General features: G+C 44.5%; 1 protein-coding gene across 3 annotated transcripts; it reads right to left on the reverse strand.

Moving 5' to 3' along the window:
• Window positions 1-1615: 1615 nt before the first annotated feature.
• CREB1 (cAMP responsive element binding protein 1) lies at window positions 1616-41319 on the reverse strand. Of its 3 annotated transcripts, XM_052791177.1 has the most exons (8): window positions 40919-41317; window positions 21256-21377; window positions 17628-17774; window positions 15560-15660; window positions 11966-12108; window positions 10310-10492; window positions 8755-8905; window positions 1616-6119 (listed from the first exon to the last, which is right to left on the reverse strand). In XM_052791177.1, exons 2-8 carry the CDS (start codon window positions 21367-21369, stop codon window positions 5975-5977), a joined length of 984 nt encoding a protein of 327 aa, XP_052647137.1. In that variant the 5' UTR covers window positions 21370-21377; window positions 40919-41317; the 3' UTR covers window positions 1616-5974. The 3 variants fall into 3 exon arrangements, with proteins under 3 accessions (XP_052647137.1, XP_052647138.1, XP_052647139.1); XM_052791178.1 differs by lacking the exon at window positions 21256-21377 and having other exon boundaries at window positions 40919-41319; XM_052791179.1 differs by lacking the exons at window positions 11966-12108; window positions 17628-17774; window positions 21256-21377; window positions 40919-41317.
• Between the last annotated feature and the right edge of the window lie 30770 nt (window positions 41320-72089).

Genomic DNA, 72089 nt, shown 5'->3' on the forward strand with positions numbered 1-72089 from the left:
CTCTGGAAGCTTCCCTGAAAAACGTTGTTCCAAAACAATTTCAAATTATAAATCCAGAGTAGAAACAACTCATTTTTTAAGTGAACAACCAATCTGTGGACAAGTCTGTGGAAGGGTTGGCTGCCAACTAGCACCTCTTCTTGCCCTGTTCCCCATCCCATCCCTAGAAGTCCATATAAGCAGCACAGTTTCAAATCTCATACAAACTTGAAGTTCTAGAACTTTTTAAAATTAATGTTTCAATATAAATAAATGTCATTACACACAAAAAATGGAGTGGCACCTGGATAAAACACAACTTGTGGAGAGCATCCAAACATCCTTAGTTCTTAAGAGTGGCCATTTCCAGGTAATTAACAGGCTCAAGGCCTTCCTTCCCTGTGGTCTCACTCAGCTATCCCCTAATTTAGAGAAATACATAGCCAAGACTGAGTGAACCGAGTGCTCCCAAGTCGTGAGTACAGTAAGTGGTCAGCTTATGAAGTGTGCCAACCATGGATCATTACAGCCTGTCCCTGGCCCTTTCTCTGCCTGCACACAGCTCCTGAGGACAGCCAACTTCTCCTGCCTCTCACTGGTGAAAGCAAGACCTGAACTCACCACTTAAAAACAGCAAGTCACAAACCGCACTTGCAGTACCAGAATGCAAACAGGTCACCGTCTTCAATTTGTGCTATGCAAACTAGCCCCAGCAAGTCTCTTTGCAGGCCAGAGCTTAAATACATTTAACAAACACATTCCAAGGCCAAACACTTGAAATGCAAACCCTCTTTACCAACTGGATCTGGTCCCTTTTTCCCAAAGATGTACAGACTTCAGCCATATCCATCCACAGACCTGAACCTGTCACAAGCACACAGTAGATAGATAGGATTTCAGCACCTCGTTTCTCTTCATCAGTCTGGCTCCTCCCAGACCAACTAAGCATCATGATACATTCAGGTTTCTGCAAAATCAGTGTCTTGTACAGCTAGCAAATTCAGAAGCTCAGGGAAACGAGTTCCCAGGCACAGTACAGAGAACCATCAATGTACTGTATGCTTTCAAAACCTGCTCACAGTGACAGATTCCAGGGTTATAGCTAAATTATCATTGCTCCTGCAAAAGAGAGGTGGTTGTGCTTTTTTTATCTTTTAAAGCAGGGTGACACATTGTCAATGTACCTTTACTTCCTGGTGTCAAAGAATTGGAAAGCCTTTTGATTTATTTTCCTGGAATGCAGCTTGTAAAACCTGCAGCCAAATCTCAGATTAAGAAAAGGGGAATAAAGTGGCTGAAAAACAGTTTAGCTTTCCTTCCAAATTCACCTCCCTTTCCCACTTGGGATCACTGAACTAGTTCTATTCTAAAAATAATTCCACATCCGTCCTGTACATACTGCTCTGAGACACCACACACTTAATTCTTTCCAGTCTTCAGTATTGCCTGTTCAGATCTCCTGCCATTTTGAAGTAATGCCTGCTGGACGCCAGGTGCTAATCAGCAAGTTAAATTTGTGAAGGAGTCAACTGCTGTGGGGAGAGGAGTGAATTGTGTGCGGGCAGCAGGATTACAACAATTGTGCCAGGAAGCTTCTCAAGCAAACCCAATTGCTCTTAATTTTTTTTGTTCTGTGTTTTTTTTTTTAAAAAAGTGCACATTTTAATTAAACATTTACAAAGAACATAGTGTAACAAAAATAAATACATGACCTTTTGGTTAGATCATTGGCAAATGTTACATCACTAACCAGCTTCAGGGTGAAAAAATGACAGTAAAAACAGGGTCTTAGAAAACCAATGAAATCCTCTACAAATTGTCATAGATTTGCAACCACTGATACTGAACTTGTTTTGATGGGGAGACTTGCCTTTACTTTAACCCACAAAAAGCGCTGGCTGTCATAAATTAAAAAAAATATAAAATAAAAAAGCAGAGGCCAATTTTCACTAACAGATGACTACTTGCAGCTGCAGTCTACTGGAAGCCCAGATTTAAAAAAACCTGTAGTACAAATTTAGATCAGAAACTACCAGGGCTGTTTTTCCTTATTAAATCTTTTTTTTTTTTTTTTTCCTGAGCCTCTTAATGATTCCAAACACCCCACCAATTTTCTGATCAACGTACAAGTACCGGAGAAGACAGTGGTCTACAATGCAAAAGCCAACTATAGAACAGCCAGAACCTACAGGTGTCTGTACAGTCCTGACGAGTATGACAGGCTAAAGTTGTGCTTTCAGATACAAGCAATGGCGCTGGCAACTACCTAATTCTGGTGAAATCGCTGCTTAAATAAAAATGCATCGCCACGACCCCAGGAGGAAAACAGAAGTCTTACCAGTGGTTCCTTTAGAAAATAACACCTTAACAACCTTTCCAATTGTTTTGCCTTTGATATATAGCTGCCAAAGAGAAAAAGCCCAAAAGTGAACTATTCTGGGGGGTGGTGGTTGCTGTAAAACAACTGTTTACATAATTTCAAAAATCTCCATCAATAAAAACCAAAAACAAACCTCACGAAAGCCATGAAAGGTGAAATAAAATTCTTGAAAATGGATAACTGAGAAACAGCACAAAACAAATCAGTAATAAGCGCTCGAATAATGCAGCCCAGAACTACTGGGGCGGGAGAAAGCTTTCACACACGCGCACGCGTCCACACACACCCAGACATACACAGAAAAGTAAAAATTTTTTCTGACCTCCATATACTATAATACTCAGCATTCCTGACTTAAAAGCTCTCAGAGCTGTAGATTATATACTGTGTGTATATATATATATGTACATATATTATACATATGTATTTTCCAAGAATATCTAAATTAAAAGAGCACCTCTGACAATATCTTAACTGCCTGATTGGTGCTGTTGTTTTGCAAAATAATGACATTACAAAAATTATATTTCAAATCAATTCTTGTTTATTATGAACATAATGGATCTAGCCCTTTCTAACCCTCTCTTCAGGTAAAACAGGCTATCAATTCTTGAAAACTCACAACTGTGAGATATAAAACTAACCCTCCCTCCCCCCTGCCAGCATAATTTCTGTCCTATTTCCAAATGGCCTTAGTTTATAGGAGCTGATTACCCCAACCTCACTACTTGATAAATAACACATGAATGGATTCCTGTGTCATACTCTTTCCCTTATTTCCCAGTGTGAATAGTAAAGCATGTATGGGTAACCCTAGCCAGCCCTGGACTTGGTCTAATACATTTTTTATTATTATCATTTAAAATTTCCGTTAAATAAATTCCAGTCCCTAAATCCTCAGTGCAGCAGAAATGCAAGTGAAGATCCTTGCAGATCTCTATGAACTTTAATGTTCTTTTTCCTAGTGAAACATTAGTTGCTAATGAGGTCTAGACTAGTAACACTACAGACTACTTGCAGACCATGCACAGACAAACCAGTAACACAGTTCTCCTGTCACTGCCGCACAAATTTGCACCAACCCTGTATTAGAAAAACCCTGTCTGGGTATTGGTTTAGGCTCCCTGGTCCTTTCAGCTCCCAGGCTTTGTGCTGAGTGACTATCAGCAAGCGCTAAACACTGCTCATTACGCACTAGGAACAGCTCTCAGATCACAGCTAGCCTCATTCAGGTTCACTGCAAAAACTCATGTTTTTGCAAACAGGTGGTTCTACAAAAGAAACAGCCTTAATGTAGGCATGTACAGCCTTTTCTGTGTTTCTCAAAGCTGGAGGAACCATCCCATATAACTGCGTAAATTAGGCCATCATGAGCTTCATGTTTTATAAGAATGACTCCTGTATTATCAACATTTCTACTTCAGCACTAGTTCTGAAAAACTGGTAACCGTTCTATGTGTTTGTATTCTCTGACTAAGAATCAGACCATTTTTATAAAAGCATTGCTGAGAATTTAGAGTCTTCTTTACATTTGCATTGCTAAACTAATAAATTCAACTTCCATTAAATAAAACCATGAAAATTAATTCTCTATGGCAGATAAAAATAGACCATTTATAAACCCCCTCAAAACTTGTGAAAATGAATCATTTCATAATTGATAGGTACGTTCTCTTCTTCAAATACAAACGTAATTTGAAATTATTGCTAACTCTAGATTTAACAATAATGCTGTAAGTTTAACCCTGCTCCTTTGAAAGTCTCTGAAACTGAATGCCCTCCCAAATGAGAAAACTAGAAGTTTTAATACTGCTTAGCTGTTTGAGACTCAACTGCCCAGAGTCTTCCAAATGTTCTTCTTAGAACGTCACATTGATTGTATAACCTTTTAGAAGCTCGTGTTTGAAATTTATCTTAAAAACAGGTAAAGTGAATGGGAAAAAAAATATTAGCGAATACTTTGCTAGGCAAGGCGTTAGTACGGACCAGAGCCTTATTCCTATGTCTCTATACATAAAAGTTTGACCAGAAGCCCAAAGTAAACTTACTCCATCAGATGACCCAAGCTAATATATCAAGAGTCTGGCTTCAGAGGGCCAGTAAACAAACTGCACACGATTCTTTTTGACACATTCTTTTTGACGACTTCTTGACATTCTTTTTTGGTTCTTTTTCAGCATGATTCTTTTGAAGTCCTAATGCTTAGTACAGAGTTGGTTTTAAACATGAACTACTTTTTTAACAATGTAAATCTGGGAAAGATTTCATTTCCTCAGTGCACACAAAAATTTGATCTTGCAAACATCTGAGGCACATGAGTAATTTTACTTACAGGAATAAATTACTCAGTAAATCTGACCCTTTACATGAAAAAATCCTCCGAATAAATTAAGAGTTTAGCTAGCTTGGCCAGGTTCAAATAATTAATATTGTCCCTTGCGAAGCAGAAGTTGGAATATTTGTGTTTGAAGTCCTCTTCAGTATTCGAGGTTGTCTTGGTACTTGTCATACTGCAATTTAATTTATGTATGGAAGGCAGCCTCAAAGTTTGAAAAAGAATCTAGCAAACCAGGCTGATGTTTCCATTGAGTATAATAATTTCCATCACATAAGATAGTGGTAGGGAAATAGAAATAACCTCATTGCTTGAGAGGATTTGGGGCACAGACTATACCATCATCAGGGAGTATGTACGTGGAGTTGGCCATGCTTCAACTGCTTAGTTGTTCTGCATATGAACAGGTAGTGCTTTCAAGTGTTACCCTTGCTTACTATGTGACTGTTTTTGAAATGTCACTGTTGTACCTTTTTATTCTGAATTCCTTTCCCATCCAAATATAATTTCCTGACCAACATCCTATGAAGTTGGTGTTTGCTTTTTGTGCATTCAAAATGCTGAACACACTTGCACACATAAGCTTTGAGAAGCAACAACTGACCAGTGAAGCTCATTTCAATGCATTTGTTTCTGAGGTATGGAGAAGTTTTTACTAGTCCAGGAGGGTTTAATACAGATTACAAATCAAAACCCCTTCTGGGCTAGTTTGAAAAAGGTATGTTATCTCCAAATCAAGAACGTGACTGTGAAGTGCCTTTCATTTGGCATGCCACTTAGCCATCTATTTTTATAGTTCATAATGAATATGTGAAACCAATTTGGCAACCATTGCGTCTTCATTGCACCATGTATGCTCCATGTATGTGGCCCACAGTTCTCTGGACCAAGAGGCTGGGGTGGTTCTGTCTCTAAGGCAATGGAAAGGGCTCAGCACAAATTCTTCAAATCATTACAGAAGGACCCTCCCCACAGTAACTTCCCAAGAGATCGCTGTTACTCCTTGAAGATGATGGGGAGATGAGAAAGAAGCCTGTTCTCCTTCTTCATGCTGAGACTGATGATGAAAATAATCTTGTAGGGGGAGAAGTGGAGGCAAGTACTTGAACATTCACAGTTTGATGCAAAGCACAGATGAAGTATATTCTGTAGTTGCTTCAGGCAGTTTTGCGCATAGAAAAAAAGAAATGTTTAGAAAATAAAAAGTTTACTTTGTCTTTCTGGGCATAGCCAGAACCAGTCTCTATCCCACCTGGACAAGTGAAAATGGGAATCCAAAATTAATCTGATTTGTGGCAGTAAAGGTCCTTAAGTGCTTTCAACTCCTCAATCAGTGTCTTGTTTTGGTTTTCAAGCACAGCCACTCGATTTTCTAGACATTTCACATACTCCTTTTTCTTCCTGCGACATTCACGTGCTGCCTCTCTGCAAAGCAAAAAAGGCCATTCAAATCCAGAATGATGACTTGCAGACATGGGCTACTTAGCTGTTCAGGTCAAACCTTTACCTAGCACTGCCATTTTTAGAATACGGAGGTATTGTTAAGAAATGCAAGTTAGGAAAAATGCTAAGTTCATAAATTGCTCCTCACAAATCACACACACTCAAGATCCACAGATCATTTCAACATGCAGATCCCAGTAAATCAGCACCAATAAAATTCTGCTTCTCTGAGAAAAGGATCTTACTCAATGACAAAATTCTGCTTCCAGGATTTACATTAGAGCCTTTAGGCTGATTTGAATGCTGCTGCAATAATTTCATTGATTTTATTATTATAACAAATAGATGAATAATAAAAACATGGACAAGAACAATATTCATCCATTAATCTCTTTATAGTCTTCACTCTTCCCTTTGCTGCAGTCCAACCAAATACTAATGGTCAGGATGTTCAACTGGTGCAAAAAAAGCTGTATTTAGAGCATTCACATATTTGCTCTTGAGCAGTACTTTAATTTTATTAATAATGTCTGCATCACTGCAATGATAATATAAATGACTCAAATAAAAAAATCACAAAATAAACAGTCACTAGCAACCATATAATTCTTCAGTCCTTGTCTGCTGTGTCAAGAACATGGCAGTGTTAATGTGCTGAAGCAGATCTCGATACAGACAATGTTCTGGGAAATGAGAGGACAAAATTGAACCCAGTTCTTCTGCTTATTAGGTAAGTAGTAGTTGTACTAATAGGTAAAAAAGAATGTCTGTTTCAGGAACTACCTGGTAAGAAGATTCTAAAAGTAATTTTTGAAATTCAGCTCCACAAATGAGACAGGATGAAGAAACCCTAGTTTGGAAGCCCTGAAAGGACTCAGGTATCTATTTGTCACCCCCACAAATACAACTTCACATGCTTGCAGCACTTCGGTGGGCCATATGCAACATTTAGAATTTAAGTCATTTTGGGCTGTTACTTGTGTCACCAAAAGAGTAAGTACTACTGGATCAGGAAATGCCTCTCAGTGCAAACTACTAACCTGTCTTCTCGGGTGACAACTTTTTCTTTCTTCTCGTGATTTTTCTGCCAGCTTGGGCTGTATATTAAGCCACCTCAAGTCTGTGTGCATTAGTTATTCATTATGAACAGCTAGAGTTGTACTGAATTACAAGAGAGCTTTTAAAATGTAAAATTTACACAGAAAATTTGCACAATAATATCTATGAATATTTACGCTATAATCCTCCAATAAGTACCACCTCACCATCTGCCTCTCTATATCCCTTTCCCCTGCTTTGCTATGGAGCCTAGATTTGCAAAGATCTATTAAGCAGGCAGGCTAAAAGCACCACATGCAACATGATACTGTTGCAAAAGCTGTCAATTTAACTCAAGTGGGGGTAATTCCCCATTGTTTTTCTTGGCTTTCCCAAACACAAAAGCCTTCTTTTACTGGAATAAGACTGCTGACTAAATGAGGGGATTCAGAATGCTAAGTAAATTTTTCTCAAATGCAGAGCCTGAAAGGCTAACATCTACTATTCAGTGATATCAGAAAAATACATAAAAAGGGGAGATGGGTGTCATTCTATAGAAAAACCTTTTAAAAAAGCGAACTCTGCTGTTCAGCATTATTTACTTCATTAAAGTCCCTCAGATAAGCATTGGGTCTGCTCATGTAACTTTGCATTGTGTTCACAGCTCAGCAATCTACAGAAGATAAATGCACCTGTACAACGTAACAGTTTTTTCAGACTGGCAGATGAAGTAAACAGTGTTTTCATGGGGCTTCCCCTCCTCAGAGGGGAGGGAAGCACTGCTATTTTCCTAACATACAGGCTCAAATCTGTGGCCTGCAGATGGAGTTCAAGTCTGGTGTGATGGGTCAGCTCAGGCCCACCTCTTCCCTCTACCACAGCAGCAGGCTTAAGGAGCACCGTGCCCAAATTCTCTCTGCTGCTCCCTTTCTTCGCTGTCTCCACCAAGCCCCACCTCAGTAGGCTTGGCTGTTCCTCCTTGCATGCTAAATCCTACAGGGTCAATTCTTCTCTCTTTCTGTCAGCCCTTCTGCTGTCACTACTGTCTCCACAAGATTTCAAAAGCAGTAGCTGCTTGTTTAGCCTTTCCTTGAGTCTTTCTGCCTCAGGAGGGTAAAACTCAAAGGGCAAGCAGCTAAAGAGAACAAGTGAGACAATCAAGAAAGTACTCATGAAGACTGCAGGTGGGCCAGCAGGAAGGAGAATCCATGCCGAAGGCTAAGGTAAAGAATCCAGGAAAGGAAACTACCTGAATGCATTAACTCAAAAAAACCAACTCACCTCAGCGTTTTTAAGAACACATCTGCAGTCATACAAGTCTCTCACCAGTGACTTTTCTCCTTATGGCAACTAACAAATTCATACACCTCACAGAATGAGTCTCACACCTTTACTTAGGGTTTCATAGTCACAATACATGGCATTAGCAGATGTGCTTCTTTGCTTTGCATCTTTAAATAAAGGCAAATTCTTCAGAAAGCATTTCATAAAATGACTAAGAAAGATCAGGATTCTTAGTGCTTAACACTCTAGTTCTATGCAGAGCTGACTGGAAAAAAAGTGATCTAAATGTACATGCCTGTTCTTCATTAGACGCACTTCTCTCTTCCGTGCGGCCTCTTCTGCTGGCTGGGTTGGAAGTGCTGGAGAGGATGCCATGACTACACCTGGTGCAATGGTGCTGGTAGGGGCGGTGCGAATCTGGTAGGTCTGCACATCTCCTGAGGCAGCTGAAAGACACAAGGGAATACCATGTCAGTCTGGTGACAGCGCTGTTAACCATGGTGTGAAGAGCACCTAGTCATCTATCTAACCATGCACTCTGGGCTACAGTACAGGAGGGATGACCATCATCTAGTTCATCATTGCTCAGTCTCAGTTTATCAATGTAGGCAAAGTTTTGAGCATTCCTGCTGAAGAAGTCTTCACTTGTGCTTGATAACTTGATTTGTCTTGCTGTATTGCTGTGCTTCTTTCTCCCCTAGCATATTTCTTTTTACTTCTCTGTTTTTTGGGCAGTTTTAGCAGTTTCAAGAAGATGAAGGATGGCAAACAGTATTTCTAGCTATGCTCCAAATGTCTATCTGCAAAAGGAGAAACTGCACGTTTAAGTATTTGGCACAGAAAAAAGGGTGGAGAGATGTAGCATTTACTCCAAGAAGAGAGAGACAGTGCAAACTAGGCACTCCACTACTTCTCTAAAATGAACAAGGTCTTGGGTCTTTTGTTTGTTTATTGTAATCTAGGAGTGTGTTATATTTGCCTGAGCTCAAAAAAAAATATGACACCACCTAAAGAAATCACATGTCCTTAAGAACACAAAAACCAGAAGATCAATGCAGCAATAGTATTTTTCTTGGCTATGTATTTTCACTGATGCCTGGAGACCTCTTCACTGGATAACTTTCAAATCACCTGCTTTACAATCATAAAAGCAGGGGTACACTTTTCTGTTATTTTTAATACCCCCCCCAATTTTTAATACACCAAAACATGTATTTTAATACAATAAAAAACTCTAACTTACTCTAAGTTGAAGTAGCCCTGCTTGCTCTAAGTGGAGTGCTAGACCAAATGATCTCTTAAGGCACTAAATTATTTTATGATTCTAAGATTCAGTCACTAAGTACTTGGTGACTAGTTACAAAAGCCATAATAGGTAGAAATTATGACTTGTAAAGGGGAAAAAATTACTAATAAATTAAAGTGTCCTTATAGAAAGAATCAAACAACCTTCTTTCCTAACTTTAATGCTTCACTTTAAATTTACTATTGCTGCAGATGACTATCTGGGAGAACTCAGAACTCTAAAGTGGTATCAGTTTTTGCAGAACATATTAAAAAAAAAAAATGGCGTGGACAAAATAGAGGAAGTACAGCATGGAAAACCAAAAATGAATATATTCTTTTAAGAAGTAAACACAAAATATCCACAATTTTATCAATCTGAAGGGAAAGGCTCCAAGAAAATGTGACAAATAGCTTTGTCCAGAATTTCCTTTAATAATTTTGGAGACTTTACTGTGCCAAAGCTGTTAATTCTGTTTCCTGACACATTTGAAGGAGTTAGGTTGGCAACTTGTATCTGCATGGAGAAAATGTTATACAGAATGACTGGCTGTGAAGTTTCTCACCTTGTACAACAACTTGGTTGCTGGGTACAAGTATCTGTTGTCCGTCTGTGGTCTGTGCATATTGTAAAATGGTGGTGCCAGGCTGGGTTGCAGCTGCATTGGTCATAGTCAATGTCTGGAGACCTTGTACTCCATCTGTGCCATTGTTAGACAACTGTATTGCTCCTCCTTGGGTTATAGCAACTGAAGGAAAAAAAAACCGGACACAGCATTTAAGACACCAATTTACTCATTAACTTACAGTATTAAACCTAGATTAAACCTGGAAGAATACTGATCTGAGTTAAATCCCTTGAGCCCTTATACAACCTCAAATCAGACATATGGCTTTAATGTACATTAAAGAAATCATACTTTGAAAGTAAACTTTCAATTTTTCATGAGACCCATATTTTTGGGGGGGGCAAAAAACACAGCCTAAACCACAAATTGGTTTCTCTGATAAAACAGCATCACACAGAGGAGCTACAATCCTCCCCCAGGCAATACTTTTTAATTTGTTAGTTAAGATTTTCTTCTTGGTTGGTTTAGGTCTTTTCCTCAGTCCTTTCTTTTTTCTTCTCATCTGAAATTCCTTTCCTCTTCCATGCTTTATGCCCTTCAGTCTCCTCTGCTGCTACTGCTATCCATCTTGTGTTTCATTTTCTTCTTGCTTTGGCATTTTTTTTTCTTCTGATTGTATCCCCCCTTCTCTACAACTTCCTCAGCACCTTCCTAGCAGTGTTTTCATTCATAAAGGTCCAGTTTCACACACTTTTTTTTTCCCTTCAAGCAGTCTTACTTTGCTGGGTTTTTTTCCTTTCTTTCCCTCAATCCTGTCATGCAGGTATACTGACATCACCCCTCATTCGTGATTCCACAGAATTTTACTGTGTTCCTATATACAGACACCCCAAAAACTCAACTATCTGCACAAGCAGATATTTTACAGTTATGGTAGGAAAGCAGAGTTAACTGCATCAGTTTCAATAAAATTAAGTAGGGCATTAGGCAAAGTGGCTAAGGAGTAAACAGAGATACAAAATTTTAAAGAGATTGTAAGTGAAAGATGTAAACAAGTAGTTCTTTCTCCCTTTTTGTATATTTAATACTGTGTGTGTTTGTGTGAGACAGCGTGTGAATTCTAGCTTTACTGCTGTACTCTCAATCCTTCAAGTCAAAGCACTAGATCTATAAAATCTAATGAATAAAGAAAACAGAAACCTATATTTATTACATATTTTAAATAAGTTTGCTGAAGTTCTTATTTTTTCAGGACTTTCTAAAAATGTAATTGCAGACTGTAATGTTTTTTCTATTAATAAGGTTGCAATTTTGTGAATGAGTATTAACAATCTGCCAAGAAAAAAAGAAACTTCTGAATTACCTCACCTGGTTCCTGAAGTGAAAAAGTTTATAACAGCATTATGGTTAGTTCATACTTTGCCTCAGGATGCATTAGCTACACTAACTGGCAAGCAGTCCCAGAATGTTAACTGAACATTTCAAATACTTACAATAGGGAAGTGTTTAAAAGGCATGGTTATCAAACAGTCAAATTAAAGTAGTCTTATTTTCACCTCCTGCTTTGTCCTAGTCCAAACAGTTATAGAAATAATAGTTCTTCATCTTCTCATCCCCACTTACTAGCACCACTGAGAAATTCAGACTACATACTGTACTGCCCACTGCTGGTTTGGTAAATGGGAGTTGGCACCGTAACAGTGGCGATGGCAGGTGCTGCTGTTTCCTCTTCAGACTTTTCTTCTTCGATCCTTGGCACTCCTGGGGCGTCTGAGGACAAGTCATTCAAAATTTTTCTGGCAAAGACAGTGTGTTGTAGAGATTTTAATAAAAATTGAAAAAAAAAAGTCTATTTGATATATAACGCTGGAGAAAACTGAAAAGTGCAGTAAGCCAGCAAGGAAAATACGGGTGCAGAATGAAAAACCCGCACTATCTTCAAACTCTTATTGGAGAGGATTGTTCAAAGTGCCATGCACAGATGGGCAAGAGAGCCAGCACAGAACAGCTGTGCTTATCAACACAAGATACAGGTGCTTCTCAACAGGTTCTTCTCAACCCAAGACACAGCTATCAAAACCTTCCCTTTTTCTTAAAAACATGGTTCTCTCTCATCCATTTTTACTTGTTTCCTGCTTTTAGCCACATAAAGACTTGAAGAAAGCAAAAGTATGTAAAAACCTGTCTCCCCACTTACATTAGGGGAACCGCTTCATTTCAGAGACCGTAAAGGCCTCAGCCCGAGAGCTGAGTATAAAGGAAGTTAGCAGAAACGCTTGTAAAGAGCAACCAGTTTATAATGTAACACGTGTCTGGGAGACAATACCGAGTGTTTGAGTGAAGTCACACAGTTACATTTACAGGTGCCCTGCCTGAGAAAGCTGTGAGATCAGCATGGGTAAAGGAAAGAACAGTTTGTTTAATTACTTCCATGGGTTAATTATCCAAAGCCAAAACTGCTAAAACATCACCGCTACAGGTCCCACTGAACATGACTGTAAGACTGACCATAGCAGTTACTGCAATTTGCATCGTTTAGACCAAACACTGTCCCTCAGAGGACTGTCAAGCCCTGTTCACTGCTGGCATATTCTATTATGTCACTGCAAAATGCTACTTAAGTAAAGAGCAACATTTTTTGTAATTCTCCTCATACGTTTTCCTGTGGACTGTCACTAGAACTCAAAGTGTGATGAAGCAAACACAGCTGTAGACCCCAAGCTCCAAGACAACACTCATTTCTTAAATAAAGCTCCTCAGGCTTTGGGAGCCAGAACATCTGTATGGAGCTATTCGGGGAGAGCAGTCACTCTGCTAAGCAACTTGACAAACAGAGCTTTGCTGTTGCTGTTTTGACTCTGCGTGCATGCAAGAACCCCAGCATTGCACAAGCACTCCACTGTGCCAAGCACCACTTGGACAAATAAAGAATTCCCATCCAGAGAGTTTGCAATCTAGGTATTAGACCAAAAAAACTAGTAGACAAAACAGTCGAGAAATATGGAGAGCAGGGAGGATGAGGAACAAAACCCAAGAAGCTCAAAATAGAAAAGAAGAAACTACAGCTCACCACTTTTTAAGCTCATGTCAGTTACAATCTGGTGGTTAAAACCCACCTTTGCCATCATAAAGATGGATTTAAGATAGAAGGTAAGGTGGCAGCTTTACAAATATAGGAGCTATGAACTGACATGGGGAACACATGATGTACTTCAGTAGCAGGATCAAAGTGGAATTTCTGAGGAAAAGGTATAGCTTTCAGTTCTGTGAACCTATCTGCACCTATCTTGTCTCTGGGGCCAGTTACAGCAGCTTGAATAATGCCAACCGGGAACTCATTAAGCACAGCAGTAGTCTGGCGCAGCCTTTCTGACATGACACCTATGCCAGCCCAGAGTCTGAGCTGCGTATACAAGTCTTACAATTACAAAGCTTTGCTGAGTCACCAGGATCTGGTTTGAGGACAGAGACTGGTGCGGCATCAGTGCATGCAAAGGAGTCCATCTCAATCAGAAGTTAGCATGCACAAGTACCCTCTTCTCAGTTTTGCTGCTTGTTTACTTAGCTCTGTTGTCTCACGATATACAGCCATTCTTCCATATATAGTAAAAGCAAGTGTCTCACTGCAGAAGCAGACTGCAAGGAAGTCTGTGGCAGCCTTGAAGTTAGCAACACTGCTCCTCGCAAATAAAAATATATTCACAGATCTATTATGGCTAGGGATCGTCAGCAATGATTTTCACTATCTTCAGCAGAACAGCCCTGAAGGCTGCTGGAGAAGGTAGAAAATAATCTGCAAGTGCTAAAAAAAAAATATGGTTGAGATATGCTCAGGCCTACAGTCTAGCTTATATTTCTAAGGCTATGCTCATAAAGAAAAAAGAAGCATCTGAATTTTCTGAAGCAGCAGGAATCCACAGGTCACTTAAAACCTGCTGAACTCCAGAGCTGATCCTTAACACTATTTAGCATGTTTTAAGAATGAAAAGTGAGATTTAGTACAGCCAGAGAAAGTTGTGCAAGGGCTTAATTAATAAAGTAACATATGACTAATACCATGTGAAGGAGCACCTCAATTGGTCTTAACCGCAGAAGTATTTGCCATGACAACTAAAGATACTAGATGCCTATCACTACATTCGACTCACACCCTGACTCCTTAAACTTTGAACACAACCAATTTTGCTCAAGCAGAAATTCTCTCTGAGCCACAGAACACGTGTTCATTGAAAGTCTCATGGGAGAGAGGAATTAAGTTTGATTGCTGCTAGCATTTCAATAATAATGAAAAACAATAGAGTTGATTTTTTGCAGACTACAGATTATACAGAAGTTACTTTCTTGCAAAGCTTCAGTGTATTTCATGTATTAAGTATCCATTAAAGCTACCTCTAAGGCACCTAGCACAATGATACCTCAACGTTTCACAAATGTGGCAATTCGCTTATTCTCAGCTCATTTCTGTCTTAACTTGAGTGTAACAGCTGAGGTTTCTTCCTCCTCCTCCTATTTGCTTACACTCTTTACATCCTATTCCATGGAAAGACATTGCAGAAGAGAGATTTCAGTTAAATGGTAAATGTCAAAATAACTATAAAATCACACTGTTTGTCTCCTGTCCTGGTTTCGGCTGGGATAGAGTTAATTTTCTTTCTAGTAGCTGGTACAGTGTTATGGTTTGGATTTACTATGAGAAGAATGCTGATAACACACTGATGTTTTCAGTTGTTGCTAAGTAGTGTTTATACTATGTCAAGGATTTTTCAGCTTCTCATGCCCAGCCAGCAAGAAGGCTGGAGGGGCACAAGAAGTTGGGAGGGGACACAACCAGGACAGCTGACCCAAACTGGCCAAAGGAATATTCCATACCATGTGACATTATGCCTAGTATATAAACTGGGGGGAGTTGGCTGGGGAGGGGGGTGGATTGCTGCTTGGGAACTAACATGGCATCGGTCAGTGAGTAATTGCATTGTGCTATTGTTTTTTATATTCTACTTCCTTTATTGTTATTATTGTCATATTATTCTTATTATTATTTTCTTCCTTTCTGTCCTACTAAACTGTTCTTATCACAACGCATGAGTTTTACTTTTTTTCCGATTCTCTCCCCCATCCCACTGGGTGGGGGGGGGAGTAAGTGAGCAGCTGCGTGGTGCTTAGTTGCTGGCTGGGGTTAAACCACGACACTCCCCACGTGAAGAATGCATCCATAGAGCAAAATGCTTCTGCTTTTAACCTCCATACCTGTAGGATGGTCGTCTGGAAAGAATTTCTCTTCGCTTCTGTGAGTCTGTGACACTGTCTACTGATTCCTGTGAATCTTCACTTTCTGCTATAGTGGAGATCTGTAAATAAGAACAACAATCAAACTTAACAAGACACTTCCAATGTCTTTATTTTAAGGAAATGTGAAAAACACTACAATGCAAGTATTCTACAGTGCTTCTACCTAGGCAATGAACAGAAAAGGCAGGCTGTTTAGTAACAGATCCAGTGAAGAATGACCACAGTCAGTTATCTACCCGTGAGAATGTCCTTTATAATTTAAATACTCCAATAAGAAAATATAAACAGTAATTCCATACACTTTTTGCTTTCCAGGATTCCTTGTTTCCATCCATTTTAAGGAAACAAAAAAAGATATTTTTAGTAAAATTTAGGGAGAGAATAACTAAAACCAAATTAAGATAGCAGAAGTGTTTGGAAACAAAGAGCAAAATACTGAAGTTGAGAAACATTAATTTATAAATAATTGTGTAGACATGTTATAGAGAGACTGCCTTTTGGGGGGAAATTGTCAGGAAAGCGTCATACATGAAGATGCTAAAAAAAAATGCAGTGCTGCAATTCTGAACATCTGTGCTAAAAAAAGACAAAGGTTTATGAAGGAAAGCTAAAATGTTTGTATGTGGTGTATAATTTTAAATTCGAAGTGTGCCAAAAATGTAAAAACAGCTCCAATACATAAAACCAGAGACTGTTTTCCAAAAGACTACAGTCACCTGACTAATATACAAACGCTAGCCACAGGGAATAGAGAAATGCCCATGTGAGAAACATAGCTCACAGCCTGACATTTTATGCACTGTAGGGAAGATTCCTAAAGGCTCAAAAAGCTTGCTGGCGCCCAAATCTCACAGTTATCAGATAAAGGGCCTGAACAGGTCCAAGGCTGACTGTGAACTACCGGGCTTTGAACATCCAAACACCCTGGCTTTGCACTAAGCCAGGTGAATTCCAAGCGTGGTTTCATTGTCTCTTATCTTCCACCTCTGGGCTAGTAACTTGTGCACTTCTCTGAAAACTGCTCACCTCCGATAGATTAAAACTCTAAACTTTTGACTCCAGTGGCTGAGAAGGGTAGAGCCTGCCAGAAACTCAGCAGTAAAGCTGACAAGGAGTAAACAAAGATTATTATCAGAATGGCCTAGTTTTAAATTATGCATGCCTTATTATTTTTTAAAATAATACCAGCTAAATACCTGTATCAAATAGTCACGATGTCTACTTTTAAAAATTAAACATTTTTTGAGCTCAGTGTACTAATAGCAAAGGAACGATGTACAGTCCTTGCCCTGTGTAGCTGCTGTACACCAAGCAATTTCTGTTTCTGCATTCAGTAACACTGAGCTTAAAGTGGTTAAAAAAAAAAAAAAAAAAAGTTACAGGTTTTAAAGATTTCAGACTACTTGTCTCCTATGTCTTCAAGCTACCTCATCATATTGCATTATCTGTCTTGCTTTACAGAAGAGAATATGCTAAGGCTTTACAAAGCAAACACCATTCAACAGGCAAATTTTAAAACCATTTTTATGAGAGAACTGATAGGTTTATTTTAAGAACCATTAACATACAGACATCTTTGTAAACCAATGCAAGTATTTTCTAACTAGCAAAGACTCTCATCACAGAATATCAGCCTCATTAATGATTAAAGATTACATTATAAAAAAAAAATCCCTTTTGTTCACTTCAGAATAGTATGAACTCTTACTCAATAAAGATATATGAAAATACAGTAGAGATGAAAAGTAGAGTAATAGTGTAAGAAAAACCATGAAGCTGTTAAACTCACCAAACAAATTCTAAAGGGAAATGAAACTCAGCAATGTTTGAAAGTGAAAAGTGGTTAAACCAGAACAGAAAAGAAGTCACAGAGTAGCAAATACTGTACAGATTTTGCCTTCAACGTGCTCTTAAAGTTTATATACACAAAAACACAATCCAGGACACAAACACATTAGAAACCAGTGAACTGGCAGGACTATACAAAAGGCCCAATTCACATATTAGGAATTTCTTCAGTCAGTACCTGAACTGTCTGGACCTGTGGAGACTGAATAACTGATGGCTGGGCAGCCTGAATTACTCCATGCACTTGAACTGTCTGCCCATTGGGCAGCTGAACTAAGGTCACCGTGGGCGCAGAAGACGTTGCGTGAGCTGCTGGCATAGATACCTGCAAAGAAGAGACAGTGAGCATAAATTAGGTTATTGCAAAATCTTCTTATTTCACTACAAAGAACATTTTTTGGTGAAAGAATTATGTCTCTTCTAGACCCCAGTTAGACGACCCAAATGTTTCAGCATAATATAAAACCCCCTGAACTGCCTAAGCCCAACATCTGACCTACTTTACAAATTAATCTAATGCAGAATTTCTGCAGGCTCAAAACATCGCTTGTAAAACCACTGACAAGAATGCGAAAAACACAACTGCCTCTATTTTGAGGTAACCTAATAAAAACACATTATTACCTTTCGCTTACTTCAGTTAGATATTGCTAGGACATGGGTGTACTCCTACAGACACTGCTGAGTCAAAGGCAGAAACATATGGGAGTGGAGCTATTTTTGTTCTCACTCAAGAAAACGCAAAGTGTTTGCCAGATGTAAGCAGTTAAAAATTTTGAGGGAGTCACACCTTTCAGACTTTCCAGAGACTAAACCATATTGAGTAGGTGGCAAAGTCCACTGAAATGAAGAAAACTGACCATGTGTTCAGACGGAAAACCCATGGGTTTGCAGTGGAAACAAATGGCTTGTATGCAGTTATTGTGATTCAGTGTAACGGGTCAACACAAACTCTAGTCTTAAGAGTTATTTCTATGAGGAAAAATTGCCCACAGTTTAAACCCTCAGTTCCTAAACACAATTTTGTTTCATCAGCGCAGACCTGTAGGCATAGTGGCTGTGCCAACAGGGATAGGCTAACGACTTCAGCACGGCACGTTAGCACTGCGTGCGCAGCCACGCACATCCTGCGCAGGGGCTCAGGCTCTGAGGACAGCCATATCCACACAAAGCTGTTCACGTCACGCAGGGAAGTCTTACTCTGGCAGGTCACAAGAACCATGATGGGCGGCTGAAGGACCACGCACCAAGGTTGCTACGTGGCTGGGCAGATGCCCTGGTGCGCATCCAGTACTCAACACTACTTTCTGGTGACGCGATGCACGTGTTCGTGGCCGGGGTGGCTCCTGAAAGGCAGGAGGGTGCCAGGGCTGCCGCACCAGCACACGCGGCCCTCGGTTTGCGCCCGATGCGCGCCATCACAACCCTCAGGGAAGGACTGCAGGCAAGCACGAGCTGCTCTGGCAGACCTCAGCCAGGTCATGGGTCACTGACTAGCCAGCCTTCTTCTAGACACCCAAGTTTGGAAAATTTAACAATCCTCCAGTGTTCAAGGGCATTTTCAAGAAATTCCACCCGTGTAGCTACCATGCGAGAAGGGGCTGCACTGCTGCCCTACCTAATCTCAAAGAGCTGCTATGTACCGGATGCAGAAGTAAATCCTCTGCTGTCCCCATGAACATGTGGTTCTCAAAAAGCTGCAGTAGCTGATCTCTGAATTTCCGTAAACATCCACCACTTACAAGGAAATCGTGCTTAACAACAAAATTAAAGGGAATTACATGTAGACCTCTCTCCTCCACAGCTCTCCCTCCCTAATCCACAAATTTGTGTTTGCCTTTACCTTCCTTTTTCAGGAAAACAGCTGCAGCATTACATAGTGGTACTTCACTCACATCTGAGAGAAACCGGAGCTGAGATTAACATGAGCGCACTTTCCTCTGGCAAATTATATTCCTCTACCAAGCAACCTTTTTTAATAATGCATGTCTGACTAAACAGTCCTTGGCAATGACTGCAAAGCTGATCAACTGGAGGCCACTCTGCGGCTGGATTAAGCCCACAGCAGAGTGTAACTTCCGCACATGTCTCTGACTCATACCTCGTGGAACTGGAACGAGTTTCCTTTTGACTCTGAAAACTACCCTGAACTCACTAAAAATGCAGCAATTAAACTAAGCTTACAGGAGGGGTGACCTTACAAGAGATAATGAATGAATTAAATTGACATAATTAGTTATTTAGATTTGCCTAAGCCTCTGAGGGCATTCCCTAATGCCAAACACTGCCACTTCGCGTATTAAAAATATTGTAGTAATGTAACACTGATATGACCAAGACAAGGAATTATGTTTAGAATGTTATATCACCTCCACAAGGAATATAAAGCCTGAGGAAAAGCTAAGGTGCAAATAATACAGTGAATGACAACAGAGGAAATTAGGAAAAATATAACATATTTTTTTGTCGTTCACATGGATTTTAACCATAGCTGTATAGCTTTTTCTTACTTGGAAAAAATTCTCACTCAAGTACCAGGGTAATTTTGCCCGAGTAAAGTGCATTCAGCCCACTACATACTTGTAAGATCAGCTACCTGGAGGGTAGTACGTTAGCACATGAATTTAAAACATTCTTGCCTCTCTGGACTAAATCTTAATGCATATCAAGTGAGAAGCAGTTTACCGGTTTTGCAAGAGAAATAAAACTACTTCCACTCAGTTCACACTGAAGTGTTATTCGCACCACCTACATCCTGTGCCGAAGTTAGACAGTGAGAAAACTGCCCAAAGAGGCAAGCTGGTGTAGGGCAGCTGGTGGCCTGTAAATTCACACTGCAGCTTCACTCAACAAAATCACCCTGTGCATTTTAACAGCTCCAATCCCTATACTATCACTTGAATGGAAGTGTACTATCTCTGGTTTACCAAAAGGTGTAATGACTTTAAAAAGACATTAATCATTTATAAAATGGTAAGTGATTTAACACTTGTGCCACTTAAAAAGACTATGAGATCTAAAAAACCTGTTTGTTCTTTGCAGACTGCAAATAGTTTTAAAATTAAATCATTACAGAAGAGAGTTGAAAAGATTCTGTACTCATTTACACAATGGAGTTGCTTCTGCCAACCATCAGTGTATCCAAGAATGAAACCAGGTTCCAAAATCAGGGATGTAGCTAGGATAGCATTTCTTGTTTCTCCAAAATAATTTGGGGATAATAAATGATCTACTACCGTCTCTCTAAACAGCCAACAATTCTGTGAAATTCTGGAGACAACAGGGTGACACAAGCTGTCAAATGCCAGGTCGTTCCACTTGATTACGATGTTTATAATACTAATCCCATATGATAAGATGTTGTATTTGCTGCATTATTTATCTATATTTTCAGTTTGTTTTCTTCGGAATTAAACTGAGTGCTATAGACAAGTTTCCAACAGATAACATAACAGCAAAACAATCCAATCAATATAAAAAAAGACAGTAAATTACATGTTTTGAAAAAAATACCTTCCAGTGGTATGGTTGTGGTAAAGAATGCTAGAAATATTTTCATTCATTATTCTATTAACATTACACAGTTTACACACATACAGTTCTTCAGAACTAACACAGCCTAGTGTGATGGGAAGTTAGAAATCTCTACTGCTTTAAAAATGTGAAGACAAATATCAAAGGAACTACACATCGCACCTGTTTCAGAATCGTATCAATGGAACCTTCTCTCAGGCCCATCAGCAGACATTATCCCTCTTAAAAAAATTATCCAACAGGTAAAACTATTACACCATATGATTTTATACCTGGGCTAACGTTGCAATCTGTGGTTGTGCCTGTACTGTCATCTGTTGGGTTTCTGCCTCTGTAACGGCTGCATCTCCACTCTGCTGGTTCTCTGCTCCAGATTCCATGGTCATTTAGTTACCTACAATCACAACATTTGTCGTAAGTCTGGGTTGGTATGCAAGTCCATTATTCTTGGTGGATCTGGTAGCAATCACTGCAGCTGAATTCCCATTACTATATACTGTTTCCATTTGCTTATTAAAATGTTGCCAAACTATTAGCATTCAGGCAAATTTTTTTCATGCCAGGTGTCTGCCTCAGGCTGATTTTTCTGTGTGTAATGTTTCTGAAAAACAGGTCCAGTCTCCTCCAATAATGAGATCAGAAAAAATGCGTTTTGCTAATCTTAAAAAAAATTGCTCGAGCAATGGCACTATGATCATCTAGTGCCTCTGCAATTTGGAATAATGACCGGCAGTTTGTCAGGAAGGGCACTCCCTCAGTGCCAAGGTGACAATGTGCCCTGCTACAGTCCTCCCTCTCCCCCGCAACTGCAGTTTGCAGATAACCAATAGCAATTGCTTCTGTGTTGGGCACTTAGTTTTCAGTGTTCTTCCATCTGAACTAAATATGCAACACCTCCATGCAATTTCTTTCCACAACCAGACTGTGTATGGCCCTACGTCACAGCAACTTAGTCTTTTCTACTCAGTAGTTTTAAAGTCAGTATACGTAATGATGGAAGCCATTTCTACTTGACCCTTACTGCAAATTAATACTTTTATATTTAGAGGTACATAGTAGTTTGTCATGACCTAAGTTTTGCACCATATTTAGTTCCTAATACACGTACATGTCTAAGCAATAATGGAGCAAGCCTAGATCACCAGAACATACAACTCTATAAAAAGAGGTTGCATAACTTCCAAAACCATGCATGTAAGTAGAGTGCAATGAATGTTAAATTCTGCACTGATTTTTGAAAATTACTTTTCAGTTCTTCTTTAAATACTGATAAGAAAATATTTAATATATAAAAAATAACTTCAACATACAAGGAAATGCTCCCAATGGTGATCTATCAATACCACTGTATTATACAGAACTCCAAATAGCAAATATTAAAAATCGATATTACCTCCATAGCCACAGTACTAATACTGTGTACCACCCTGTGCTGCCCAATCTACTCAGGCCTCTAGCCACCCTAAGGCAGCACACTTCTCTTCAGAGCTGGAGCAAAACAACCAGCAGAGAGAGCATTTCTGCTTTGGGAAAAGGCCTGGAGGCAGAGGATGCTCAGATCAGAAGAAAGGTGGAAAGAAGGAGAAATGCCCCTCTCCTTGCTCAACTTTACTGGCCACCCCAACCTCCCCACCCCCGAGGAAAAGACTTAGAAGTGTGAATGCAGTGTATTGCGTGGTACCGTGACCACATTTTAAACACAAAGTCAGGGGAACTTTCGTTTCAATGCAAACTATAATTCAGTGTTACAGGAAAGAGAATACTCTTTGGAGATGTATTGCCTAAAGCAGTAGAGTCACACTTCAACCCTGAGTATAATACGAAATGTCTGTCTTACAGTAAATGATTGCTAATCAACAAAGATAAGACAGCATTTCAAAGTAGTAGCTGCATCTCACATCAAAAGGAAGCAAGCCAATGTATATAAATCAAAATCTGTATATTCAGTATTGAAAATGACTGTTCAAATGAGCTTTTGTGTTTGTGTGTGTGAATACTGAAATATTTAAGTACCAATTATTTAGTTCCAACATCAGTTTAGAAACTCTTTGGAAATTAAAAGAAGGAAAAAAATTAAACCTGATTTTCCTTAAAAACAAACAATGAAAGAAAACTTACAAATTTTTGGAAAAAACAAATGAAATTCTTCTAAGCACCTGGAATTTTGTTATGCCTCTCCCTGTTGCCATGATTTCTGTCCCACATATACCAGGTATTACTCCAACAAATGCTCACAGATAAACAATACTCTACCTGTATATACATACTTGTAAACTGGTCATGAAAGAAATTAATTGTAAATTCACAGCATTTTAAGTAGTCATTACAATTTTTGTATTTCAAGAATAGCCTATGTCCATGCAAATGCAATAACCCCATTCTTTCCTACAGTACCAAGTCTTCTCCATGTTGCATTTCATCTTCCACAAAGCACGAAAGAAAATCCACACACTATTACTATTTGTAATATACATTAGCAAACAGTTCTTAAAGACTTCATTCATGACAACAGTTTAAGTGGTTCTCTATCCCAGCTTTAACATATGCCTTATATTTTAACAGTCTTAGTCCTCCATGTTATATGTCCAATTTTTGGGGGGGTATTCTGCATTTTCAAAAGTGCAAACTACAAACTAGACTACCATAGGTTTTCCTTCGATTTTTATCATTTTTAAGGAGGTATCTAGTTTTATCACTTTTTTGTGAGTATCAGCCAGTTTGTCCAAGGTAAGCAAATCAACTACTTTTTCCCAATTCCTACGCATGTATCATGGTGACTCCAGCCAAAAGACTACCTCATCGGAACCGTTTCAGGAGCAGATCTTTTGCATCAGCAACATGTCCCAGCCAAGTATCTGAAAAGAACTTTAAAAAACAATTTCCCAGCTACAAATTCAAGTATGTTGCAAAACTAATAAATGCTTTTGTTTGCTGATAGAAATCATGACTCCAGTATGGAGTCAATTGCTATACAACTGGGATTAGAAACAGATGAAATGTACAAGTGAGAAGTCTCTTGAATCAGGTATTTAGCAATGTTCGCAATGGTAGATGTTGCCAAATTCCTGCTGAGAAATGCAATGTTTTCCTAGGAAGAATTCTCAATCCTCTCACATGCTATTCAGCAAAGGACTTCTGGTTTTACAAGCTTGGTTTCCACACTTGCATCACCTTTTGCATATGTAATCGGCGAAAGTGTTAACTGTTTGAGGTGCTCCCTCTTCTACAACACCAACATTTCGGAAATCAAATTCTTAACATGAACACCTAAAAGGAACATCCTCATTACAGTAAGCACCAAGCAATGCAGCAAGCTGCCTGCAAGATTTACATCTTGACACATACAGTTCAAACGAGTTTCCAACATGACTTGTAGTTTTTGGACAAGCTCTTACGTCTCGTGTTATTTGCACGTTCTAAGTACTCTTGAATTTGGTTCAATTTATACGTCACAGTATTTGTATTCTAACATCTTCACTACTACCTTTTACAGTTAACTTGTGAGAAAAAGAAGGAATCAGATTTTTGAGCATCACAACATTATATTCCAGATACAGATTACTACATTGTTTCATGTTTGCTTTAACAGTATGGTATGATTAAGATTGCCAAGATATACAAGACAAGGCACTTAGAACATAAATACTTATTGTGTGTATGGATAAGACCATGATGGCTGAAATTAAGGTTGTCAGTTCCTATTAGTTCTTTCAACTTACAGTGTAATAGATGAAATTATGTTTGGTTTGAAACCTTAACCTCCCCAGACACACAGATGAATGCTAATCCTTACACTTCCTTTCTAAGCTGTCACATACCCCTAGTCTAGACAAGCTTTGCTGACCAGTACCCCAGTGTCTTTCTGCTCTTGTGGGTGCTCAGGCCCACCCCATCCTTTTGCTCCTCCTGCTCCCTGGCACCGATTTCCCTGGCAGCCATCACACTGGGACTTCTCGAATGGAGGCGGGGATCTGGAAGTGTCCTGCTGGGGAACAAGTGCCCGGAGCAGGGGAGGCATACGGGAGCAGAGGGAGCACACCTTCTTCTCATTCCTTCCTGCTTCCAGGCTACTTTCCATCTTGCCAGGAGAGGACACACCTCCCCACTTGGAGAAAAAATTAGTAATTGCTGTAGGTCATCTTGAACCAAGGATTGTAAATGAAACTAACTGAAAAAACAGTTAGCTATTAACAAGCAGAGTTGGAAAACCAGAGTCTGCTTGCCTAAAACACCCTGACTATGAACTCTGAACACAGGTTAAGAAAGCTGATCAGATTACCTGGTTGGAGACGGTTTAACTCTTGACTTTTATGTAATACACAATTTTCTTTATTAGTTCAAAAGAGCTAGTATTATACTTACTAATACTTTCTTAATAACATACTTACTAATGATCTGAAACTCCGGAGGTAAAGAGCCAAACAGCGAAACAGCCAGTAATTTGTTTTGGCCAAATCAGGACTGGGAAAACGAAGTTCAGCAGCAGATAACTAACTGTAATAGCTGAATATACACCAGGATAGCAGAAGATGGATGCTAATAAACACAAACAGTTGCAGAATGCAGCGGAAACTGAACTACACACACTGTAGAAAAATCCAAATAAACGTGTCTTGTTAGTTGCATAAACCTGTGAAGGGGGCCCGGCACTAATGCAGATAGTTCACTTCAGATTTCTGCTTAACATGCATCTATGACACGAAAAGCTAAAGTGTTAGACTGCAACAGCAGTAAGATACAGGGTAATCTTTAGGAATTTTATTTGTATAGATGGACCCTATACATCAGCTGGATTACAGTGCAGAGGTTGGGAGCCCATCTTAAAAACGGGTTCTGTGGAATCTGCATGTTCAGAGAAAGCAAGCATTTGGGGCAATGAAAACGTGTTGTATGAACAGATTGGATAGAATTGTATTATTTACCCCAGAAAGGACAGAAATGCTTCAAATGCTAAAAAAATACTTAAATTAGTAACAGGGTAAGTAAACAAGAAACATTCACTATCTGATTATAAGAACAGCTAAGTGGAAAGGTGGCAAATTTAAAAGTATAAAAATGAAAATTTAAAAATATCTATTAAAAAAATATGAACATTGATACTTTGTGTATTGCACAAATAGAGCACTGATGCTGCTGACGATAAGCAATTTATCAGGATTCAAACAGGGGCTAGGCATGCACATGGATAACAAGAATATCCAAGAATATCCAGAATTGGTGTGGTTATTTCATACCGAAAGTAGTGCAGAACTGAAAGGAAGATAAAACCTCATGAGTCTGGATTTAAATCAATCTCTAATCCTTAAAAATTCAAATAAAGATTTTCATAGGGGAGGGAGATTATGTCACATGTACTTCTTGCAGGTTCCAGTAGTCTTTTGAGGTACCTAATGATCTTGAGTATCTTAAAGACAGGATGCTGAACTAGATGTGCTACAGATAATGGTAACTCCTGTAATCTCTGTTATTTAAAGTGAGCATCAATACTGTGTATTCAGAGCATGAGCAGTTACCCCCCCTCCCATCTGTTTACAGAGCCAGGAAGATATAATTCTGTCTTCCCACAGCTTTCATGTCACCTTCTTCACTCCTTAGTACCCACCTATTGATACGTCTGTGGTCTTCCTGGCGCATCTTGCTTTCTTACTTCCTTTTTTCTATCTCCTATCCCAAAGATCCTCATAAACTCCAGCATCTCTCCTGAACATTAGGCTTTGCTCCTTGGTTCCTCATTTGCTCACATGAGCCATAGAGCTTTCCTGCTCTGCAGACAAGGCTGCTTTTTGTCTCCCGGGATGGACTGAAGAAAAAAGCTGGAGGTCCTTTCCCAAACACCACTAAATCCAAGAACCAAAATACCTCACTGTGGCTATTACAGCAGATAAAACTTTCCATCCACTTTCGTATGTGAAGGTCCTGAATGCCCTAAAGCTTTCTGTGCTTTTCAGTTCTACCGGTTGGCACAGTAAAACACAATACTTCTCCCCACAAGCCTTTCTTTTGTCTTTAGTACGTTGTTGTGCCGATACACCATTATCAGTTAATGCTTACACTGACAGTTATTGGCCATACAATATAACTACACCTTGAGGCCACACGGTTCGCTTTACACCTCATACGTACCATCACAGCCTGCTCACAAGCAAGCACAGCTTTACCAAGTGACACACTTTGAAGTCTCCTTCTCCTCCACAGCTAGATGGTGACTTCTGGTTTATTGAAGTACACACCCAGATTTTGAAGAACATGACAGCCTCCAAAAACAGTGCAGAGCAGAAACCAAACCAACCTATGCCCATTTTGAGCTGGACTTGTGCCACATCCAGTCAGACATTCACCCAGCCATCACCTGCAGAGGCCACCCCTGCTGCCGCATTAGGTTCCTGATCCAGTTCAATATCCAGCCACCCAGCGGCTCACAGCAGCGAAGGGCTTGGGGCAGCGAGGGGGCTCAGGGAAGGGAAATGGAGGCAATGCCTGTTTCTCAAGCCCTGTATTTGGATTTATTCATAGCAGGCATGCCAGTACAATTGTTCAGGACAGCTCCACCAACCAAAGTTCCAGGAATTCAACTCACTCTGTATTTACTATATGTGGCTTTATAAAGCCACAGATCCACCATGAAAGCACTGAAAAGGTCATCAAACAGCGCTCTCGCATGCTATTATTTGTTTCCACCTTTTCAGTGTAATTACCGAGGACACTCACATGAAATCTGTAAACATTCCTACTGTTACCTTGCAGTGCGGCAGCCCTTTCAGCCACAGCTCAACAGCCACTTTATGAACTCCATTCAATGGCTGCCAGACTGAAAATGTTCAGAGAAAAATAATTTTATTTACAGCTAACACATGGGACTTCAAATAACCAGTCATAAATGCTCAACAGGACAAGACAGGCCCATAATTATCTCTCTCTGTCACTAATGACTACAGTGAGTTGGCACAGGAATTGCAATTTATACCACAGCTTCTCTGCCATCCCAAACTGGCACTGCCCCTGCCCCTTCCCCCTGGGTATTTGCTCCTCCTGCCCTCTCCTCGGGCTGACAGGACTGTGTGCCATACTGTGAACACAACCTATGTTTGCTGCTTCATCTTAAATCTACCTTTCACCATTTCTCTGAACGGGTTCACCACATAGCCCCTTGATGATCATGCCAGCTTCTGGGTCAGGGCAGTGTAAGGGCCGGGCAAACTGAGTGGAAGTGGAAGTAAAAGAATGGCCTCAACAGCCAAGTCCACTGAAAATGCCAAAAATGGAGAAGAATCTTCAGATTATTTGCATTCACACACAGCAATCTGCCAGGCAAATTGAAGAATAAAAGCTGGAAAAATTCTTCCTCTCACTGGAGTTAAAACATTTGATCTTGAACTTACAAGAAAAATCAAATCTCACTGTAAAGAGATCTTGCACAAAGCAGAATCAGACCATCAGCTGAATGTAATACCTGCAGTCCCACTTCTGTCTCCACCAATATGACACTTGGAGAACTGTCTGAAAACTCTTTGCTGACTGAATACATGCTGTAGCAGCCAATGCAAGAGAGGCAAACAATGCAGTACTTTCATACAGATCACAGAAGAAATGCAACCAGGAGCCCTGATCATGCATACCAAACTTTTCTGGCGCACTTTTCCAACAAAACTTCTAATGCAATTGTAGCTGCACTTCCAAAGTCGGTGAAAATTTCTCATACTTAACAGATTTAGATATGCAAATGATGAAAGTATCGGAACAAATGACTTGTGTTGCAAGCTCAATCTCCCTTTCACTAAAGAAAGAGCAGGGCAGAAGACCAAAAATCTAATCTCACTGCTACAGCAGTGAGCACCCAAATCAGCAATCACCTCTAGATTTTGTTTTCTGTTTAGCATAACACAAGAAAGCTTACATTTACCAGGCAGATGGTTAATCAGTAAGGTACGTGAGTGAAAGTTGTTTAAATACTCTTCAATGCTGGATTTCCCTGATTTGACTCCACACTCTTGGCATTGTATTAGGATCTAGTGTTTCTACCTTCAAGCTTTTTAAAAGGAAGAGACTCTGACAGCAATTAACTGCAATTTATTTCTTGTATCACAGATTCTATGAACAAATACAAGAGCATCCAGCAAGCACTTGGTACATGCACATAATTTAATTCAGGTTTTATCTATACTGCCTCTTCTTGCTTGATACAGAATCAAGGGATCTAACTGAATCACAACCTTTCCCTTCAAGACTGTGAATTGGGCACTAAAAGTAAGGATGAATCCTCCTGCACAGCTTAAAAAAACCCAAAACTATATATTTTAATTCTACTGATAATATATATACTTAAAACCCCCCCCTTCTTCCTAACCTTATCTAATAGTTGGGATAGGTCTTATGTGGATACACCAGTCTGCAAAGAGCCTGGTAGAAGAGCCCAAGAGGAGAGACCAGAGCAAGCATTTCCTAAGGCATTAACAATGAAAAGCAAACAAATGCCTCTCCACTGTCTTAACCCCTTCGCATTCAGTAACTCCTCCAAAATACCATCTGTCTTCACTTAGACAAAACAAAATGTCCAAACAAATCCCAGAAAGGTTATAAAGTCATTGGGTAACTATTATTATTATTATTGAAAACATAATCCATAAATATGTTCTATTTATAAATGCTCTGTCCTCATATTGAATGCACTTAGGGTATTAAAAGACTAACTCACATGCTTTACATCTGTGAGCTTTAATGTGTGACAGAATTGTGATAACTACGTATAAACACCTTTAGTGAATATGTGTAGTAAAAAAAAACACCAAAAAAACCCAACACGAAAGGTATCTGCAAACCAAATTTTAGAGAAAACAGAGATTTTTAAGGATGTCCTGAGCAGTATATACAATCTATTCACAAAGACTTCATGAGAACTTGCTTGTTTCTGAGAATTCAGCACATTTTGTAGTTCTTACACATTTGTTGCCAATATATTTATGCAGTGCATTTACATATAAACTGACCACACTTTACTACAGCTTACCATCTTTTCTCTATTATCTCTAATTTCTCTATTATTGCTGATTTCTTGCAATACCTACTAACTGTAGAAAGAAGCTTTCCTTTCACAAAAATGAAACCACGTGAAACTGTCAAAATATACACCTCTTCTCCTGTGTCTGCTGAAAGTACTGTGGCTCACTTTGTGGTGCGTAGCTGCTGGTTACTTAATAAAAATTATCACAATGTATCTGGTACTCAGACATCTTTAACACAACGTAAAATAGGAGCAAAATAATTTTTTATGACAGCATCTGGGAGTTAATGATCTCACTGAATACAACACAAACTCCAGTAACGAGCTCTTTGCAATTAATTGGTACAGGACCAGCAAATTAATAACCAGCATAGCCACTCATGTTGAGGTTTAATTTCTGGCCCTAGTCAAATTCTCCTTTTACCTTTGACTGAAACAGCAGTGGGTGGAGAACTGACGAATAAATGACTCCAAGAGATCTGATGCTGACCTCTCAGCACAATTGACTGCAGTGATGTGAAGCCAGCCACTCCTCTTGTCCTTCTAACTTCAGTGCTAAACTGTGACGACACACTAGTCTGATGGCAGTTTTTCATAAAAAAAGGAAGATACGATTACGTTTGTACTAAGACTAGTGGGGAGGGGGACACGGCACCTGCTCAGCCCATGACGAAAGCTTGCTGGAGTGAACCTGCACCCACCTAAAAGCCATGGGGTGTATTAATGCAGCCTGAACCTAAGTAATGCGAGTACAGCAATGAGTACAATAAACTAACATCTCTGTTCTGCTAATGAGGCCCTGCGCCCAAGCTGGTACACCCTACCTCTTAGTATGGGTTGTTAGCTTGGGCTCAGCGCCATGCTAAAGCAGCTACATGACCTCTGTGTAAGGAGGTAGGTTCCACCTGCCTGGCACAACGAGCAACTTAGAAACAGCGCTCTGGTACCACCCAGCTATCTAGATATGCCAAATAAATAATTTATCCTGTGGTGCTGGTCAACAAGCAGAACATTTTGGGCCACCTCTTGTCATAGCAAACATTGGCATGTGAAGGTGTTCCAGCAGAAGAGCTAAGGCAGTCCAGAATGACAGAAAGGGGAGCTAATTCTGCAAGCCGATAGAGACCTTCTCCTTCCCCAGTGACAGGGAGAAAATGGGAGGAGATGTTAGGACAGAGGACTGTGTCCCTACCAACAATTGGAGCAGAAAATGGTGCCAAGTTAGCAAGATTAAGATCCATCTAAGAAGGTGCATGTGTTCCTTTTTTCCACTGGGTAGACCTGTCAGGACTTGAGATTTCCACTTGACCTGCCAGTCATTCAGATGGATCATATCTGTTCTCCTCCATACACATTTCTGTGTCTTACGGCCTTTTACTGCCCCATCATTCATTCTGGCAGAGTAAGAACCATCTAAATGCTGCATGAAATATTTGACAACATTTTGACATGTTGTAAGGCTCTTTATCCGTGTGCCAAGCAACCTTTAAACATCCCAGGTCAAAGGCATCAGCTGGAGGAACTGCCGCAATCCCAAACCTGTGGCAGCGTGCAACTCTGTAGAGAGACTCTACACACGTTTGTATCATATAAATGGTTATCTCCAAGGCGGGGAAACTACTGAAACTTTTTCTCAGCAAACAACTACGGGAGCGATGATTGACTGCTCAACAGAGTTACTCTGCTAGAGAGAGGGAAGGAGAACTATGATGTTGTTAAGACAAGGGTATTTAATATCAGTGCTTCCTGCGCAAACTTTGCTCTATATATGTGGTACAGAGATTCACATAGTCTCCATCACTGGGTCCATGACAAATCCTTAAGTGAACAAAGCTAAAGCTACTTTGAAATTATATAACAGATCACCCAGCTCTCTTTTGGTGCTCAGAACAGCTCAGGAACAACTTATTAAAAAAAAACAAAAAAACCCAGAGCATTACACAGACTCATATCAGCCTGATTAACCTGAGTGCTCCAAGCCCAAGGCCAAGAATACAACATACAGTAATCTTATACCTGTAACAGAGAAAGGAATCACTTCCATACAGATGTTTCCTTAATTGTAATAATTTAAATTGCATACCAGGTATGATTTAATGGAAGCATATGCAGGAATGTGACAAAAGACAGATAACCATATAAACGTGTTTATTATTACCTGAAATCTTTCTATTCCAAAGTAATTTGTTTCCAGAGTCTCTGTTAATTTTACAGTGTGAAAATATTAACTGACACATCACATTTATCAGAATAGCATACTGTAAGACTGGACTGAAGGTTCTTAGAGATTACACTGATTAAAGATGATAATCTCATGTAATATGAATGTAAATTTATATTCTGAAACTCAATCTTCTGGAAAGTCCCTGAAATTCAGGGGACTTCCCCACAAATAAAGTAAGTGTTTCCTTTCCCATCCTATAATGAGGGAGGGCAAGTGTCAGTATTCAAAGTTCTTTGTTTGGGCTAAAATGTTAAATTAGGTATCTGAATTTCATCATCCATTTGTTTTGTTCATGTAAAAATAAAAAAAAAGAGCTTGAGGTTTGAATACTGTAGGTCACCTCAGCAAAATTCTGCAGATTGGAAAAGGTCAGATGTTAGAACCCCAAAGTGATACAGATCACGCTTGTTTTCACATCATTCTTCTGTTCAGGGAACTATCAAATCAGTTAAGAAATTCAGGGAAAGCACGGGGTTTTAGGTATTATCAGCAGCACAGTTAAACTTGACAAGAGAATTTTAGGTAGAATTTGTGTCTGTGCTGAGATTTTGTCTGTTGGCAAGAAGGTACAGCTCCATCACTAATGTTTCTAACCCACTTCTGAATGTCAGTGGCTAAAGGTTTAATTCATAAAAAACGCCACTTCATATATTTACCCTGCAAGCTTTATAGGCATAAACTATTAAAACAAACACTGCTCATTCTATTTGATGCTTAGAACATATGTGGTATTTCTAGAGTTCAACCCATAGTATAAAAGCATGAAGTTTTGTAACTTGGTAAATATTGGAAAGTCTTGTTTAAAAAAACCACAACACTTCCAATGAGTTCAGAAAGAAAACACACAAAATTGATGTTTCAGACCAATGTTTTCACTGTTTTATTAACAGATTATCTTTAGAACTGGTCATCTGAAAGTAAGGTAAACGGAATTATTTATACAAAGCTGACAATTACCAGATATAAAGTCAAATGTCTGAAACAAATTCAAAATAACCTGTATCTGTGCAAGTAACATACTTTTTGTTATAATAGCTTTGTTTCTTTCTTAACAGGCAGCATAGACTATTTTTTCCTTCAGTGCTCTCAAGTAAGTGAAAACCTTTGAATTCTTTCTGCAGCTGAAGCATTCAAGTAGAGTATGCCCAGGTATGCACAAGAAAAACAGCACTTTCTTACAAATCTTGCCCTTGTCCAACTTCTGAATGCATCCTATTCACAACATTTATTGCAACATCAAAACCAAAAGATTTGGGGCTTAAGCCACAGCTCAGACTTGTAAATATTTTAAAAGCTAAAATTGCTCTGGCCTTACTAGTTATGTTGAAATCATCGTTGCTTGGTCAATTAGCACTAGTCTTGAAGCAACAGCAGACACATTATCTTGCTTAATGCACCAACAGTAAATCTGTGACCACCCTCTTCCTAGAAACCAACCAAAATGAAACAGTAACCAAATTTTGCAGTAAAATAATTTTGACTAATGTTATCGACCAAGTGGATTCTGGTTTATTTTTCATGTATTTTTATATTCTCCTGGACAGTGCAGGAGAGCTTCTTAAATAAGAAAGATCTCTCATATGCCTGCCAGGCAGATCTACTCTGCAAAAGTATCATCTCCAGAACAGAGAATAATTTATCTTGGTTCTCAAATACTTAACTGGAGTTTAAGACCTGCATTACCTGTGGGCAACACAGCTGTCTCCATGGAACAGAGATGCGACTTGCTGGTAACGCTGAAGGTCAGAAGAATGACCCTGAGTAAGCAACGGGAGCCATCAATGAACCAGAAAGGGCCAGAGAAGGAAACAGAATCTGTGTTTTGCATCAGTGTGCTGCGCACAAAAGAAAATCTCCATTTTGCTTTCTGCAACTACAGTCTTACAAGCATTTCTGTTAGCAGCACTGCCAGCTCAGGCTCTGCTTTCCTCCAGATTCTTTCTTATTTACACCTTTACAGCTGTCTGTGAGGCTGTGTAGTAAATGGGACTGGGCAACCAATTTGCACTACAGACAGACCAGAAAATGCAACTTTTTATCTTGGACCAGTTCTCCAATCCAGTTCGTATCACTGCCTCACAGACAGCTGTATCGGTGCTACTGGCACAGGGGCAGGAACAGGGAAGATGGAGCAGAATCCACCCTGCTGCAGCCAGGCCTGCCAATGAAAGCAAAGTAGATCAAATCATGGGTATAGGTGTTGTAAGACTGCGGGAAGTCAACAAAGATGCTGAAGAAAAGAAAACATCTATGTTCTGTAATTTGATTGTTATTGTTTTAAGAGTGGGAGGCTGGAAACAGGATTATTTTTTATATAGTCAACATTAGCTTTCTGAGGATTGGGCACCAAGACACATTTTTCAAACAGCCACATCACTGACAAAGCAGTTGTTTGCAGCAGGTTAACATACTTCTTCCTCTACCCAGCCCACGATAATGTGCACTGGTCATACACTCCACATTAGCCTTATGCTACAACTTTCATGCTAGTAGTTTCAGCCACAATTATTATTTTCAAATCAGGAAGACCAGCCAAGGCATCTATCAGTTTGCAGTAACAGTGAAACTAAAGTGAGCGTAGGTTGTAGGCCCAGGTGCCTTAGGCCAACTGACAGGATTTACAGCAAGGTGTTGGACCTGGGCCCCTTCTGGAGCTTCATCTTTCAACTTGGGCTTGGTTAAAGAAATGTTGTATGTAATTGTCCCCATCTGACTGGGCTTCTCATAAAGAAAGGGACCTAAGAGTTACACTGATCCAACCTCTTGAGAAGACTGAAACCTGCTGCTGCTAAGGAGTAGCTAGTTCAACCACACAGGTGTCACCAGGCTTTCAAAAGAGGGAAACTCCCCTCTCAGTTTTTTTTTCCTTCAGCTGAGACACTTACTGTGTTCTAGCTTTCCTAGCTGCAAAGACAAACTAATGTGGCTCTGATCACCATGGACAGAGCCTGACTCTTCCTTCTTTCACTCCAAATCATGGATGTACGGCAGTTCCCCAAGATGGGTCTGCTGACCCAGCTCTCTGCTGATGAAGGGAGAAAGTTGTGTCCCCCTCCTTCCTTCCCCTACAGTCTCCCTGTGAATTTGCACCAGTGTTGGTGCTAACAGCATCTCAATCACGAACTGATTCAGCTCACTCAAGCACAAGAAAACTAACCTAACAAAAAAGCACGGCTTTCTCCTGGCTTAGTGATTTGAACTGACTCATTAGATTTTACATACAATCAACACCACAGCCAACATAAGGGATGGCTGAACACCACACAACCAGGAGCAGAAGAGAAGGAAGGAGTAAGATGTCTGTCTCTTGGAAGCCACATACAGTTTTATCAGCTCAGATGAAACCACAGCAACAGACTTCTTCTGTTGGTATTATGCTGTGGTGTTAGTACACAGTGCCCTTTTTCAGATCTTCCCTCCCTTGGTATCTCCCAGAATTTTCCTATCAGCACAAAAGAGAAAAATTTGGATGAGTTTCACAAAGAGGTGCAGAGGTCCTACATGCCCTAGGCTTTTTTTTTTTTTTTTTTTCAAAAGAAAGCTCTCTACAATCTACAAAGGTGTAAATTTACAAACCCTGTTTATACTGCACGTCACTTGGAGGAACGGACAGGCACCAGCAGAGTTTGAGGCCGGGCCAGCTACACAGAGCCAGAGGAAGAATCATCAGAAAAAAAGCAAGAAAATAATGCTTCTCATCCATTATTCTATGGGGTATAAAAGATAAGCTAGATGAGAAGAGATTTTACATTCAAGCCCTAGGAAAGGTGCAAGGGAAAGCAAAATCCAACTGATATTGGAATAGCAGTAGAGAACGAGAGAAGATTTAGAGTAGCAGCTATCAGAAAAATGCATGTAATATTGGAGCCAAAATGTCACAGGAGGTTGCAGAGTTGCTGGAGAGATGATTAAGAAGATTGCAGTGAAGAGCTGCAGAGAACAGCAACAGGAGGTTAGAACAAAACACATGAGAACAGGACTGAGAAAGTGAACATAACAGTTGTTAAAAAAACCACACAAAAGGTGTTAAAGCCAAGTAAATAAGTAGCACAACAAACAGTATGTATACATGTATTAAAGTTTGGGAACAGCTGCTGCTCATGTTCATTTGCTCATATCTAGCACACATAATAACTTAAACTTAGCTAAAGGATCCAGTGCTGCAGCAAGAAGAGCCACAACAGGATCTATGCCATCCAGCTTAGTTATAAACACAGCAATAATTAAAAACTTTTATGTAGGCTGCATTTTCTCATTTAGCAGCACTGCTGTTTGAGCTGCCCTTATCTTTCTTCTTGCTCATTCTAGCCCCATCCCTTCCCCTGATTATGCTGGTACAGCTACTGTGCAGCCATGCAGCAACCAGGGGAGGGAATGAGAGGGAATGATCCAGGTGAAAAATAATCAGACTCCCCACCTCTTACACTGCTGCATCATTTCCCCAGTCAGGTCTACCATGCAGTAGCCCAAACATTTGTGCCAGTGCAATGGAGAAGACATTAGCAAATTAGCAGACATGGAGGATGCTTCAGCCAATATTACTGTCAAAAAAATGTATGCAGAACTATAGTTTCAGTCCATCAGCAGTAGATAAACTTCAGAAATTCTTGGGTTTCTCAGGCTACTTTTTTTTTTTTTTGAGTCTGCTCAAGAAATGAACCTGCTCTTTTCTAAGTTTAGAAAGCTGTCTGAAAAAGTTTCTGCCAAAAAAGGAAAATACAACCCAGCTTTACAGTTCTTCCAAATGCAGGGAAAAAAGTTTTGCTGATAACCTCATTGACCAAACAGGCTATCGCTGAACAACACTTAGAGGATCAGAGATTTGTACACATCACTTGAACTCTCCCCTCTAATAAGTGTGAAAACATCAAGGGTAGACTTTTTTTGTTTGTTTCCTGCATGAAAGTAGCTTCAAAATAGTTCATTATAAGGCTTCCTGCAGCTAAAGTAGCTAGTGTAGTCTTGTGTCAGAGACCAATGGAAAAGTAATGAAATCCAGAACAGCAATTAGTAGGACTCTCCTACCTCTGGAACTATTTTTCCATCTTTCACCTAATGGGCTTGATTTATGACAAACATCAGATCTCACAATACTCTCAGAAGAAAAACAGGTGTGCTTATTATCTTGAGCGGTAAAAGAAACCCTGTACCTATGCGCTTTCCTTAAAAACATTGAGAGTACCTAACAAGCATCAGTGCTGCTTTAAACTTGTATGTATGTATATATGTTTTACATATACATAAAACATATACATGCATCCAAACAGGAACACACTTCCTCCAAATTCCTTACCCTCTCCCCTTCAAGAGGCCCTTCCACCACCTGGTTTTCTATTCTCTCCACTTCACATAAGATACTCTAAATCTAGCACTGCCAGAAAAAAACAGCAGCAGCATGAAATGGGAAGATCCTTGTCTGTTTTCAAATGCTTTTTCACGTAAAAGACCAACTAGACCCTGGCACATCTTCATCTCCTGCACAGCTGACAAGGCTGTTTTAGAAACATGGAAGGTGCCTTATTTGTTCTCACTCACCTTTTTAATTGTGGTACAACCAAGTGATCTGAAAGTTTTGAAGAATAAAATAGGTATCAATGCCTTCATGCTGGGTGATGTACAAAGATCGTTAACTGCAGACTGCTCAGGTTTTCATAATCACCATGAAATATGACCACACAGACTGCAGATGAGGCAACACAATTTTTGATTCAGAGAAAAAATCACTGCCTTGTCACGAAACTTCCAACTGTATGTAGGAAGGGCACCAGAGAGCTCAAACCGAATTCAGTAGGGTCGTTTCTGTAGATGAGGATTACTGTCATGTCCCCTGAAACTAACTTTAGATTAGTGGCAGAAAGCTAGCACAGCCTTCTCACTGCACAAAAACCTTGAGAAGTGTGGCATGAGTAACTGATCTCCACTTGCTTCCAGAGATCCGAAAATAGAGGTGAAGTGTGAATATCCCATTTGTTTCAAAAGGGTGTCAACAGAAATTCCTAGTCAGGGCCTTGTCTGCTATCAAAATCTTCACCTACAGAGCTGTAGCTGCACTTAGGCAAGAAGAGGCTGTTTGCTTGTTACTGCAGCAGAACAGCTACTTTCCAGAATAAGATCAGTTACTACAGAATATTTTATATTTGACATCAGTACCAGCAATAGCTACGCTGGTGCAGGCTTCCAGGAAACAGACAGATTGATGACTTGACAGTCTAAATGAGATGTTTCTAAATTTTCTGTACCAGCAGACCCCTCTCCCCTTTCAGATCTTTGGGTTTTTTTTTTTCACCCAGGGTAGCAGACACCCTTATCACCAAAAGTATGGAAGAAAATGTAATACATATATAGATCAGATGCAGACCATTTATTGCAGATCCAGACACAAAGCTGAGAGTACTAATCTAAACATTGATGTTCTATCAATGAATCTGAAGCATTAAAGATTATTACACTCTTCTTTCCTACATGGAAATATTTCATTTTAGGTCACCTGTAATTGATGCTTAGCAAATACACAACCACCTCTCTGTTCCCTTTTCTCTGATGTGTTAGGATACAAAGCTGGTGAGGAAATGCTGAGATCTGCGTTAGAAAGTAGGGATCTGAGAGTTTTCCACTCTATTATGAAATAGAATAAAATAAAATGTGTTTCTAAAGCTACAAAAAACAAGCAGCAAGGATTTACTGTCGCATTTTTGTATTTAAAATGAAGTGCATATTCCATCAAACCAAGAATGAATGAAATACACCAATGACTACACTCTCTTTAATCACTATCAACAACTACATTGCTTACTGAAGTCCTCAGATGTCTATTAATCAATTACAACTTTAGAAACCCTCTTCTTGTGTTGGTATTATTCGGAGTGATGTAGAGCACCTTCGACCTTCATTTCAAAAGAAGTGGTAGAAGTGACAGAAAACAGAAATTCACATACAAGGAAGGACAGCTTATCTACACATGCGAATCACAAATACCCATCCTGAATAAAAACATATTGCAGTGACTTCACATTTTACTGTAAAAATCCACATTTGTTGATACAGGGAAAGGAAGCAAGTAGAGTCTCAAAACTCCTGTATTCTGAAATAGTGTTTGGTGGTCACAATGGGACTAAACAGAGATATCCAATATTCCTAAATAAGTCTCTGGTTCTTTATTTAAGAAATAGGAAACGTGTTTCTAACCCCAGGAAAAAAAAAATCATGAGAGGTGTTATTCCAGAAGCAGATTATGTGCAGGCATTTCACCATTTAAGATGGAGAAGAAAACAAAAAAAGATTTTAAAAAAATATATGTTTTGGGGAAGAAAAGCCATATGACCTATATAAAGTTTTTATCCTTCTATACACTTCAGAGGTGTAATAATCTTTGGTTAAAATAAGTTTTTTAAGACTGCCACGTCATTTTTACTTATTCCTGTACACAAAAATGCAGATATCCAGGTTTTGAAAGTAGAAATAAAGTCAAAATAACGTCTTCTATTCTAGACAACAAAATGGGAAAAAAGCCCCACAGCTGCAGCAAGGCAAGGCTGGTGTAAGGTGGAAAAGGCATCCGAGTTGACATTTGCTATTAAAGCAGGGCTAGAGGTCAAATCCTGCTTGCTGTGCAGCACCTACGAGTCTGTGGAGAACTGGCAAAAGCAAATCCCAAACCGAGATTTGCCAGCCACGGCCAGGCTCAAGTTCACTTTGGGTTAAAAATACTAACAGGAAAGGAAGAACGCAGCAAAAGGGAACCGTATCTGTTACGCGATCTGCGCACCGGGCTTAAAGCTCTTTCCTCCGCTATCTCCCCGGAGCGCGGTGTTGGGTGACCGAGTACCATTGCCCCTTTTACAGCCTCCTGCGGACGGCCGTGCCCCACGCTGCAAATAAAAGTAAACCACCAGACCAAGCGCTGGCCTGAGCTTCTGTGCACAGATTTTATTAAAAACTTCTCGTTACAGAGCCCAGGAGCGTGATACAAAGCCTGGGAGCACCCCACGTTCTCGTTTCCATCACGGCAAGAGTTTGTTTATTTATTTATACAGCGCACTCGGGTCACCGGGGAAGTGAAACTCTCCGGGCGCGGGGGGCCCGGCGGCCCCGCAGGAGGGCTGCCCGCCCGCCTCGCCGCCACGGCCGGCCCCGCGTCCCCGGAGCCCAGTGGGGCCGCGCCGGCCGGGAGGCCGCGCCCGGGGCCGCCGCCGACCGAGGCGGGCGGCGCCGGGGGGAGGAAGCAGGGCGCGCGGCGGCGGGGAAGCGAGCTGAAGCGCACACGGAGGGGCGGCGCGGGGAGGGGAGGGGGCGCCCCGCCGCGGAGGGGGGCGCGGGTGGGTGCGCGGCCGCCCCCCGCCGCCGCCGCCGCCGCCGCTCCCCCCTCGTCGTCTTCCTCCGCCGCCTCCTCATGGGGCCGGGGGGCGCGATCCCCCTTCCCCGCCGCGGTGAGCGCCGCCGCTGGCTGCCGCCAGAGTCGCCGCCGCCGCCCGGCCGTGGCGGCCGCCGCCGCCGCCGGGGCCGGCTCCCATCCGCCATTATCCTTTGTTCGCGGCGCGGCGGCGGCGGAGATGTTGCAGGGCTCGGCTCCATCTTTAAAGCGGGCGCCCCTCCCGCGGGCGGTGCAAGGCCGGGCCCCCGCGTCCTGCCGCCCGGCGGCTCCCCTGGTCCCCGCCGGGCTCCATTTCCTTCCCTCCCCCCCGCCCCTGTTTGCTGGGCGCCTTCCTCCTCTTACCGGTTACCAGGCTGCTCCGTCACTGCTTTCGTTCGCGCCTAGGATCTCGCCGCAGTTTTATTCTCTCCCCCACGTAACACACCGCGTCAAACTACACCTCCGCCGCGTCACTCACACACACACAGGCGCTCCCAGCCCGGCGACAGGCAGGCAGCGGCCGACTGAGGAGCGCCAGCCAGGGAGCAAGCGCCGAGCGCGCCGCGGCCCGCACGGAAAACGCCGAGCGCTCACGGAAAACGCCGAGCGCCCGGCAGGCGGCGGGAACGGCCGAGCGCGCCGCCGGCCCGCGCGGAAAGAGCCGAGCGGCCGCGGAAACGAACGAAGCGCCCCGGAGGGGAGGCGGAAAGAGCCGAACGGCCGCGGGAAGGCGCGAACGGCGCTTCCGCCCGGGGCAGCCCGCGCGGAAAGCACCGAGTGGGGCTGGGGGGGGAGGGGGGACGCGCGCCCTCCTTAACCCCCACCCCCGCCCCCGCCGGGCGCGCGAGCGGGGCCGAGGAGGCCGGAAAGCCACGAGCGTTCACGGAAACGGCCGAGCCGCCCCGGAGGCGCGCGTCCGAGCGCGGACCCGTCTCCCCCAGAGATTCCTCCCCCGGGGGAGCTGGGCACCTCGAGTTCAGCAAGCGCGTCCCCACGCACGCACTGGCGCCGCGGGGGACCCGCCGCCCCCCCGCCCCGGGATCCCCTCTCCGGGTGCCCCCGCTGCCAGGGCAGTCACCCAGACCCCTTTCCTCAGGCCCCCGATTCTCACCCCAAGCCCCAACCACCCCTTGTCTTTACAGGCACAACATGGCAGGTGAGGTGCCGTGGTGAGGCTGTGCTGCCCCTCCTCGATGCCTCCTGGCTGCCTGGTGTCCCCTCTCCATGTGGTGAAGCGCTCACATCCTTCATGTTACTCCTCTAAACCTTCCTTTACTGCCTGATTTTTGCTCTGGCCTGTGACTCCCGTCCCGCTCCCTACCCTCTCTGGCCCTGTGGCCGGCCAGCCATGGTGGCCCAAAACCAGGCACAGGGTGACTGCTGCTCCATCGTGACACAAATATCCCTGTGAAATCCCTCAGCCCTGAGCAACCGGCCTCCACTGGTGCTGGAGGGACAAGCCCGTTTTGGCAGAGGTGCAGACACCAGGCATCAAAGCTGTAAAACCACAATTTTCAGAGCAGCTGTGACCGAGGCGGCAGTTTGCATCCAGGGCAGCAGCCCTGCGCTTCACCGCCTCTCAGGAAGGGCAGACATTGTCACGACCGGGCAGGGGACGAGATACGGGTTTGTGTCTCCTCAGAGAAGAGGAGCAGCCATGTGCTGTGGCCCTCAAGCTCATCTGCAGTGCCTGCATGATGTCTGTTGCTGGGGGTTTGAAATGCTGGAGAGGTGAACTTTTTCTAGGAAAGGTTTTTCAAAGAGTTGATGCCACCACGGAGCGGGGAACAGGCTGGTGTGCTCTGGCAGGGTGAGTCCAGCCCCATCTTCTCCGGTTCACAAACACAGTTGAATGCACCTGATCATGCATCCTGAAGAATGAACTGCTCGAATTGCAACCAGACAAAACTATACGCAGCCTTGAAGACACCACTTTCTGTTTCACAAAACCTCAAGATGGCACTACATAACAAGATTTGAAGCTCCAAATCTGGTTCATTTTTGCAGAGACACGGCTGCCAGGCCACAACTGCCACAGGCGCCGCATTGGATGACACTGGTGCAGTTTAAATTAGTTTTGCTCTTGTCAAGTCTTGTTTTCTCAAGAAGGTTGAATTGATTTTACTTACACTGAGTTTCATCTAACTCCATCAAAAATTACAAAAGATGGTGCAGCGAGTGATTACAAGTTTACTTTGCCTTTGATTTTGTTGATTACAGTTATTCTAAAATAAACTGAAAAAACCCCACCTTTGATATTTAAAAATAAAGAAAAGGCAGCTCAAGTTAAACAGATAAAACATTGTTTTATTGACAACACGTACTATGGCTTGGGCCACAGCTTATTTTCTGCTGCTGCTGCACTCTTCCCTCTGCCCTGCATGCAGAGACGAGCTCCAAGGTTTGCAGCACGGTGTAGCCTGGGCTGCCACCCTCCCCGTGCCCACTTCTCCCCCTGGGTGTTGTGGACCTGCGTTGTGCTTTTGGCTCGTACCCAATCCTGGCTGCAGTGTACAGCTGACATAATTTTGGAAATTATTTACTCTTTTTAGAGTCTGCTGGGATATCAAAGCTCGATCCACTAAAGAAGTCCTTTACAACTCCTATTGGGAAGCAGATTTTTTCTGCCATTTAAAGCTTTTGAGACAAGCGAGAAATCTAAAATCAGTGTTTCTAATTTGGTCTATTCATTGACAGTGAATGGAAATGCTTCTCACTCCAAATAGCCGGTAGAGGTGCGAAAGGCTTTTCTCACAATCACGTCCTTCTCGTTTCACTCCACTAGATACTGAGGAAGAGGGTTGTTTTTGATAGTGTTTCGGCATTTGAACTCTAGCCCTGTTGCATAGAGTTTTAATATTGTAATGTGTGTGTAATAAAGTATCTTCTATGCATTTTGTTACCATATACAGAGGTAAATCAAACTAGGTAATTAAAAAATATGTTTTAATTCAGCTAAAACATGGACATTTTGCTGTGTGGATTTTAAAGTTTGCTAAAACTGCATTTCAAGGAGTGATTCTGAGATCAAAGCATAAGGGATCAGCCTTTGTGCTCCTCTTGGGAGGAGTAAAGTACTTTCTGTGAGAAAATACTTACAATGAGCAGAACAAATGTGGCCATCTGAGTGTCTCTTGTTTGACTCATGGATTTCTTTATCCGTTTTTCCAATCTTTCTCTTTCCCCTTTGTGTTAATGTTTGTGTTGCATCAGCTTCTTTTGCTCCCCCGACCAACCAAAATCATATACATTCTCCACCAATGCATGTTTCCCAGAACTGGATTGCTTGCCCTTGTGCAGCAAGCCAGAAGAATCGCAGCAATAAGCCTTTAAGGGAATAAACTCTGGTCCTTGAAAGGCAACTAAAATGCACTAACCAGCTCTCAGTGAATGGCTCCCATCAGAAACCTGGATGCTGGGAGTGCCGCTGGTGGGACTGAATTATGGTCCGCCAGACCAGCCAGGACTGCCCTTACATAGCTAGGCAGCTCCTTGCATAGCTCTGAGCCTGCTTGCTGCCTGTTTAGGGCTGACACTCTGGTGCCCTGCTGATCCTTGCCAGCCCTGCTCTCGCTCACAGCTCTCCAGATGGCTCCTCAGCACTTCTCTGAAAGTCTGTCAGCTCACTGATAAGTTTGCAAAGGGCATCTTGCAGCGGTGGCTACTTCTCTGCCAGCCAGTGTAGGGTCCCCATATAACAGACAATTGCTCAAGAGAGCAATTTATCTCAAACTAAAATAGATGCCTCAGGCCAGGTGCCTGAAGTGATTTGAGATTATGCCTAATGTTGTCTGTCTTTGGTATCTTCATCTCTTGCCCCATCGCTGAAGCTTAGGCCATACCTGGACGGGAGATAGATTCATCCCTGACTCATACTGGCTCAGTGGCAGGGCTGGGTGAACATCTCATACACAACTGCTGTGAAACCTTCTGACAGCTGTTTTGCACATTCCTCCTTCCCTTACAGGTTTTCTGGTTGGTGTTTTTTTTTTGCCTCTCACCACATCTGAGCAACATCAGGACACTAAGCAAAACTGGAACTTCTTTGGGAGTGTGAGTGAAAGTATGAGCTGCAAAGCTCCCTTCCCTCACTGACATCTATGCGTGCTTTTCACTGTTGCCTCTGGGGGAATCTGTAGAAAATGGGATAGTGATGATGTGCCAATTACCCACAAAGTCCAAAAGGGAGAGGCTGACTTGGGGAGTGAACTGGAATGCTCAGCAGTTTTCTTCTTCATCAGCAAAAGTTTGCTTGATGCTGAGTGAAACCCAGCAAAATTAATTACTTTTCCTACGATTAAGCCTCAGAGGCAAATTCATTAGCTTTGCAGCTTCCGGGTTGGTTACCCTGGGCAGTGGACTCCTTGCATACAGCATTGCAGGTTGATTGCCCATGTCGAGAAAGGTTTGTGGTTGGCTGTAAGGTGTGGCAGAGCCACAATGCATACGATGCAATCTGGAGCAGTCGACACTGCTGACACTGGTAGCATGCAAGACAATATTTATTGTGGAAACACAGCTACACAGGCATTTTCAGTCTACACACAGCTGTAAAGACAGCAACACAAAAGTATTTTTTACAGGCCACAGCCACCTCTGGGAATGATTTATAACAAAATAATCTCTCAGCATCAAACACTCGCTGGCAATTTCTAGAGGACCAGTGTGGTCTTGCAGTGCAGGGACACGGGGTGTTTTGTACAAGTATGACATTAAGCATAAGTATTGCTGGGGAGAAAAGAAGGCAGGGCGTGCTCTGGGGCTTCGCAGCTACAGTGACTAATGGATATTCTCCCAGGGAAAGGGAGAAAAGGAGAGTATTTGCAAATAATGAATGTGGAGGGGGACAGATGTTACATTAGACAGTAAAGTGTCCAGCACTTTTCAGTGTAAGGAGTATTGCATTGCACTTTCCATCCTATACAAACAGAGCAACTGATTTTAAAGCAGATCTAAGGAAAGGTAGGGGGTGCCACCATACCCCTGTGATGGACGTGGCCATTCAGTAGCACAAAGCACTGAACTGATGATGAATTTCTGAGGAGAAGATGAAGATAATAAGGAGCTGTTATTCTGAAACCCAATGACAAAGGCATGTCAGTCCTCTATTTCAGTCTCTGCTTCGGAGATAGATGGAGGCTTAACTTCAAACTCCTGTACAGAGCAGTCTTCTATCATTTCATAGCCTCTCAGGACCAGCTAAAACTGCTTACTCATCAGGATAAGGACAAAACCCTACAGGTTTAGTATCTGCCACAGAGAGCAAGATTCACTGGACGCCCTGAGCACTTTATTACAGAAGTAGGTCTAAATTCTCAGTTAGCTCAGAACAAAGTAACCAAAAATAGAAATGGTTTTTCAGCATCATCCCACTTAAAGTTAATGAACTGCAGCTCAGGTCTGCCCTCACTGCTCTTGGACATTCATCATTGCTAAAAGTAATAAATCTTCCTGGCCAAATACAGGCTTTACAAGCAGGCAGATTGCATGCTCAATTAGTCCGAGGAAATTGGTCGCTTTGCTTAACCCCTGCCGTTTGAAATATGCAGCCCCGCTGCTGCCGCACCATCCTGCCGGAGGAGGGTCACGTTTCTTCCACTGACAGAGCAGCCGGGGAGGGGAAATCCTCCGTCCCGAGCCAGGGACACAGCCGTTCCCTCCCATGCCTCACCTTGTGTGGAGCAGAGGAGCTTCGCCGGCTTGCAGGCTGCCGCAGCAGGGTTTGCCCACTCCGGCCAGCATAGCAATTAATTTCTGAGCCCCAAATGCTTTTGGTTACATTCTCTGCTAAACAACAGCCCATTTCTGAATTATCAAATATCATCCCCCACAGAAGCAGAGGGGATGTTTCAAGGGCAGGAGCACAGGAACAGATGAGCACAAGCAGCTTTTCGATGCTTTGACAATGTGCTGTGTTTTCTAAGCATAGCCAGTAAAATAAATCTTCTGGCTCCTCGAGCACACTGCAGCAAAGCCCAGCCTAGCCCACTGTCTGAACAACTCCGTGAAGACTAGGAAAAAGTCTAGGCTTTCCCTTCAGTTCATGAAAAATGCCTCTTGAAGGTCATGGTTTTCTTGCCGCTATAGCTTCACTTTTCTTTGTCTTCCTCATTAAGCTGAATTTCTTCTCTCTTTGCTTGACCCCTGCTTAATCCCTAGTCAACCATTTCTGGTTTTGGTTACTTTGTTCTGAGTTAGCTGTGAATTTAGACGAAATTCTTCGCACAGTGTCTTCTCATTGAAGAGACATCCTGGCTCGTGTAGTCCCAGTGGCTTCTGGGGGCCCCCACTCTTTATCCAAAGATAAACGATGAATTGTGTTCCCACTAACCCCCTTCCCGCCAGGCTGCCTCCTTTGCCCCGATCTCCATCCCCTCCATGACTTGGCGAAGGTGTGACTTAGCCTCAGTGCTGCAGTGCAAGCTCAGGTACGGCCTTTCAGCCTCCCTCCTTCTCTTTGCTCTTTCCCTGCTTTGGGATCGACAGATGACAGCCCTGCAGAAGCTTGGTTATTGTTGTTATTCCATCTTATGGCAAGTCCCTTGTGTGCCAGATGTCAGCCAAACTGCTTTGGACTGAACCTCTAAAGGTCACACAAGCTTTGAAGAGCATCTTGTGTTTTCACATGACAAGCTGTCACACAGAAGGGAGAACTAAAATGAATTGCTGACCACGGAGGGGCTTAGACATGCTATAGATACCTGGTTACACTCCGAACAATGGTGACTTTTTTCTTGTCTATTAAGCCCTTTTATCACATACTTCATAGCTTGTGGGCCTGGGTATACTAAAAAATTTTCTGTTGCTTTAAGAGCTAGAAAAAATGATGACTGATATTATCAGCACTCATTAAAGTACCAGATATGGCAAATATAATATGAATGGCATACTGATCTGGCATAGATAGGCACTGTGGGTATAACCCAGGACCCTGCAAGCCATGAAGCAATTGCTGTCATGAGGCCACATCAGCCCTACACATGAGGGAGAAGGAGGTCGGGCTTCCCAGTAACCCACAGGTCAGAGAGCTTTTCCTTTCAAATGGGAATGGAATTTCGTCTGCTGCACATGGAGGAAAAAGCTGTTGGATGAGGTGCAGTGGAAGTCAAAGCTGACATGAAAAACCAAACCAAATCCAGTAATTGCTGTCAAAGTGAAATGGGGAGGAGGAGGGGAAATTGTTAGGGAACATTTCTTGGAAATACCCTCAGCTTTGGCCTCTAGTGCCCACATTTTAGCTTAAAGGTGGCTGCTGGGGGTGGTATATTCCACATCGCTCTCCTGGTAAATACCCCATTTCTATTGGCACAGCCTGCTGGTTTTGAGTCAGTTCCTATCATATAGAAACTATTATTTAGACTGACATCCATGCTTTGAAAAAATAAATCTTACACCTCCCTAGCTGCCTTTCCTCCACACGAGAATCTAGCAAACGCTAATTTGGTGAATAATTTTGGTGCTGGCAGAAAGAGGAGAGCCGGCGTGTTGTGCTTGGTTTCAGGATCGTTATCTCACTGACTTGGTTTAATATATGTCTATGTATGTTCAACAGCTCTAGTTTTTAGCATGTCCATTTACTATAAAGTCAGGTTGCAGGAGTTGTGGGAAGGAGGGGGAGGTTGTTCAGAAGAGAAAAAACAGTGGAAACACTTAAAAAGTAGTGCAGGCCGATCCGAAGCAAAATGTGGTCAAAAAAGAGGGTGGGTGGAAGAGAGGAATGATTACCATTAGCCTTCTTTGGTTTCAATCGCAGGCGTGTGCTATCTATTACTAATTTAGCTGCATGAGGGAGCCATAATTTCTTTAAAACATGCCAGGACTCCGGTCTGTCTCTCAGCCTGCAATATCCAAACAACAAATTGGGTCCCAGCTGGGCTGTTTATCAGCTTAAAAAGAACTGATTTTCTCTTCCACAGGCGGGAGGAAAGTGTTGTCTGACAACATGAACCGAGATCAATGCTCTCTCTCAAAGTCCCTGCAAATGGGCAATTTCAACCATTTGGTTGTCCAGGTACCGATTTCGGCTCTGCAGGCTTTAACTGTGCCCCGTAACTGCTGGCACATCCCCATTGTCCATCCCCATCATCCATCCCCAACCTCATCCCCATCATCCATCCCACCAGCAGGGTCCATCATCACCTTTTATCCACCACCGCCATCTTCTGCACAACTAATTACGCTTTGACCTCTCTGCCCAGATGCACTGGCTTAAGTGAAAATGACTCTAAGCTGATTTGAATCGCACTTGAACTGGCAAGCAGGAAGCCTTGGTTCAAATAACTAGGTTTAGCCTTTTTTTTTTGGTGCTTGTTCTTGCCTATTGTCTTTCAGGTCGATTTTTGTAGACTGCTAACTATTTAAAGCACAGTGATTTGTACAATACTTCCACTAGCCTTGCTATTACATGTAGGTAAGAATGAGATACTGTATCTAATCACAAGTATTTATTTATCCAATTATATAACATATTTACTCGTGTGGCTATATAACATATAATTTAATTTGCTCTATGAAAATAGTGAGCCTTCCTTACTAGATTTGTGTCAAACCATCTGAACATAAATTGGAATTCAAATAAAAAATCACATTACTTTAAAGTATTCTTATTTAACTATTGATAAAATAGCTCGGATGGGCACAGTGTAAATGACAGTAAAATTGGCGTTTACAACAGACCTATTAGACAGAAGGGAATTGGACTGAGAAAAACAAATCAATTTTTTTCTACACCATGCTTGAATTAAAAACTGTGCGCAGAGAAGGGATCTGCTCATTTAAAGAGTCTTGGTCAGTTGATTGGCGAACAAATGTTTGCTTTCTCCCTCCGTCTCTCCCCCTGGGGGTGATCTCCCAGGGATAGGTGAGGGCTGCGGTGGGAAGTGGCCTCCAGCCCTCCCCAAGGCCCCTGTCTGACCTGGTGTTCCCCCCCTTTGGGACGATGGCCCTCAGTCCCACTGAAGTGACACCCACATGCCACTGCTGGGAACAGGCTCAGCAGCATTTTCAGCATTGACCGGGGACCCCTGATGCTGCAACATGCACCCGCCTTGTCAGCTGCTCCCAGCGAGCCCCAGTGAGCTGCTGCTGGGGGCTGGGGAAGCGGCTCCAGGACTGTCTGCGTGAAAATCTGCACAAGAAATTAGTGTCTGAAGAGCAGCTCCTCACCTGCGGCTTAAATACAAAGCACTCCTTTTTTTTGGAAAGCCCCTGTTCTTACAGCTGTGGAAGTGCATGCTCCCCTCCCGTTCTGCTGTTCCCCGTAACCCCAAGGGCTACAAATGTTTTGTGTTTCCGACTCAGAGCTGCGACCAACAGCCTGGAGATGCTCGTGGTTCCCAGAGAGCCACAAGGCAGCAGCTGACTGCAAAGTGCTCTGCAGGCACTTGGCTGGCCCGCACCATCCTCTCTGTGGGTTTCTATCTCCTGGACGACTTTTGGGTTGCAGAGCGGTGAGCTTCATGGCGCGCTCACCCTGCCCAGGCAAGAGGCAGCCTGTGCCCACACGAGCTGTGACACCGGCCCTGCTCGCAGAAAAACAGGAGGCTATTGACTTCAGATCTCTTTGGCAAGTTAACTATTGATTGCTCCCCTTTCCCCCCTCCCTTAACTAGTAAGATTTGATATAAATGAGTTGCCACTCAGAGCTCTATACAAAAGGATATTATACGATAGGGAAAAGGCAAAGACAAGCATTTGGCTGAGTTTAGGCTGTTCTGTGCCTTTCCAAGCACAATAAAATTAACAGTATTATCTCTGTGTGTGTGCTAGCACTTGCAGAAGGCTAATGGTGCCAAAACGGCAAAAGAAAACCAGAACAGGTTTGGGAAGACAGCAGAGTGTTATCCCTAGAAGAGAAGATTTGTGGTTTGATTTGAATAGCGCCATGTTGGAAAGACTCTGCCCTGGATGGAAAGTTATTCCAAGAGAGGAACTCTCCTGCCTGTTTCTATCTGTAGGAAGAGATTAAGGAGGACAGCGGCAAGGAAGCTGCTGGAGAGCAGCACGTGGGGACCTGAGGTTGCTTTGCGGAGAATATTTCCTCACTTTTATTTAGTTCTGGGGCATGGGTGATCTCTATCCCTCTGCTCACCACACCTGTCTCAATCTGCCAAATATATTTAGCTCTTCTGGGAGCATAAGCAAACAAATAAAACCAATGTAAAGATCCATGGCAACAGTTTTGTTTCATTCATGGATGCTTCAGCAGAGAAGGAACAAATTGGACAATGTGTATCCAGGTTTCTCGCTGAAATTTGGAGTTTCCAGTGAACCGCATCTGGATGAAACTTGATTTCTGCAAAATGGAAATGCAGTAGGAACTTTGTAGTTTGCAAAGCCATAGCCAGATCTGACCTCCCTCCTGACGTCTCCCACCGCAGATTCTCATGGTTGACATGAGACCCACCCTGAGTTACAGCAGTTTTTGTGCTCCCGAGTACCGAATTTCATCCTCCTCTCATTCTCTGGGCCTGCCTTCACTGCCACTTCCATCATGGCTACAACATCAACTATGAAATGTCAAACAAGAAGGTGGGATAAATATCGCAAAGCTGCTTTTGGCTTTGAGGCTTGGCAGCCCTTATGATTACTGTGATTTGTGAGGAACGGGAGGGATCATGAGCTATACAGTAAGAAAACAATGCAACACAGTACCACTTCAGTGCCAAATTTTCAGGGGCTGGTTGACACAAACATCTCAGCAAGGCAGAAGTGTGACAGCAACAGAAACCCGAAAATGCAAGAGAAAGCACCATGCTACAGCATTAACTCCTGGTTAACAGAAACATACTGTTTCTGTAAGCAGAGCACTGGAGCTCTGTTAGAGCACATCGACCCTAGTCCAAGAGGAATAACCTTGGGTTAAACAGCTGTGAAGTCCAGATAACCTGGGGTTAGCTTCATCTGGTGGGCTGGGTGCCGGTTACTTAACCAAGTTAAAATTCGGATGATGGTGTCTGCTCTGTTAGGCTAGCTCACTTGCTCTACCCCAGGTCAGACACCTTGGGGGGAAAGTCTTCTTTTTCCCAGCACTGATTTCTTTGCACTGGATCCCTGCTTGCTGAGGACACCTCACCCCACATGGGCTGCTATGCAGCCATGAGCCTGTCAGTGCTTCAGAGCAGTGTCTGCTGTGCCTACATTGGGAATGATAGCTCAGCTGCCAAAAATCCTGATAATAGTGTTCTTTGATCATTTCTTTCACCATCATGCCTCTCATGTCATCTCTGTGGGGAGGTATCACAAGTGATGAAAGGTTTGTAGGGAGAGGTGGTATTTCTGATCAGAACAAAGGATGCAGTTGGAAAAACCAGGCAGACTTTGGGCCAAGACCTTCTCCATGCTGCTGTGCAGCATGGGGCAGGGGTGGCTGCCGAGTGGCCTGCGGGACACCAGTGGTCCCAAAACTCCTCTGTCTGCTTTTACTGCAGTAGTGGGTCCAACGGAGGCTATCACCTTTTTCTGTAGACCTGGTCTTGCTTTTGGGAGGGCAGGAGTGGGTTTGTGTGCCAAGGTTTTGGTAGCGGGGAGGCTACAGGGGTGGCTTCTGTGAGAAGCTGCTGGAAGCTTCCCCTGAGTCCAACCGAGCCAGTGCCAGCTGGCTCCAAGATGGACCCGCCGCTGGCCAAGGCCGAGCCCATCAGCGATGGTGGTAGTGCCTCTGTGATAACATATTTAAGAAGGGGAAAAAAACCTGCTGTGCAACAGCAGCTGGGAGAGAGGAGTGAGAGTATGTGAGAGAACCAACCCTGCAGACCCCTAGGTCAGTGAAGAAGGAGGGGGAGGAGATGCTCCAGGTGCAGGAGCAGAGATTCCCCTGCAGCCCGTGGGGAAGCCCATGGTGAGGCAGGCTGTCCCCCTGCAGCCCAGCGAGGTCCACGGTGGAGCCGATATCCACCTGCAGCCCATGGAGGACCCCACGCCAGAGCAGGTGGATGCCCAAAGGAGGCTGTGACCCCGTGGGAAGCCTGCACTGGAGCAGGCTCCTGGCAGGACCTGTGGCCCCATGGAGAGAGGAGCCCACACTGGAGCAGGTTTTCTGGCAGGACTTGTGACCCCGTGGGGGACCCACGCTGGAGCAATCTGTGCCTGAAGGACTGCACCCCGTGGAAGGGACCCATGCTGGAGCAGTTCATGAAGAATTGTCTCCCATGGGAAGGACCCATGTTGGAGAAGTTCATGGAGAACTGTCTCCTGTGGGAAGGACCCCACGCTGGAGCAGGGGAAGAGTGTGAGGAGTCCTGCCCCTGAGGAGGATGAAGCGGCAGAAAATAAGGTGTGATGAACTGACCGTAAACCCCATCCCCGTGCCCCTGTGCCACTGCGGGGGAGGAAGGAGAGAAAATCAGGAGTCAAATAGAGCCTGGGAAGAAGGGAGGGGTGGGGGGAAGGTGTTTTAAGATTTGGTTTTATTTCACATTACCCTACTCTTATTTGATTGGCAATAATTAAATTAATTTCCCCGAGTCGAGTCTGTTTTGTCCGTGACGGAAATTGGCAAGTGATCTCTCCCTGACCTTATCTTGACCCACAAGCCTTTCATCATATTTTTCTCCCCCTGTCCAGCTGAGGAGGGGAGTGAAAGAGTGGCTTTGGTGGGCACATGGCATCCAGCCAGGGTCAATCCACCACAGAAGGACAGAGCCCAGGCAGAGGCAGGACCCTGCCCCCCCCCGCCCCCTGCTTCCCGCAGCCACCCCCATTCCTGGGGCCGGAGGAGCCTGGCTGGGGGTGCGGGGCAGCTGGAGGCTCACCTTCCTGCCGGGGGGGCTGTGCCAGGCCACGCTGCCCTGCTGCCCCTTGAAACACCCGTGTGAATGCCATGCCTGGTGCTGAGCAGGATGGGGCTGCCACCCCGCTGGGGCACTGGCACAGTCTCCCTCCCCGGCACCGCAAGACAGCTTCTGGGAGACCAAGATTGTTATTTTTTTTTCTCCTTTTAAATCTTCCAAACAAGAACTTATGTGCAGCCTAAGCAAAAAGTCCTGAGGCTGCAACTAGCAGAGAAAAGAGCTATAATGACTATATACGTTTAATGGCAGATCATAAATGACTGGTGATGTGTCAGCTGGAGGTCTTCAGCAGAGCAAGACTTGATCTTGAAATGGTAGCTGCAACCAGTTATCTGCAATGAAACAAATGGAAATACTTTTGTGTCTTTGCTTGATGCCCTTTTCATGTTCCAGGTTTGGAGATTTTCCTTGTTCCTGTGAAGGAGACTGTGCTGACAAAAAGGAAAATGGCTTGCAGCCGGCTTCTGTGAGGTGACTCATGCTGCCAGCGCAGCCTGAACGCTCCCTGGCTGCTTTCTGGGGCTTGGTCTCAGCTGGGCGCCTGCTGCCCTGCTTCCATGGCGGTCGGGAAAGGTGAGGCCCTAAAGACAAAGGCAAGCTCCTTCACCGCTTGATCCTTCACCTCTTGCTCCTTCCTAACTCCTTGTGTGGACAGTACTGTCCCGAGGGGATCGTGCTGGCTGACAGTCTGCTTCAACCAAACACAGGTACCTGCAGTAGCATCTGTTGTAACCTCGGTCAGACCAGGTTATCTCTGTTCCCCTTATTTGCCTTCCCACCTTTGACCTTCTTCACCTAGATTTCTGCTCATAAAGAAAAGACTAATTTCCTTCTGTGTGTTTTCTTTTACGCAGTTGGTGGAGTCATACAAACAGTGCCTTTTCTGACCAAGTCAGGGAAAAAAATGTAGTTCAGATCAGTCCAGATTGTTTGGCTGGTACAGACCCCTCGTGGCTTGGAGTTATTTCACCCTTTCTAAAAAATCCATCTGTATGCAATGCAACGACAAAAAAATCTGTTTTGAAGAAAAATCAAAATATTTTGATGCTTTTCTGTTTGCTCTGTCACTACGAATGCTCTATAAGAGTCATACAAACATCTTGGGGCTTCAGACACTTATTTCTTGGGTGCTGATTTTCAGATGGTGTCCGTCCAGCACAGGTCCCTGGCTCGGCAGCCAGCACCCGCTCCCGGCATAGCACTGGGCACTCTTCCCGGGTGCAGCCAGGATGGGGTCTGCCCGCGGGAGTTTTTTGGGGGGAGGTGGGTTACCCCAGTACAGCTGCCCCTGCGCAGCCCCACTGCACATGCATTATTAGGGCAGAGCTGAAGATGGCAGCAGGAATTTGGTTTCCCTTACTGCATTTTGTCTCCTTGGGAAGTGCAGCTGCGAGAGGGGCTGCTGCAGAGTGCAAATGGGGCTGTGATATGGGTTTAATTACATTGCTCCTGAGGTCACTGCAGAGAAAGAAGAACTTTTCTCCCCTAGCATTTAAACCTATTTCATGCACAAAGAACACTAAAGAAACCCAGAAATCTCCATGTGGGTCTTGAACTGAGGTGATCTCCTTTTCTAGGGATCCCCCATCTGGCGCAGGGACCGTGGGCTGTACCCCCAGGCCCACAAGCTGCCTGCTCGCCCGTGTTCCCGACTGGAGTGACATCTCCATGCCACCTGCTATGGCTTTCAGGAACAGGCACCACAGGGGTTTGCAGTGCACAGCTAGAAAAAGAAAAAAAATTTCGAGATAAATATGCATTTTGCACTCCGGACGCCTTGCTCGCAGGGGCTGATTGCCGAGGGGCCGGCCGCAGTTGGCTGGGGAGGGGGCACTGCCAAGAGCCCTGGGCGCTGGGGTTTTGCCTGCTCTACCGAAGGGGAATCGCAGCAGGAGATCTGCCCATTTTATAGCAGGAGGCAAGGGAGGGATGCCTGGTGCTCTGCCAAGTACGCAGTCGTGAGCACTTGACTCTCAAGGCAATGAGAGAGAGGCCAAGGAAGACAGCAGGAACTTTATTCTGCATCTTAATTTATAGATGTTTCCTTAATCCTCTCACAGACCTCATCTGTTTGAGAAATCCAGTTCGTATGTCATCTGTAATGTCTCCTTCCAGACAAATAGCACCACAGCATCTGCAATTTCCATAAGCGTGTTGCACTTTGGAGACGGAGATACATGGGACACTTCAGCATAGCTTGCTTTTAAGTGCCGCAGGATTTGCCTCATCAACATGAAGGTCTATTCGCCGTTCAGTGCACACCAGCATTAGTTTCAAGTTGCTCAGATGCCTCAAGAGCAGAAGAGCCCGTTGCTCTGGGAAGGCACTGTCAGCTGATGCATTGCCCAGATCCTCATTTAGAAGGCAGAAATTGAGAGAAAGCCTCAAAAAAGGAAAAAATAAATAATAAAAAAATAGCAACCCCATAAACTTTACATAATTTCCTGGGTTTCATTCATTTTGCTGTAATTTTACACGTCTTCACATTAAGTGCTTATATTGTCAGAGGAGCACTCAGGATAAGTAATGTCACTCAGCGAGTCACAAATGGAAGCCATGTCAGCTGGCATTGCAAAATGAATCTAACTGGCTTTTTGTCCCTCAATTTGAGATGATCTAATTCAATTTCTGTGATTTACGGCTAGGAGGAGGATGCTTGCTGTCCTCCCGCTCCCTCCATGTGCCCAGGCTCGACATCTTCCCCTCTTCTGAATATCCTGGGTTTTGGAGGTAATTAGTCTCTGAAAGGGCAGTGCATGTATTTCCTGCCTAAACCGATTTGTATACCAGTAACTGTAGGATGGAATTTTTTTATCTGTCCTTGCTGACATCCCAGGATAACAAGTATCACTCATGCCAGCCCTGAATTTGGAGATCATGGTGAAACTGCATTTGTAAGAAAAACACGTGAGGCGTTTGGGGTGAATTATGGAGACCTGGAAGAATTTACCGCCGCAACATGGAGCTGCCAGTGATGGTGGCGGCACCCGGTGCCAGCCCAGGCTGCTGCTGCTTGAAAGCTTCCTCTCCGCGTGTTTTTTCACTCCCTGTAGCTCTGACACAAAACCTCCTGTGTCGGTGGGTTTCTGTGGGTTTCAGCGGGCTTCAGATCAAAGCTGTGACATATAAAAATAAACTGCCTATAAAATCTCACAAGCTACTACTTAGGCACTTAACATACTATGTCTGATTTAGCAAAAGAAGTGTTGCGTCTCAGTATCAAATACGATTAATATTGAGATAACCATGCACATATGGCAGAGGGCCAACGCATTTATCTTTGTGTGTTAAGGTCCCCGCAGCCCGGCGAGACGCTCCTGCTCTCGCTGGCAGTGGAGAAGTGGCAACTGCCGATAAAACCTGTGGACCTGAGAGCTGGGGCTCTTCCCAGCTCACCCCGACTGCAAGCCAGAGCATCAACGTACCAAACCCCTCTGTTTTAACAGCACATCCTCCCCCATGTCCACGCCGGTCACTGCACCTTCCCATCCCCTTGAGCGCGGCAGCGAGCCCCCGGCTCCCGGGCTGCGAGGCCAGCGCTGGCCGTGCCGTGGCTGCTTGCTGGCTGTGTGTTGGTCTGGTGTGCCGGGCAGGGAGGTCAGCCGCGGGCACACAGGGGCTCTGCGCTCGCCTGGACACTGCTGTAAGTCACGCACATCTACGCGTATGCACACGCATGCACACATGTGCCGCTCCATCAGACCAGACCGACCCCCGCTGGCAGCGTCGTGGGGGTAAATCCACTCGGCCAACCTAAAGCCTCTCTTAATATTCACAGTATGCAGTGCTCTCCCTCTCTGGTGCTGACCTGCTGTAGGGTATGGGTATGAGCTGGTGACTGGCTGCGGGGTCCCAGCGATGGTGGTTTTGGCATGCAAGGAGCTCCCAGAGCCACCGGGGGGGGAAGGCGCCCTGTGAAAGGAGAGATGATCACCCCTCGTCTTGCTCATCCCACAGATGCTCACATCGCTAGCTCTGTGAACAGCCCCAGGTAAGCTCTGTCCTGACCCCATGAGCCAGGATTTTGGGAAGAAAACGTGCAGGGCTGCCTTTGTGCACCCTGTGTCCCGGGCACGCACCAGGCCCCCACGCTACGCTCCTCTAAAATTTGGGCAAAATTTACTGCTGGCTGAAGGCAGTGGCAGGACAGACAGACTCCTGCCACTACCCTGGCAGGTCGCTCGTGGCTTCCCGGCACCCTCTTCCCTCACTGCATTGTGCTCAAGTCATGAATATATGTATTAACTACAGAATAGTCTTAAGCAAACATTTATCTTGCAGAGCAACGGCTATTGTTAAAGACTCCAGGGATGGATGTTTAGGAAAACAAGCCCATTCGAGCGCAGCACTGGAAATGAGGACGTTCTCACAATAATTTTTTCCTTGGGTTAACAGTTTCCAAATAAGCAGGTGAAATGGTCTGAGGTGATTGAAGCAATAGAGAAGATTAGTTTTGTTATATATAATCACCTTTGCTTCTCTTTTATGTGTGGAGTGATTTTCTCAGCAGGATGCGTTATCTATTTTAGGGAACACTAGACTTTTTTTTCTTCTTTTTTTTTTAAATGTAAATCAGCTTTTTAATCTTTTTGTGTCAATTTGATAGACTGTAATAGCAATTCTGTTTGGTAGTAGTTTCCCCCCTTCCCCAAGCACTTCTTTGCCTTTAATTGCCTTAATTGTTCTAATTTGAATAAATCCGGGATCACACCTTGGCTTGTGGAAATCCGATGAGGGTCTGCGGTGTTCTGCATGGAGCCACGCCTTCAGACCCCTCTGTCAGCTCTCTTGGGCGGGGTGTGGGATGTAGGTGGGAAACCCAGGCAGTACCTGATCTCGGCACCAAGAGGGTACAAATGCTGGACCTCCTCTAGGATGGGTTATGGCTTCATCTCAACTCTATTTCACTCCTGCTCCTACAGGGAGTGGACACCTCCTCCTTCCCCCAGCTGCCCCATCTTCTCAAAGAGATGAAGTTTTGGGTTAAATGAGGCAAGTCTCAAAACACACATGTGCTTTTTTTGACCATTGCAACTTTTTCTAGTGGTAGGCGCAGTGCTGGGGTGCTCACTTCTGCAAGATTTCCTCTCCCTGTGCCTCAGAAGAAAACACCGATTTTAAATGCTGATTTTAAGTGGCGCAAAGCAGCAGCAGCCTTTTTCAATGGTGCTCAGCTCTGCCACCCTCAGCCCTCTCCTCACTATGGGGGGAGGACCTGGCTGCCCATAAGAGGACATTCCCATCTGAATCCCCGCGCTGAGCTGCCACTCCAGATTACAGCCAGAAAGAAGAAAAAAGATGTAATTTGGCATCCTCATGCATTTTATTGGTGAGCCGAGATAATTTCACCCTGGTAAAATATGTCCCTCCATCAATCCCTGGGCTTTGGTGGGGCATCCTTGCTGAAAGACGCAATGGGGAGAAATGCCTCCATCAATATGGGATGTGTTCATGACAGCGCATGAGCCGATACAGCCTGTCAGGTACACAATGGAGCAGAGAAGAGCCTGAGAAATGATTTCATATAGACTACTTGGAAAACAGTCTCCAGAGCAGCCCACATGAGAAGGGCTCCCTAGGGAGAGCTGGGAAACGAGTGTTCATATGTCAGGGATGTCTTTAGGAGAAAGTGGAGAGGGCCATGGGCTGCCTCCAGTGCTCCCCGGCCCCGATGGGGGGACCTGCGGACGGGGATGGCTCCCTGTGTTTGGGATGCTGCTTGCACCCGGAAGCTCTGAATTCAAGGAGGAGGTAGAGAGGGGATTTATTTCCAAGGAAATAGTGCCCAGAAGGCACAGGGTAGCCCAGAGAGTCAGTCCTCCTTGCTCAGCCTCTCTTCGCATGTCCCCCAACCCGAAAGCTGCCAGGATGCGGGGGGGGTGCTCTTTTGATTAAGCCGTCACAGGGGCACTCGCCAGCTCTGGGGTCACCGCCTGCTTTTATACAAAGTTAAGTGTTATCAGGAAATAAAGAAGGAAAACGTTAGATGATTATCGGGGAGGAAAAAAGGTTACAGTAAAAAAAGGAATTAAGAGAAAAAATAACAAGTTGACCATTATTAGGGAGGGAGATGCAAAGAGATAAGGGGTGGGGGGGGGAACAAACATCTACTACAGTATATTAGACTTTGGTGTGGATGTAAGTATAAAATGCTCCACAAGTCCTGTAATTGAGAAAATCCATCAAATGTCCTGACAGCTGTTCCAGCATTTCCAGAAGCGATAAAACTTGAATTTATTTCACTTCTGGAAAGGGGGCAGTATCACCTTCTGGCGGCTTTAATGAAATGCCATAAAATTCGAGGAAAAACTGTGCTGTAAAGTAATAAAAAAGGGCAGTAGGCAGCGGGTTGTCTGCTGAAACACTGTCAGAAGGGACGCTCCCGACGGCCACAGCACCCAACCCACAGGCCCTGGGGGGATGGATGCTTCGTGCCTCGGCCCTGGTCCCTGTGGCCGGCGTGCCTGCAAGCGGCCAGAGCAGAGCGGAGCGGAGCACGGCTGGGGCTTGGCCCTGGCCGGGGAGCACAGAGGTCATGGAAAAACCGGTATGTGCCAAGGCTCACGCAGGGCTGCAGAGGACCTGGGAGAGGCTCATGCGGCTTCCACCCGCTGCCGGCCGGCCGGCCCTGGCACCTGGGCCAGCTCGGAGCAGAAGAGGGCTGCAACTGTGGGCATGGAGGAAATTGCTTTAATTTTGTTTTTTTTTTTTTTTAACTGTGTCATTTGGTGACAGGAGAAAAGGTTGTCGCTGCAAAACGCCTCCCCTCGTGCGATAGCTGCTAGGCAGTGAGTTTGTTTTCCTATTTAATTTGTTAATTGAAACTAGATTTGTAATACAACGTTTAACTTATTTGAAGACTCCCGGACTCTGTAATTTAGCCCTAATTTGTTGGCAGGAGAGCACACCTTTTGCATACATTTTTCTTTTTGGCTCACCATCATCTCTCACGTAATTGCTGAGATGGTTTCCCTCCATTGCCTAATTTTGTGTAAATGCCGCAGGCACCTTGGGAGCCAGCGTTACTACCCCCAGCTGGCAAATATTATAGATCTAGGTAATATGTTTAAACAAGAGTGGGAGGAGAAGTCTAAAAATAGAAGGGAGGGAAGGGAAGGAGCGGTGCTGGCCGTGCAGAGGGATCCCTCTCCTCCTGCCCACGGCTGGCAGGGGTTGGGAGCAGGGCGTACCGGTCACACCTTGCCTTCCCCAGTGACACAAGGGGAAAGCGGCTGGGAACACAGAGCAAGAGCCACCCATTTGCTCCCAATTAGGACTTAGTAATGTAAAATCCTCCATGCCAAACAAAAAGCTCAGGGTGAGGCTGTGAAAACCGATCTGGCTAACATGTGCCCCAGTCATTACAAGCAGTAAAACACTCTGTGTAATTCTGGTTTCTGCTCCACGAGCCCCCCGTGCTGCTGGCAGCATGGCCGTGGCCACTGCTGTGTTTCTGCCAGCATCTCGCACTCTCGGGCACCTCCTGCAGTTGATGAACCTTTTGGGGAGTAACTGGGACAGCTGAACGGGATGAGAAGTCTGTACTTTGGTCAGACTGTGGTTTCCAGCAGCTTGGCTGGAGGAGGAATTACGGGAGTCGCGTGGGAGCGGGAGTCTGCTGGAGGGGGCTCAAATTGAGGGAAGCATCTCATTGCCAGCGTGCACGAGGTGGGGCTGCTCGTGCTCCGCAGCACACCAAGCACTTGCCACCACAAACCAGAAAATAAAGACAGACAAAAAAGGTGGTCTGTGAAAGGACTGTGAAATTCCTAAGCGGGCTTGTCTTTTCACACGCACAGGTGTGCATTGGCCAAATCAGAGAGGCTGAGCCCTGCTGATAACCTGCGTGCTTTATTCTGTGTTCCCAGCCCAAGTCCCTGCTGCTCGCAGAGGTGTTGACATGAGCAAGGGAACGATCGCCTTCAACCCATGATGAGAATTCGGCGCCCTTTTCCCCCCGACGGGCGAAAGGCAGCTCGTGGCCTCGGCTCTCTTGCCACGAGTGAAAAGCCCGGTGGCCTCTGCAGGGGAGCCAGGGCCAGCCCGTGGCGTCTGACTGGGCATCACAGCCATTTCCTAGACTGCTCCTGGAAAAGAGCTTTTTCCACAACAAGTACTCCAAGGCAGCCCATGACTTCCAGTAGGAATTATTTGAGTGTTAGGGAGGGGATTTCCCAAGACTTTGGTGACGGCGTATTAGGGGCTGATACTAAAATACCCCTGGGCGTGAGCGGGGCAGAGCTGACCCCTTTGGCGAGGATGGCGCTGTGCTGGCACTGCACCAGGGGGAAATCCACCTCCTGCCCAGCCATGGGAAGGATCCTTCTGAGTAACCCAAAGTCCAGATTTCTGCATGAAGGTTCCCATGGCAACTGGGCTGCAAAGATTAAATATTTAAAAATATGGAAGTGATGCTGGCGTGCGAGGCGAATGCAAGAACTTTGGGGCAAGCGGCATCTCCCTGCTCCATCCACGTGGCTGGGTCGTGGCCCACACCGGTGTCCTATGGCCCTGCCGCTGCCACCTCACCTGGCAAGGCTTCCCCAGGCTGGGAGCAGCTGCCCTGCCCATCACCCTGCCCATCTCCCTGCCCATCGCATCGCCTGCCCACAGCCTCCGTGGGACATCTCCCCCCCCTCCACAAAATTTTCTGCAACAGAAACTGCAGGGCACGAGGCCGGCCCCTTTCGGCAATTGCTTCCGTTGCTACCAGTGCTCCTTAGCAAAGGAGGGGGGAAAAATGGAGTTTAGGTGAAGACCAAACCTTCACCAGGCCCCTGCCCAGTGAAACATCATTTGTGGAGAACTTGAAAGTTGTTCCCGATAATTTGGGCTGGGGGGAGCAGACCAAAGAGCACTGCTGATTTGCCTTCATTTTACAGCACTGCTGTTGGAAATCGCTGTTTAGTGAAAAGCAAATGCTCTGTGGGAAGTGATCAGTGTAATGATATTTTGATGGAAAGTTTCTAATCCACTAGAAATGAGTAATCTGTTTTGACCTCCTTGTTTTGTTTCTGACACACTGCTTTACCCGAAGTGCATGGCTCGGGTGGCACTGACACTGCTCACTGCAGTAAGATCATTCTTCCAACTTGAACGGTACCCATCCTACAGCAAACCAAAAAACACCACTTACAGCAGTGCAGGATCTTCACTGGGAATTGCACATTTCAAGCTTAAGGTAGTCACCTCTTTTCCCACCAGTCAACATTAATTTATTAATTTATTAATACAGCAATTGAGTAACAGTGGTGATAGTAAACGAAGGTGGTGCCAGCATCCGGGCATCCACAGGGAGGTACAGATGGTCTCTCCAGATATGGTGGAGCTTTAACAGCACCACAATTTCAGCTCCCATCTCCAGAAAAGAGATATCTCATTTCTGAAATCACTGAAAAGTTAGGGAAGCTGGGTTTTTAATGGCACCTACCATACCTATATCCAAGTTTAACATTTCAGCCTTGTCTCCAAGGTAAAGAAAAGTGAGGCTCATTAGAGCCCTTTTTCTAATTAGCTGCTGCAAACAGATTTTCTTTTATAAATGCCTGAATGTAAAGTTATTTGTGTACCTAATTTCTTTTTTATGTTACATTTATTTTTAAGTGTAATTCACTAAGGCTTAACATTTGTAATTCTTGCAGGGGCATTACAACCAGTGATGCACATTTATTACAACCCCTTAAATTGCTGCATTTTATTTCCATATGCTTTTGAATTGCTATTGAGCTTGTTTTGTGCTCTTCCCATCGTTAAAGCGTATTTTTTTATTGTACCTAAATGGTAAATAATTGATACCTGCCATCTGGTGCTAATCATCCTGCCAGACCTATGTCTCCACCTTGTCCTTTCATTCCTTGCTAGCTCTCCCTTATCAGTTCTTCCCCTTTCTTTCCCAGTTTTCTCCGCATCTTCACCCCTTTGCTCCCCAGAGATGCTTGCAGTGATGTGCCGAGAAATGCGCTGCCCTTCACCTCTGTGCAGCCCAAACCCTCGTCTTCCTCCCCAACACCTTTCAGGGGAGGCAATTCCCTCGGGGATGCTCATCCCACTCTCCCTGCACCAGCTCCCTTCATCCCCATGGTCAGGCCGGTCCCATCACCCAAGGACCACCAGGGACCCCCCGGCCGGAGCCGCTCTGCCCCGACACCACTGGGCTTTGCTGCACAAGTCCTATGGTGCCCGTGTGCCTCGTTACTCTTACAGAGGTGGCATCCTTGCCAGCGTGTTCTACGTTAGCAGTGTGTACAGACCCACGCGAGATATGAACACTGAACTGCAGGGCTGGGTTTCTCTCAGTAGAGACTGTGCTGGAATAAAGCAGCCAGGCATTACGGTAGCTAATGGCAGCAAACCTCAAGTGCTGGTGGCTAAAGAGAGAAGCAACAAGCCAGAAGCCACGGTGACATGATGCTGTGACCATCTCCTGCCCTGTCAGGGAACAAAACGAAGTCCCTCCGACCCCTGAGCAGTGAGTTACATGGGCTACGTACGCTAAAAAAACACATTTGCAAAGTCTGCGGTTGCTAAAGCCAAAGTAGGGAAAGCCTAGAGCCGCCTGCAACCAGAGTGCACTTTCCATGAGCAAAGCAATTTCTTTCTTTTAGCCCGAATTAAATCTTTCCAGACATAAAAAACCCACTTGGAGGCAGTTTCTTGGGATGGAGAATTTCTGTCTAAATTGTTAAAAGTTTGGCAATGCTGTGAGTGACCAAAAGCAAGGTTTTATAATGGGAAATGCCAGGGAAAATTAGTAGCCAGCATTATTACCAGCCCAGCCGAAATAACAGCTTGCGCCGTGCGGATATGTGACGATCCGAGCTGAGCTAATTGTTGATAAAATCCTAGGAGTTATAATTAGCCCCGATGGGACTCTTTGTGCTGCTAAACCGAAGCGTGTGCCTCCCTGTTTGCAAGGGGGAGCTGCAGGGCAGGGTGGTGGCCCAGCGCCCCGGGGTGCAGGATGCGACCCAGCAGTGCAGACCCCGCTGGGCAGTGCCGGCCCCGGAGGAGGGGAGGACGGGGGCACTCGGGGGCGGGTTGGGAATAAGCAAGCCGGTGCTTCACCCCGTCCCCTCTTTCCCACCTTTCCACGTGATGGCCAAAATGAGTTGTTATATGACAATTCTGCCATTCTGCCCTTGCCAGAGCACAAGCCCTCCCGCTGCCTTTAATGCCTGCAGGACAAGGAGGTTTCGGGATGCTGCACCTGTCCATCTGTCCATCTGTCTGTCCTGAAAACTGTATGCTGGGCACTGACATGCAACAGCTCCTCTCTGCTCTGGGCAGCATCGTGGGTGCAGGTGTGCAGATGCACGTGGTGCTTGACCCCTCCAGCAACTGCCGGCACAGCCCTGGCAGTGTCCCCGGGGACAGCGCAGAGATGACCTCAGTCCCCTGGTGGGGCAGGTACCAATGGCACCTCTGGGGGCGATGGGCTTTTTGCGTCTCCCTCAGAGCATACCTGTGGGCAAGCCAGGCTGATCTGCCTGCAAAACCGAAGTCTCTGCATGGCCATGGCAGATGCCAGCCTGCCAGGACTGCCAGGGGATGGGGCTTTGTGGCAGCAAAGAGGGGCAGCAACTGGGCCGTGGGTGGGAGGGAGGAGGGACAAGAAGTGAAGAGAGGTGGGGAAGGTCTGTGCACCAGTGCTGGGGCTCAGGTAGCCTGAACTCTGCGAAGGGGAGGTTGCTGCCAGCTGTGGGTCAGAGGCAGCAATCTTTGCCTCTGAATATTGATGACCAAGGGTCCTAGGAGATGGGAAATACGCTGAAGGCTAAAGGCATCCCTCCTGATGGACTGATGTCTGCAGTGTGTTTAGTAATGAACTGAGCTCCGTTCCATATTGCTTGTATTTTAGTGCACAGGGACCAGCCCTACTGAATGTGCCTTGAACAACTAACTCCCAGAGAGATGTAGATGGGCTTTACTCTGTCCTGAAACCCCCTTTCTGGCAATCTTGCTTCACTGGGGGACCGATCAATCAATAATTAAAACATGGGATAATTAAAATCTCATGAAAACCTTCTTTGAGTCCTCAAAGCAAAATATATTAGCTTCTCTTCTCCACTAACCACACCGCTTGTCCTGATTTTGTGACATCCCCCAAGCATGGCGATCCAACCACGGCACCGTGCTGCTGCGGAGAGCTGGAGATGACAGCCTCCGGGAGCACCAGTCATCCCTTCGGGGCCCTGATGCATTTCCAGCATCGGTTGCATCATTTGCAGCATGGCTGCATGCGGGGACGTGCTCATGTGTGCATGCTGGCTTTTGTTTGGAAAACAGGGTGGTTTTAGTTACTTACATCCACCAGAAACTGGAAGCCCCGGGTCCCCTCGCAGCTGAGCAATGCACCCACCAGATAAGAGCAAGAGTCACCATGAGAGTCCAGAGTCCAGTGAAATCCCATCATGATGGAGGAAGACTAAAGGCATTTTACCTGTTTGCTGCCAGGTAAATGGTGACTGTCATAAGAGTTGAACCTGTAAGCTGTGCCCTTTTTTGTGTGCTCATAAATCTAGTGATGACAATAAAATGGCAGTTTTCCTACAGAAAACACAGACTTTTTCCAGGCATCTAAATGTTAAAACACATCAAGCAGGTTTTGAACCCAGAGTGCTCCCCGCTCCTTCTGGCAGAGCAGAGCCCCTCTGCCCAGGGATGCTTTCCGGGGTGCATTCAGGCCTCTGAAACACTTTAGCTAAATGGCATTCATTAGTTCGGGGGAATTTCTTTAGAGAAAAAACCCCCGTACTGGAGCCAGGTGCCACCAACGTGTGATTAATAGCAAGTGGTGGGGTCTGCACTCACCAGTGGGGGTGCAGAAATGCTCTGTCACTCCCAAATGTGTTTGGCAAAAGCCTTGGCAGCTCTTTCTAAGCTTTTCCTGAAAACTAGCTGTCTTGTGGGATTAAAAAATGCTGCTGTATCAACAGCTGTGCTTACAGGAGCAGGTGAGATGCAGCCCTGACATTTCCAGATTGTCCAAGCAAGACAGTTCTTGACTATAGCTTTGCCTGGATGCTAATGTTGGCTGCCAGACCACATCCCCCGCATCCCCCGGACATGCAGGGGAGCAAACTTCAGGGCGGGGGGCTGCTGCCCTCGTCCAGCCACCTGGCCAAAAGCCCACCCCTGCAGGTCCCTCCCGTGGGAGCCAGGGTCCCCAGGGACATGTCTGTGCCACCTCTGCATCCCTGCAGGCCATGAGCATCTGAAGAAACAGCTGCCGCTGCCAAGGCTGCCTGTGCCCAGAGCTGGCGCCGAGGCTGTGGACGTATCCAAATCCTCCCACGCTCCCAGCGAGGCTTCGAGGCTGGCAGCGATACCCGCCGGCTTCACAGTGAGCCGCAGCGGTGTTCACGGGGAGAGGAGGGAACGTGGCGGCTCCCGGGCTTGAATCTTCTTGCTCGTGTCTGATGGGCTAGTTATTATTGATTGACATTTTTGGAGTTTTGGGGGCACTTTGGGGGAAGAGCAGAGTGTGGGAAGAGGAATATGTTGACAACTTTTTCACATAATCCTTTCCAGCCCCCTCATTTTTCAGTCAGCCATGGAACGTGTCCAAATATCTGGGATTTTAATGAAATTAAAAGCAAGCAGACCCAAAACCCCTTGAAAAATACAAGAAAAACCACAAATGGCCGTTATCCCTCCTCTCCAGCCCATGCCGCATGGCTGGGATGGGCGTCCAAGGGGGTCTGGTGGTGACGTGGGGAGCGTGCCCTGGCCCTTGGTCCCAGCCCCACGCCAGGGCAGCTCTCCTGGCCCTGTGGTGCCATGTGGCCACCCTGCTTGGGTGCTTGGGTGGCGTTTGGTGTGAGCATCTTCCCCTCCCTCCACAGTGTGCCACCAGGTCCCACGATAAGGAGTGTTTATACCACCATCTTCTGCCCACACCAAGAGCCACATGGCATCCTCAGTCCTTTTACAAGGGAGGAAACCAGCGCTGAGCTGTCTTAAGCAACGTTTTGAGAGCCATAGCTGCTGGTGTGTATTTATCCTAAGCCCCAAGCGAAACCCTGCCGGGAGCTACACCTCAACACATGCTGTTCAGGATCCCCAAAGGGCTTCAAGCAGGTTTGTCGCAGGAAAAGAAAAGCTCATTGTATTAAGAAGTAGCAATCTACTTTAGCTTAACTGAACTGAAGCAAGCAATTTGTATTGCACGTGCTATAAAGATGCAGTTAAAGGTGGTTACAAGGGACAAATGATTGCATGCTGGATACAGGAGCATGGACATGTGCAACATCTGCCTCAACTGCTTTAAATGCATTTGCACAAGTTTAAGCACCACTGCTGGAGGTAACTCTCATATTATATTATGTACAATGCAAACTGCTGTACAGTAAATACCTAAGTAGCAAGCTGGATTTTAAACTGGCATCAGATTTTCCTTGGAAATGGCAACCCAAACTGCCTGCATGGCTGGGAAGCATCACTGCATCCTCACCGCCACGGCTGCTGGCACCGGGCAGAGCCAGCACGGCAATGTCTCCGAAAGACACTCCCATTGCGTGCTAATACTGCGAAGGTACAATCCAGACACAGCTGGAGCTCTGGCTCCTATGAAGTATTCAAACCTCAGCCTGCAAACACATACTCTTTGTATTTTCCCCGGGCAGCTTGCTTAGCCTTTAGGCTTCCTGAGTTTTGAATTGACTCTGCCTTTTGAGTGGGAGTTTTAAGAAAAAAAAACCCAGCAGGTTGAAAGCAAAGGAGCCTGCTGTGCTGACTAACCATTTTGATTTAAGGCGAACGTGGGAAATAGCGAGGGGAGAAGCAAAGCCTCCGCTTTGTGAGCAGCGCATCAGCAGTCAGCAGCAGCACGCGCTTAAAATGGATCCTGATACCTGCCGTCCTCAGCTTAAGATTATTAATGTTACTCAACCTAAACAAGACCAGACAGAAGGATTTTCCCCCAGCATGGATTAGTGAGTTAGGAGAAAAACAAAATTCAGCAGAAATCCTCTTATTCATTTTTACTGGGGGTATACTTTCACATCTGAATGTCAGCTGCCAATTTGCATGGATAATCTCAGATTAGCTTTAGTTGGTGGTTTATTTTTTTGTTTCCCCCCTCCTAAATAAGCGCACTTTTGCAGTGACAAAGGAGATGAACAATTCTTTAGGAGAACGGCTGTGACATCTAAATAACAATGATAAAAAAGTCCATCTAAAAACAAGCAGCTCTGCGCTTTTGGCTCCCCCCTCCTCCCTATGCATTATTCATAGTAGACAACAGGACCAAATGTGTACGCTCCCTGTGCAATTACCAGGAGAACATACTCAAAGACATATGCTAGTGCCTCTTAGTGAAAGGAGATGTGCAAGTACCCATTATTTACTAGGCACTGTTATAAAATCTGCAAGTTTGACTCCAAGGTTGAAGCTTAATTGACTCCCCCTGGTAGCTCTTGTCATCCATCTAATTCAAGCCATGCGAAGGCCTGGTTGTTGTTTTGTATGTGTACAATACGCTGGCTGCTTTGGCACACGCTGGTGGAAAAAATGTGGTTTGCATCAATTAGCCTTTTTTATAGCAAGGAGAGTGGCTGAATGACAGGGCACCCGAGAAGTATGTAAAACTTCAGTGCTTCACTCAAAACAAATCATCACTGAGGTCGTTCGTGTTATCATCATGGCTGCCTTTGGCCCTGCTCCTCCTGAGCACAGAAGCCTTGATAAGGATCATCTGCTCAGCTTATTGCCGTCTTGATCCAATAAATACATTTCCTGTGAGAAAACCCTTCTGTGGGATTTATTTAAATCAGCCTCCCCAAATTCATCCCACACCGGTTCCCTCTGCGTGCTGTAAGCTGCCAGGATCTCTGCGCTGATTCCCTTCCATATCCCCTTCCCAGGCAGGCAGTAACCTCTGTGCACGTGGAAGTAATTTTCCTCCAGTCCCCCAGACCAGTCCCCCAGACCAGTCCAGCTCTTTTTCTCCCCAAAGTGCGTCTCCCGGAGATGCATGCCCCTTTAGAAATGATGTACTGATGGGTGGTGGCATAGAGTCACCACCAAAAGCACCCGTGGAGGGTGCTTTCCTCTATACCTTTTCACAGTCAAGATGAAGAAATCTGGGTTTATTTGTTTTCAATAGAGGCGTTTGACATCTGTGGTACAACCACTGCTAGAACAGAGAGCAGTGCGAGGGATGGGGAGGCCAGTGGATAACAGGCTATCCATCCCCATAATGGATGACAAAACTTCCCTGGGTAGGGGGTTGATGCTGACAGGCGTCACTGAGGCAGTGACTGAGATGAAAGAGAGCAGCGAAGTCCTTGTTGTGCCCCCCGCGCCAGGCGCTGGCTGCTTTAGGCGGCTGCCCCGGCCAGGAAAGAGTTCTGCAACAGCACCAGGATCAGACCTGACCGGGAGAAGCTTCCTCACGTGCCGCTGAGGGATGTGCTGGGGCAGCCTTGATGCCAGGAGCCGCAGCAGGGCCAGCAGCAAGGCATCGCCTGTGTCACTGCTGCACCTCGCCGTAATTTATCCACGGCTCCTTTCCCCTTTGCCCTCCTGTTCAGTCTTGCATGAAACAGTGTTTCCCTGGGCTGCCGTCTGTCGGGAGAGCCGTCCTCTGGCAATGCTGGCATGGCAGAGGCCAGGCAGCCCACGACACCTGGCAGGACCCTGGAAAAAAGCAGCAGCAGATGTGCTGAGGATGCATAGGTGTGGAAACGTGGCACTTCTTTCTTTTTAAAGTGGGAATGCCCACCAAAAGGAAGGTCAAGATTTAAACGAAGTTTTGGGATGACAGTATCGTACTGTTCCTTAGCTGGTCAAATAAATGTAAGAATCTGTATGGAAGCACTCATCCTAATTTTGAATAAGAACAAATACAATTAAGTAGGCATATTTTGGAGAAGTCATGCGAAATACGCACGCTTTTTTTTAAGCAGCCCTGCTCTCTGCAGTGCTTTGGGAGGTAAAGCATCACTTCCAGCTTGCCTAGACTGGGAGGAGCGACAGGAGCGGCGATCTGGTGTGCTTTCCACGCGAATCCTTAATGTAGACATGCTGCAGCACCGCAAAAGGGAATTGACTTCACTGCAAATGAAGCAAGGCCTTAAGTGCTTTGTTGAACAGCAGCCGAGCTCTTTGGTAATGAACAACAGTGACAAAAGAAATAAAGAAGCAAGCCGTGATAGCCTGATGTGGTTGCAGTGGAGTAGCTGTTCCGATGGTTGCTGGCGTGTGAGATGACATGTGAATACAATCTATCTCCTCACGTTGCTGCAGTCTTTCACCAGAGGCTAGTTTAAAAACCTTGAAGACTTGGCAATTAAGAGGACCTCTAATTGAAACAGAACAACGGTAGCATTTTAATTGCTGTGCAGCTCCCCTCCGGAGCATCGTGGTCTAGCAGAAATCCAAGGTTTCTACAAGCAGGTTTAAAAGCAGGTTTTTAAAAATCATACAGAAACCATGTCATGCATGTGCTTTGCCTCAAGAGCAGTTTGCTTCTGTGGGGAAGGGATTAGTTACTCCACAACACCAGGGCCACACGTAGGGATAGAAAAGACACGCTGCTTCAATGGGTGACACTTGCCCTGGAAACCATCGTGCTGGAGGACAGGGAAACCAACTGCAAGCACTGAGCCATTTAAAATGCATTAAAACATGCTCTGGAGCCCAGACTTGGGCCTCCTTGAAACAAACCATTGGCTGCTAACGATTAGCAGCTGGACAGGGAAAACCCACCAGTGTTTTGCAAAATGGGATGGTGGTGTTCTGATGTGCCCTGTGGAGGTGCTGCAGAAGTTCAAGTCACATCAAAGAAACAAACAAAACCGGAGGTCAGGATATTCCTTCCCATTACCCAGGTTATCCTTCAGTTTGGTGGCATTGACACAGAGCTCTTCAAGGAAGGGACGTTCATTCCTCCTATAGCTGGGAAGAGAAACACTCCAGGTAATGCTTAGAGTGATAATAAATGGGATTACAGCAGCAGTCTCACCCCAGCACAGAGTAACTGTAACGCCATGCGGACGTGGACCCTTTGGGGAAGGAGGGAGATGCTGGAGGTACTGGGAACGGTGCCAGTGTCCCCCATGGCGGGTGTCAGGGTCCGCGCTGGGCTGGAGCTGCTGGCAAATATATGTTGTAATATATTAATACACTTTTATAATTCCTTTCATTTCTGAGAGCCCCAACACATGCCACAGCAGATAATCCTGCTGATTAGCTGAATCAAAGCTTTGTGAGCAAAAACTGCACACTATTTAGGGAGTTGCGCAATATGAAATCGATGTATTGAAAGAGCACTTTCCACAGCAAGTGCTGCTGATTCACACAGCCCCTGTCTGCTTCCCATTTCATGGTAAGTGACATCCAAAGAATGGTCATTGTGTTGTTTTCCATTGCTAATTATCTGGTGGTGCTGGGCTGGATGGCACTAGAGACATAAAAGACACCTTCCCCAGGGAGATGAGGACCAACAGAGAGAGGGAAAACTAAGGCCAGGAGAGGAGGTTTCTGCTGCGCAGTCTGTGTAAGACACCAAACCTGGGCTGAAGCTGCAAACGCATTCAGGAACAAGTCTCTGAAAAATGGTGAGCAGGTGCCTGGCACAAGGGGGAGAGGAAACAGAACAACGGATGAAGAATAAAGATATTTTCCTCTACCCAACAGTTGTATCAGGAATCTTAATCTAAAACTAGCCAAAGCCAAACCCCTTGCTGGAACCTTGGGATTCACCCCTTATTTTTGCAGAAAATCCCAGTGCTAGGTGCTCC

The sequence above is a fragment of the Harpia harpyja genome, chromosome 7, assembly GCF_026419915.1.
Source record: "Harpia harpyja isolate bHarHar1 chromosome 7, bHarHar1 primary haplotype, whole genome shotgun sequence".
NCBI lineage: Eukaryota > Metazoa > Chordata > Aves > Accipitriformes > Accipitridae > Harpia > Harpia harpyja.

What these genes read in the sequence shown, in the direction of transcription:
- CREB1 (XM_052791177.1), bottom strand. Translation starts at nt 21,369, where the DNA reads ATGACCATGGAATCTGGAGCAGAGAACCAGCAGAGTGGAGATGCAGCC. An exon ending in TCCAGACGACCATCCTACAG is followed by an intron (nt 12,109 to 15,559) that starts GTATGGAGGTTA and finishes TGTCTTTGCCAG; the next exon opens with AAAAATTTTGAATGACTTGT. An exon ending in AACCAGCAGTGGGCAGTACA is followed by an intron (nt 10,493 to 11,965) that starts GTATGTAGTCTG and finishes TTTTTCCTTCAG; the next exon opens with TTGCTATAACCCAAGGAGGA.